The sequence below is a fragment of the Haematobia irritans genome, chromosome 2, assembly GCF_050003625.1.
Source record: "Haematobia irritans isolate KBUSLIRL chromosome 2, ASM5000362v1, whole genome shotgun sequence".
In the NCBI taxonomy this organism is placed as follows: Eukaryota; Metazoa; Arthropoda; class Insecta; order Diptera; family Muscidae; genus Haematobia; species Haematobia irritans.
In genome coordinates, this window is record NC_134398.1 from 73,862,266 (window position 1) to 73,929,091 (window position 66,826).

At 34.9% G+C, this 66,826-nt stretch overlaps 3 protein-coding genes across 8 annotated transcripts; 1 reads left to right on the forward strand and 2 right to left on the reverse strand.

Annotated features, from left to right (window-relative positions):
• Positions 1-13,415: 13,415 nt before the first annotated feature.
• LOC142224651 (uncharacterized) lies at positions 13,416-14,689 on the reverse strand. Its single transcript, XM_075294431.1, has 4 exons — positions 14,665-14,689; positions 14,211-14,548; positions 14,022-14,162; positions 13,416-13,943 (listed from the first exon to the last, which is right to left on the reverse strand). Exons 1-4 carry the CDS (start codon positions 14,687-14,689, stop codon positions 13,872-13,874), a joined length of 576 nt encoding a protein of 191 aa, XP_075150546.1. The 3' UTR covers positions 13,416-13,871.
• Positions 14,690-19,313: 4,624 nt separating this feature from the next.
• LOC142223009 (uncharacterized) lies at positions 19,314-22,305 on the forward strand. The gene is made up of 7 exons (XM_075292943.1): positions 19,314-19,441; positions 20,440-20,628; positions 20,696-21,123; positions 21,181-21,304; positions 21,507-21,694; positions 21,750-21,906; positions 21,961-22,305. The coding sequence occupies exons 2-7, from the start codon at positions 20,538-20,540 to the stop codon at positions 22,020-22,022; spliced, it is 1,050 nt and encodes a 349-aa protein (XP_075149058.1). The 5' UTR covers positions 19,314-19,441; positions 20,440-20,537; the 3' UTR covers positions 22,023-22,305.
• Positions 22,306-30,431: 8,126 nt separating this feature from the next.
• CycE (cyclin E) lies at positions 30,432-58,346 on the reverse strand. 6 transcript variants are annotated; one of them, XM_075295295.1, is made up of 6 exons: positions 57,744-58,346; positions 50,541-50,642; positions 42,979-43,372; positions 35,737-37,112; positions 33,171-33,396; positions 30,432-33,088 (listed from the first exon to the last, which is right to left on the reverse strand). In XM_075295295.1, exons 2-6 carry the CDS (start codon positions 50,555-50,557, stop codon positions 32,873-32,875), a joined length of 2,229 nt encoding a protein of 742 aa, XP_075151410.1. In that variant the 5' UTR covers positions 50,558-50,642; positions 57,744-58,346; the 3' UTR covers positions 30,432-32,872. The 6 variants fall into 6 exon arrangements, with proteins under 6 accessions (XP_075151410.1, XP_075151413.1, XP_075151416.1 ...); XM_075295298.1 differs by having other exon boundaries at positions 58,222-58,344; XM_075295301.1 differs by lacking the exon at positions 57,744-58,346 and adding an exon at positions 55,928-55,946.
• Between the last annotated feature and the right edge of the window lie 8,480 nt (positions 58,347-66,826).

Consider the following 66,826-nt stretch of genomic DNA (forward strand, 5'->3'; position numbering starts at 1 on the left):
AATACCATGCGCGCTAGCATCTGTATCCAAAACAAATTTTTCGCCCGGAATAGGATACGCTAGAACAGGAGCTGAACATAAAAGTTCTTTTAAATGTTGGAATGAATCTTCCTGTTCGTCGCTCCACTGGAACTTCTGACCTTTTTGCGTCAATTTATGGAGACTAGCGGCGATGCTGGCGAAGTTTGGGACGAATCGTCGGTAATATGTACATAACCCAAGGAAACTTCTTAATTCGTGGAGATTTCGGGGTCGTGGCCAATCTCTGACAGCTTGGATTTTGTCTTCATCGGTGGATATGCCCTCTGCAGTCACATGATGACCCAGGTATTTAACTTCCCGCTGGAAAAGGGAGCATTTCTTTGCGTTAAGGCGTAGACCAGCGGCTGACAATTGCTGGATAACGTCTTTCAAGTTCTTAAGGTGCTCGTCAAATGTTTTGCCCATCACTATGATGTCGTCCAAGTATATCAAGCACGATTTCCAGTGCAACCCCTTCAGTACCCGCTCCATCAATCTTTCGAAGGTAGCCGGAGCGTTGCAGAGCCCGAACGGCATTACATTGAATTGCCAGAGACCGCCATTAACGCCAAAAGCCGTCTTTTCCTTGTCTTTCTCGGCGATCTCTACTTGCCAATATCCACTCTGCAAATCAAGCGTAGAAAACCATGTTGTTCCGGCTAGTGTGTCCAACGTGTCATCAATGCGTGGAAGCGGATAACTGTCCTTTTCGGTTACATCATTCAGTTTTCTGTAGTCCACGCAGAATCGGGTACTTCCATCTTTCTTTTTGACCAGCACAACTGGGGAACACCAAGGACTTGATGATGGCTCGATCACTCCACTCTCCGCCATTTCCTTTATGAGCTTTTGAACTTCGCCTCTTTTTGCCAGGGGAACACTTCGTGGTGCCTGTTTTATGGGCCTTTCTTCTGCGGTTTTAATTTCATGTTTCACTACAGATGTTCTTCCTTGATTTCCCTTTTCAGAAGCAAAAGCAGAGGCGTTTTTCCACAACAATTGCTTGGCTTTATTTCTCTCTGACGGCGATAGATGACGTGTCCAAGCCTCGAAATACCCTTCTAGGTGTTTTCTCACTGCTCCATGTGTCTTTGATGAGTTGCCTTCCAAATTGACTATTGCCTCGGCTGGTGTACATTTTCCAATATCAGAAAATTTTACAATTTGCTCATGATTGTCAGACAAGTTCAAGACACGAACTGGTATTAGTCTCTCTTCGTTCGTTGTTACCAGGGCATTTGCTATCAAGATGTTGTTGCTTTTGTTTTCTGCTGGTTCAACAACCCACAATTGGCCGACTTCACAATCTCCATTCATAGAAACCCATATAATTGCTTCGGCATTCGGTGGTATAGACTCTGACTGGCTCGTTGTCAAACGTCTGACAGGTGTATTCTCGTCGTATCCCACGTTTACCGTTATTTCGGCATCGCACCATGCCATTACACGACGCTTCATATCCAGATTGAGGCCAAAAGCAATCATGAAATCCGCTCCAATTATAACTTCGTCTACTATATCGGCCACAATGAAATCATAAGTAACGGATTTGTTAGCAATAGTTAATTTTACGGCGACCTTTCCATATACGGTTGCGGGTTCCCCTGTAGCCGTGCGTAGCTTGACTCCAATCAGTGGTGTAACTTTTCCTTTTACTAAATCAGATCTAATGATAGACTTTGATGCACCAGTATCCAACGTCAAAGTACGCTTGTCGCCATTAATAACACCCGCAATAGTTAAATTGTTATTTTTCTGTTGAACTATTGCTATGGAGATGGTGGGGCCATCGTCTGTGGGAGCCAGCTCTTGCCCCGCTGAACTAGCTCGATTTAGTTTAAAGGTGACTCACTTGACTGTGGGGTCGCCTTCTTATGGCTATTGTTTAATGGAGATGGTGATGTGGACCTTGACCGTTTGCGTCGTGCTTTGCATTCTCGAGCTAGATGTCCCGGCTTATCACAGTTATAGCATTTGATCCGAGATTTATTTGCCTCTTGCTTCATTTCTTGCATTGCCTGCTTCATAGCCTCTTTCATCGACTCAATAACGGACTTTGGTTCGTCACACTCCGTCTCTACTTTACGTACCTTGTGAATTTGAGGCCGCGCTAGCAATCTTGCAGTCTCCTGTGCAAGTGCGAATGTTACTGTTTCAGCGAATGTAGCCTTTTGTGACGCATATGTTGCACATTTTATATCTGGGTCTCGAATTCCATTGACGAAGGTCTCAATCTTGATGCGGTCCACAAGAGGATGACTCTCACCTGGGTATGTCAAAAGCACTAGCCGCTCAACTTCTGTTGCGAAATCTTGTAGGGTTTCGTTCGATTTCTGGATTCTTCCTCTCAATTCCATTCTGAAGATGTCCTGCTTATGCTCTCCGCCATACTTGCGTTGGAGTGCCGCTATTACTTCATTATAGTTATTTCTAGAAGCAGCGGGAATGCTTTGTATCACATCAGCAGCATTGCCCTTTAATGCCAATAGAAGTTCAATTGCTTTATCATTGTCATTCCACAAATTTCTACAAGCAACCATTTCGAATTGGAATTTGAAGACATCAAATGACGTTGAGCCATCGAAAACAGGAGTTTTGATTTTTGAGCCCTCGATGACGCGCACTGGACCACCTTTAATTTCCAGCTCTGACATTTTTTTCTCGATGTGCAGAAACTTCTCATCATGAACCATAATTTTCTCATCCACAGAAAGAACTTTCTTATCCAATTCCACAATTTGATTTTCTATATGGTCCACACGTTTTTCCATGCCTTCAGAAATTTGTTGTAGTTTTTCATTGAGAATTCTAGAATTTTCGTCCATCTTTTTTGAATTTTCGTCGAATTTTTCTTCCAATTTTCTAGAATTCTCATCCATGATTTTTCTAGAATTTTCGTCGAATTTTTCTTCCATTTTTCTAGAATTTGCTTCCATCATTTTGCTCAAAACATTGAGCATTGATGTGTAATCCACAACACTCGAAGCCACAGATGGAGTTTCTACACTGCTTGTATTGACGAGTATTGATTCATCAATGTCTTCCTTATAATCAAACTCATGCGTCGCAATGTCCATATTACGCCGTTCAAACTCTTCCAGTAGACGCTTTTGAAGCTGGGCCTTATTGCCTGTTGTCGGCAGCTCCAGTTTGCTCAATTCCTTTTTTAAGTCTTCCACACGAAGCTCATTAAACTTCATTGTAGATTTTTTCCCGTTATTTCACTTCCGACACCAATTGTTACGTTTTTTATATTTAGGCGTTTTTAATTACCCGACAATTAAAACACAGTTCTTTTAAATAACGACAATCTACAATTTATTTACTATGACTTCACACTTTACAATTCGTTCACACTGAAGTTATTCGTTTGACGCTTTAATTAAGACTGACTCGTTAGCAGCATGCGAGCGCTTTTATATATGACGGTGTGGCAATACGAGAACATTCTGGTAGCACTACAATATTCTGGCAACGCCAGAACATTCTTAGACAATGCTAGAAGGATCTACGACCATTAAGTAATTCGTCTGGTGGCTGCCAAACACATACACACTCACATAGATATATGCTCGCATTACTACAACAACAATGACAATAGACAATGAGATGAAATGAGAAAGCAAAATAACAAAGCAAAGGGGTTGTTATTCTATGAGAGAGTAAGAACTAACATTTCGGTAAGCAAACAAAAGAACATAAAAGAAATTCAGGAAAATACTAGAAAATGAATAGATGATTCCAACAAGTGATAGCGAAATTTTATCGTTACAATTTTAAATTTTAAATTAACGGAAACTAATTTAAATAAACTTATATCTATAATTATCAAATTCGTAACACTATTTATGGGACAAATCTGCACGGAAAGCAAATAGAATTGAATTGAGCAATACCTCATAATATCGTAAAGATAAATAATAAATAATTTTTATAATTTTTTATAATTTTTAATGGATTCTAAACGCTTGTCTGAAACGTTTGACCTCAAATATTTTCAAAAATTCATAACTTTTTCAGATTGAATTTAGCATTTTTTCGACAAAATTTAAATAATTTGTACAATTTTATGAATTCTTAAACAGTTCTTAACCAATTTGAAACAAAAAATTTAACATGTTATAAAAAATTGAATGAAAAGAACTTTCTGTGTAGTTAAAATGAAGAACATCATTGGGAGTACATCTTCTGGAAGTTCTTTTAAAGTTGTGCCTTTGGAAGAACTTCCAAATTTTTTGATGGGTAACTCTGCACTTCTGCCACATAGGATCAGCAATAATTTTTTATGAAATAGCGCAATGCCTCATGCACACGATCCATAAATTCTGTTCCTGGTGTAATACAATTGCTACCGAATCGTTCGTGTTCTCTCACTTCACCTAGGCTCTGTGACAATCGTTTCAAAGTTCAGCTTCCTTGGTTGAACGAAAACGTCTACTACGCTGTTGATTCATTTTTGCACGAGGGGTCACGCCGTCAATGGCCATAAAGAATAATTTCTGTGGTTTAATTAGAAAAAACAACTTGTCAATATAGTTGAATATGTCCTTCAACATATCCTCCTGTTATGTTGAGATAGATGTTTGTATCATCGGAATGGGAGCAATTGTGAATAATGCCATTCATATCCAAATAAAGATTGTCAAAATCGGGAACCTAAATAGAATACACAAGAAGCTCATAATTACTTCGAGTTCAGCTTTCGTGTGTGACGGTTCAAAACTCGAGCGTTTTATTTTTGGCGGGAGATTTCGCATACTTTTTCATCTCTTCATTAGGACTTTCATCTGCTGTTTTTTCCTTTTTTCCTTATTGGAAAGAATTTAATTTTATCTTCTCACGTTCAACTGCGTTCTGACTGATAAGTTTGCGCCGTTAAGTGTTTTTGCTATTGTCGACGATGTCTGCGGAGGATCCAGGGGATCCTCCACTGGCCAATAGGCCGGCTGGAAGGCCAGGAGTCAAGTCAGTCGCCAAGAGAAATTCTAGTCTGGTCAGGACCACCGATAAGATGAAAGAGAGGAGAATTGAAGGTTGTGCAACCGTAAGAAATGATAGTGCAGGCGCTATTTTGAAGGCTAGTGGGGAAGCCACCATCCATAATAAGGCATCTGCGGTGAATTCCAAGGAACCCCAAAACAATTATTGTTATGACGATAGCCACCCCGGCCCATATATGGTCTACGTTGACGTGATTTCATCAGGTGATATCAGACAACCGATAAGTTTGGTGGGTTTGGCCAGAAAGATCAGAAGTCTCGAAATACCAGACATCGACGCAGTGACCAAAATTGGTTATGGCAGAGGCAAAGTCACATTCAAATATGCCACTGCGGCAAACAATTTTGTTAACGATTGCCGGATGCCAGCAAGTGGATACCAGCCAAAGATTTTTTCCCATTTTGTATCTAGAATGGGGGTGGTATACCCGGTAGATACCGATATTTCGGAGGAAGAAATATCCAAGATGTTTAGAAGTGAAGAGACTGATATTTTGAAAATCTTCAGAGTGAAGCGGAAAGAGGGAGATGAATTTTTCCCCACAAAGAGGGTAAAAATACTTTTCAAGGGGCTTGTGTTGCCGGAATATGTTTTGGCATATGACTACGCAAGGATAAAAGTCATGCCACACATCCCATTTTCGCAATGCTTCAGATGTTACAGATTTAACCACTTCGCTAAACACTGCAAGCAAACGGCATCGTTGTGTCGCACCTGTTTTACTGGACACTTGTTTGGAGAAAATTGTCCAACGGGAAATGTCACCTGCACAAATTGTAAGGGGAATCACAATCCGACGGACAGAAATTGCCCAGCTGGGCCAAGGCATATAATATTAGACGTACCATGACTGTGGAGAATCTTTCCCTTAGCGAGACGAAGACCAAATACCCCACAATCTTTTCCAACCGCTTTTATTTACTTGACGATGACATTGATCAAAGCTTTCCGTCACTACCTAAAAGAGCGACGCGTGAACCAATAAATGTGGCTGGTAACAATGTAAGTGATTCCGCAAGATTTATCCACTCGCAACAATCATTTGCAAGAGTCGCCAGGGTTAACCAAAATAGGTTACGAGAGGAGGAAAACGCTCGGAAATTGCGTGAAAGTCATCAAAGAGCTCTCGACGAAGGGGCGACTTTTATCTCCCCGAATGGTACTGCTTTGGATTATATGTCCCGCAACAAGGTATCTGATTTAGAGAAAACGCTTAGTGAGGTCATTAAAAAAGTAAATACGTTTATAATATCATCAAACAATTTGGATTCGGAACAGAAAAATACCCTTAATTTCATTCGTGAGGAGATAAACAAAGGGCTTATAGAAATGGACATGGAGAATATCATGAAGGCGACAGGTCCAAATGAATCTTTGGACGTGTAATCCTTTTGTATTTTCTTTTTATAATGAAAGTGTTACAATTTAATATTCAGAGTTTGCTTCACGAGAATAATAAGGAACTTTAGAACTGTATATGGAAAGGAATAATGTGGATGTGGCGCTTGTGTGTGAGACGTGGTTGAAAGACGGCTCGTCTTCGAATATTTGTAACTTTAATTTCGCGTTTAGGAATCGTCCAGACGGTTTCGGTGGTGTCGGCATTTATGTGAAAAGGGACATTGCTTATTCCATAATTGATTTTGATTTTGATGCAGAAGTGATTGGTATACGAACCCTTAACTTAACTCGCAATTATAATTTAATCGTTGTGTATATTCCGCCCAACACGCCTATTATGGTATATAAAACAATTATCCACGGAGTTTTCGGCAAGGCCGGACAACTAACGGGACCGACAATTGTTGCTGGCGATTTTAATGCCAAATCCACTCAGTGGGGTGGCACAATGACTGACACTCGCGGGAGGGTGGTTCATGATATGGTGTTGCAGTGCGATTTCTCTTGCCTTAATGATGGGGAGCCAACTTTCAAAATAGATGATCGCTACTCATCTGTGCTAGACCTTGCTTTCGCTAAGGACCTGCGCAGCATACCGGAGTGGAAAGTCAGCAGAGTGAAATTAACGAACAGCAATCATCTACCTATAATTATGGTATTAGATCAACTTGGCAACCCTATCACCCAAGGAAGAAAAGTATGTCACAGAGCGGTTCTGCGGGAAATGTCGACCCTAAACGTCGGTGGAGATATCCTAGATTTCAATAATAACATCGCTACAATTTTGGAAAGAAATACCATAAGAATAGAACCGGGTAACCGATACCAACCCAAGCCATGGTGGAATGACCAAATAACACGCCTCTTTAGACTGAGGCAGGCGGCTAGGGCCAAATATTACAAGACAAGATCTATGAGTGATCTGGAGGCGTTTCAGGACGCTGAAGACGCCTTAAAGGATAACGTGAGAGCCCGAAAGAGGGAGAGTTTCTCGAACTTCATTAATGAATTGTCATCAGCGAAAACTTCTAAACATTTCTGGAATCTCACGAGAAACATCAGAAAATATAAACAGCCGAAAAATATGAACCAGTCCTGGGATGATGAACAAAAAGAAAAATTTTTGACGTGTATCTCGGAGGCTTCAAGACCCACAACAGTACAGGTTTTACCATCAAGTGATACAACATGCCCAGCCCCCCAATTAGATTTTGATATATTGTGCAAATTTTTAAATACAAGGAGCAAAATCTCAGCGCCTGGAATAGACAAGGTCTCATATGAATTTATCAAAAATCTATCACCAGGGAATCAAAAAATGTTTTTTAAAATGATTTGTGACATATGGAGATCGAATCAAGTCCCGGAAATTTGGAGAGATATACGGATTGCGCCAATACCGAAAAGAGATAAAGACCCCACCAAAATTGAAAATTATAGGCCTATCTCTTTGTTGAGTGTACCCCTCAAATGTTTGGAGGCTATGTTGAAAGACAATATTCAAAACTATGTGGAGTCTAGGAACTTACTACCTGCCCGCTGTTATGCGTTCAGGCCAGGGCATTCTCCATCAATGTGTATTAACGATTTAATTAATAAGATATATCATTTAAAATCAATGAACTTTCATGTTATGGGTTTCTGTGTGGACGTTCAGAAGGCATACGACTGCGTGAATATCACTAAACTGGCGGATAACCTGAAGTCACTTGGAATACATATGTCTATAGTCTCGTGGGTCATAAATTTTTTGGGCAGAAGGAATCTCTGTTTTGGATCACGTAGAGTAACAGTTAGAGGCGGTTTGGCCCAAGGCAGTAGTTTAAGCCCTCTACTATTCAATTTATATACAAGGCTGTTGCATGATATCAATTCACAGTTCTGTACGCTATATCAATTTGCGGACGATTTTTTTATGATTGTACACCACAGAGATTTTTCCACGGCAAAATCTATACTTGAGTCGAAAATCATCGAATTTATGAACAAATGCGGTGACATGGATTTACATTTTAATCTGACCAAAACCAACCTCATTCATTTCAACAGAAAGATACGAAACCTGGAATTAGTCCTTAATGGTGTAACGATAAACCAAGTTAATAAAATAAAATACCTTGGGGTTTTTGTTGCAGCAAACAACTCATCAAAGGATCACATAGAATATACTCTGAAGCAAGTAGAACGAAAATGTCGTTTTCTCAATATTCTTAGTGGATGTTCTTTTGGTATAGAACCGGGTAAGTCTATTACCTTATATAAGTCGTTTATGAGATCAAAGATTGAATATGGGGCTGCAGCACTGGCGAATTCTGGCAAGGTGTCGCTTGACAGACTTCAAACTTGTATTAATAGTTACTTGAGGAAGTCCCTAGGGCTAATACGATGTACGCCTACGCCGATTATTTATCATATGGCTGCAGAGATGCCGCCGCGATACAGATTTCAATTGGCAGCGGCTAAGGAGTTGATCAAAACCTTCGCGTACAATTTCCCGATCAAATCCACTTTGTTAGAAATGCCAACCTCTATTAATACCAGCCTTAGTGAGACTTTTTCGAAGTACAGAGATGTATTGGAAGCTGTAGCTGAAACTAGACTATTCACGACCAAATCCCCGAATATACATATTGAGACCGATTTTTTTCAAGGTGCAGCGGTTAAGAAGTCTGAGGCAAATGCTGACGTTGTCGAACGACTGTACAATGAAAAATTGGCTCAACTTCAGAATGATAACTTTGATATTCTCTTCACCGATGGTTCAGTTAACCAGAATGACACAGGCGCTGCATTCGTTCATCTTCGTTCGGGCACTGTATTTGCTTATTTTGATGAAAAAGCTGTATCCTCGATGTCGGCGGAATTAATGGCCATAATTAAGGCCATTGAGTTTGCTATTGACAACGGACTACTCAAAATCGCAATTTTGACTGATAGCCAAAGTGGAATAAGAGCTGTAGCGAACGGGTTACGTGGCAATCATCTGATTGACAGGATAAACGATCTGGCTTGTGTTTTTGGTGGTGAAATCTATCTTCAGTACATACCGGGTCATTCGGGCATATTATTGAATGAGACTGTAGATCAAGCAGCGAAAAGAGCTAAGGAAATCGGGACAAGGTGGGAAACTCAATGGACAATTGCTGATGCAACCAAAGAAGTGTCCAATAGACTGTGGGCTGAATGGTCGGAGGAATACGCTCGAAGGAAAACAACAAGCAGCTCCCACTATTTTGATATTTTTCCTGCCTTGACCAGGAAACCTTGGTTTCGAGAAAAAACACTGCACCCCATTAAATGTCGTCAAATCAACCGTATATTGAGTGATAACTGCTTTTGCAATGCGACACTTTCCAAGATGAAGGTGGTTCCGGACTCTATTTGCCCATCTTGTGAAGTTGACGAAACGGCAGATCATATTATTTTCCATTGTTCACGATATATTTCGGAAAGAGCAAGACATAATCTCACCGATACAGAGACAGTGAAGGATTTCATTGATATACATGGACTTGATCAGATGCCCTCTCTGGCATCTTTTTTGAATGATATTGGTTTTAAAATGTGAATCATAGCCGCTGGCCTTTCCTTGTTATGGCGTTATAGTAGTGATACTGGCCAAATAATTCTTTGGACTGATGGTCCAAAGTAACTGTTAAAAGACAAAAAAAAATAAAAAAAAGAAGCTCATAATTATTTCCTCCAACTTATTACATGTCACTCCACACTTAGGCATTATTCCCAGGCCAATTCACTGAGACAAGGATACCGATCGCTTATGTAGCGGAAAAATTTCGCCCCATTTTTTGTTGTTGTTTTGTATTGATGTCTGCCTTAGGCATATATTTAACTTCAAATGACTTTTTGTTGTTTGTAATAAACAATTGTTGGCTGAAAACAACACTACACATACACAAAATGTCAACTTAAGTCATCTGCCATTTTAGTTTAACATTATAATTATCATGGGGGGTACACACGTTTGCTCGTGACTTTACCTTTAATTAATATGCCTTGGCCTCATGCAAACGATCCATAAATTCCGTTCCTGGTGTAATACAATTGCTACCGAATCGTTCGAGTTCTCTCACTTCACCTAGGCTCTGTGCTAATCGTTCCAAAGTTCAGCTTCCTTGGCTGAACGAAAACGTCTACTACGCTGTTGATTCATTTTTGCACGAGGGGCCACGCCGTCAATGGCCATAAAGAATAATTTCTGTGGTTTAATCAAGGCAGCGGCACTTCAACGTAAGTACGGCGGAGAACATAAGCAAGACATCTTCAGAATGGAATTAAGAGGAAGAGTCCAGAAGTCAAATGAGACTCAACAAGACTTTGCAACAGAGGTTGAGCGGTTGGTGCTTTTGGCATACCCAGGAGAGAGTCACCCACTTGTGGACCGCATCAAAATTGAGACCTTTTTTGAGTGGCATTCGAGACCCAGACATAAAATGTGCAACATATGCGTCACAAAAAGCTACATTTGTGGAAACTGTAACATTTGCCCTTGCACAAGAGACAGCGAGAGTACTAGCACGTCCTCAAGTTCACAAAGTACGTAAGGTGGAGACTGAGAATGACGAATCAAATTCCGTGATTGATTCAGTGAAAGAAGCCGTTAAGCAGGCAATGCAAGAAATGAAGCAGGAAACAACAAAATCCAGAATGAAGTGCTATAACTGTGATAAGCCTGGACATCTAGCTCGAGAATGCAAAGCACGACGCAAACGGTCAAGGTCCACATCACCATCTCCATTAAACAATAGCCATAAGAAGGTGACCCCACAGTCAAGTGAGTCACCTTTAAACTAAATCGAGCTAGTTCAGCGGGGCAAGAGCTGGCTCCCACAGACGATGGCCCCACCATCTCCATAGCAATAGTTCAACAGAAAAATAACAATTTAACTATTGCGGGTGTTATTAATGGCGACAAGCGTACTTTGACGTTGGATACTGGTGCATCAAAGTCTATCATTAGATCTGATTTAGTAAAAGGAAAAGTTACACCACTGATTGGAGTCAAGCTACGCACGGCTACAGGGGAACCCGCAACCGTATATGGAAAGGTCACCGTAAAATTAACTATTGCTAACAAATCCGTTACTTATGATTTCATTGTGGCCGATATAGTAGACGAAGTTATAATTGGAGCGGATTTCATGATTGCTTTTGGTCTCAATTTGGATATGAAGCGTCGTGTAATGACATGGTGCGATGCCGAAATAACGGTAAACGTGGGATACGACGAGAATACACCTGTCAGACGTTTGACAACGAGCCAATTCTCTGAGACAAGGATACCGTTCGCTTATGTAGCGGAAAAATGTCGCCCCATTTTTGTTGTTGTTTTGTATTGATGTCTGCCTTAGGCATATATTTAACTTCAAATGACTTTTTGTCCTTTGTAATAAACAATTGTTGGCTGAAAACAACACTACACATACACAAAATGTCAAGTTAAATCATCTGCCATTTTAGTTTGACATAATTATCATGGGGGTACACACGTTTGCTCGTGACTTTACCTTTAATTAATATGCCTTGACTTAGTACAAATTGCTCAAAAATTCTCAATTGATCACCTCTCTTGTAATGCGCTTTACAGACTATCAGTTATTCCGGACGGAATGTCGGTGTTTGTAAAGAATCTTACAATGTGTCGGATCGATACAATTTGTCGGCGATGACTAAATAATCGGTAAATGTGTTATCGATCCCATAAACATACAGCAGTATCGATTATGCCTTCGGACTTAATTTATAATGTGCACAATATATGAGATATGTTCGACACAGTGTACACTTAAAAGGTAGAATTAGTAGCCAGCTGATTGCAATTTTTTTTAGTTTGACAGAATATTTCTGTCATTTGTGTTTTTGTTCTTTTGTTGTTGTAATTTGGTATGTTGAATCATCATATCACAAATAGTGACTTTATTGATGTCCATAGATCCAACCTGCTCGTCGTTAGAGTTTATGTATCGCACCGAATTGGATGAAGTTCCAGGATCTTTGTGTGCTTTTCAAGGCAGATTACTAACTGGATGTGGCCGCATACTACGTATTTACGACTTTGGTAAAAAGAAGCTGCTATGAAAACGTGACAATGAGCATATTCAGTACCAAATTTATCCATAGCAATTGGAGATAAATTTGGCAACATGTGCATACAACGCTTACCACATTCCGTTACCGACGACGTTGATGAAGATCCACCAGGCACAAAGTCATTGTGGGATAGAGGTTTACTATCGGGCGCATTTCAAAAGTGAGAATATACCAACATATAATGTTGGCGAGATTATTATGTCATTGCAAAAGGCCACCCTAATACCGAGAAGTTCGGAGGCTATGATCTATACAACTCTTAGTGGTACAGTTGGAGCTTTTGTGCTATTCACCAGCCGTGAAGATTTTGACTTCTTTCAACATCTTGAAATGCATATGCGAAACGAAAATCCACCTCTTTGTAGGAAAAAATGTCATTGATGGCGATCTTTGTGAAAAATTCTATTCATTGATCCATCGAAGCAGAAAACAATAGCAGCAGATATGTTCCGTACACCCAATCATTAGAACACGTTATGCATTCTAATGAGACAGAAAAGGAAACCGAATCTTAAATGCCCACCACCATATATCAAATATAATAGTTTACTTTGAAAACTCTTCGTCGTGGCGGATATTTTCCAAAGTAGATAAGTTCGACCAGTACTCTTCCCAAAGATAAATTTAAAGATTCTACCTATGAAGACTAGATCAGATTCTGGACTTATAAGAAGCAATTTGGTTTGAGTTTTAGAAAAATCATAAATAAATCATAATTGATTAAGTAAAGCCTTGATTTAAAATTTGAAATTTGTAGATTTTTACCGCCATTATTCAAATGATTACGAGGAGTAAAATATGGACATTTTATTTGCAGTTTCAAGCAATTTTTATGATGAGTGCGCTTGCTATACCCTCCAGAAGTGAAATGGTCTATATCGTTGTAAATGAAATTAAATTTATTGATTAATAAATTAAAGGAAAAAGTACATTTTATTAACGTTATAAAAATAGAATATAAAACAAAACAACGTTCACGTGCCTTCATCGTCATCTTCATGAGTTCAGGCCGATTCCTTGAGCTCATCAACGGGATTTTCGTTGGTAACATTTAGTGTTTGAGTATAATATTGGCGCAACTTCATATCTTCTATGTAAATACGCTTCTTGCGCCTTCTTAGACAGTTTGTATATGTATTTTATTTGGTGATGAGTTAATACAGCCTTCTCCTCTGGGTTCAATTTAATCATATCGTCAATACGCAAAATGGTAATGGCGGCTTCTGTGACAAATTTAAAAAATTTGATTTTCGACACAGCAGGTTCCAAAACATCAGCTTTCTTATTGTCACGCACAACGCCCTCAATCAATCATAAACCAGAACATGGGAGGATAGAATTTATGGCTTGGACAGCCTTTCCAATTTGATTCTCAATATGAGATTGATGAACATAAAAAGTTTTTCCTTTAGCTGCAATTACAATATAAAATAGCTCATTGGTAGCATGACCTTTGGTTGTGCTTTTATGAATATTTATATGAACATTACCTCAGATTCGTGTTGATCATGTGGCAGTTGCATAAGTACTTGTTTTAAATTTTTATGGGCATAAACCACACCATTACTCAATAGTGATTCCAAACTACGGGCGAATTCCTTTTTAGGTGGTGTCTCGAAATCTTGAATAACCTATGTAAAGAAAAAAGTCTTAGAAATTTGAATGGGCAAATATTATACACATCTTAACATTTTCATTGCATTCAAAAATGCTATACATCTTGCATTTGATCCCACAACAGTACGTTTGGCATATTGCTCTCCGAGCCTAGCAACGCTGGGATGAATTTGTGAATTATTCCCAAACAGATTAACACTTGTTTTCGGTCTTTCATTGGGTGAAACCTTATCTGACCCTGATACCGCCTTGACAGCCGATGCAGTCTTTGATTGTGGAGTCTTTGGCGTGTTGGAACCAACTTTATTGCCTGATGCTTTTTGTGCTTGAGAATGATCTTTTGGTGCCCTTTGAGCTTCTTGTATTGCTCTTCGTTCTGCCTTTGATAGTGCTGTTTTTTCTGCAAATAGACAAAATGCTTATAGGTTAGAGAACATTTTTGCACGCACATATTTTATTTATGTATTGAATCATATCGTAAAATAGAAACTTACTACTTAATCCTTAGACCACTACCACAGACATCTAGAAAGGACCCCATTATTCAAAATCACGCTTGGTTTAGATTATCAAATTTTCCATAGAAATAAAATTTTGGCAAAAGTTTCAATAGAAATAAAATGTTGACAAAATTTTCTATAGAATTTGTTATTTGTCCTGTAACCTTTTCAACCGTTGTTGCGCCACCACCCGATTTTGCAGCTTTGGCTGCTTGTTTCGCCAATTTCTCGTTCAGCCTTTATTTGTTCACGCGATTTCATACTGGTTGTCGATTCCTTATTTTGTGTCTCAGGCACAGAGAGTTTACTTTACTTGTTTCTACAAATGTTTCGGATATTCCCGTATTTTTGCTTTTGCTTGTTTGACCAACTTTTTTGATTCAAGTTCAGCTCTTATTTGTTCTTGCGTCTTTCAGTATCCTTTGGAGTATTCTATTCATTTGATGTGGACTTAATTGAGGGTGTAGAATTTTCCATGATGTTGGGACTTTTAATCGTTTCGGCTTTTAAAATAGATTCGGTTTCCAATTTCAACTAAAGGTGTGTACTATGTTCTGTTTTCGAGTTGAAAACCACTTTATTTTCGCGATTACTTTTCCTTAAATAATCAAAATTGTAAATGATAACAAACATATTCCCATAATATCTTGCCGAAATTTAGAGGAACAAGAGACTGTGTATCAATTGAATTAATTTATCTGCTTTATATTGAACTGTATTAATAAAGTAACCGCGAAAATTTCAACTCGAAAAGCGAACATAGTACTTACCTTAAAGCGTAATTTCCGTATTTATTTCAGTTGTTGTTACTTCTCCAGGATTTATAATTCTTGATTTTTTACGCCGTTTATGTTTCTTATTGGATGACTTCACAGTGCAAAGCTTGAAAGAAAACACAATTACTAAATGTGCAATCAAGGTTTTACATTAGCTTCCTTTTATTACCTTCATGGTAGAAAACCTTAGAGAAGCATAATATGGGAATAAAGCAATCAATGTTTCAAGATTTTCTCCAATCGAAGGTTTAAATGCAGGATGTTTTCATTCAAAGAACAATACAAATACAAATTAATTTCACAACTACGGTAATCATCTGGATGTGACAGAAGCAATTACAAACAAACACATTGACAGTTGTTGTTTTTGGGATTTTACCTTTCTAAGTGTACACTGTGTTCGACACGAGCACTGTCGTCCGGAATAACTGATAGTCTGTAAAGCGCATTATGGAATGTCGGTGTTTGCAAAGAATCTTATGCACTTTACAGACTATCCGTTATTCCGGACGACAGTGCTCGTTTCGAACATATCCCATATATTGTGCACATTATAAGTTAAGTCCGAAGGCATAATCGATACTGCTGCATATTTATGGGATCGATAACACATTTACCGATTATTTTGTCATCGCCGACAAGTCGTATCGATCCGACAATCCTTTCGAATATGGCCTGATTTACCACATTTCAGACATATCACCGGCGAAGTACAATTTTGCTTAACATGTCCCTTCACATTGCACTTGAAACAAACCAATTCACTTTCAGTCTTTCTTCTCATATGTGTATTTGGATGTTTATCTAATTCCTCCTTTTCCTTTTTAAACTTAAATGCTTGTGGCTCTTTCAATGGCGTACCAATTGTTCGATAAAAATTCCGTATATAGGCCAGTAAGGAATTTGATTCGGTGTGCGATTTACACAATAAAAATGCCTTCAATTCTCGATCGTGCAACCCTTGCACGATTTCCAGTTTTGACTCTGCAAAGGACATTTTCAAATCTTCACACATGCGTCGTTTCCTGAAATAATAATCGTTCACATCGTCATGTTTGCCTTGTCGGTTATTTAACATTAACGTCCACATATCTGCTAAACTTGCAATGCCAATAAATATTTCACGAAACTGCTTCCCAAAATCTGCCCATGACGTCAATTGCAAGGAATGAAACCAATCTGAAGCACCATTAATTAGATTTGAACGCGTCAGTTCCAATCTAAATGAATCGGACCAGTTATGCAATTCTCCCATTCCTTACCACTAAATTTCTTAATCGTATTTTGCAAATCGGGCACAACGTTATATTTAGGAGTTTCTCTATTTAATATAAGTGCTCTTATTAATGCATTTTGCTCCAATAATTTTGAAATCATGTTGTTGGGTTCTGCATTTTCTCCCGTTTGCTCACTGATATCATTAGTTATTCAGAGGGCCCTCCGGATGACTGAGAAATGGGCGAAAGACAATGGTCTTGGGGTAAATCCTGCAAAGACAGAACTAGTCATGTACTGCAAAGATCGCAAAACTCCCACGGTTAGGTCTATTTCCTTAGGGGTATTGAAATTCCCTTTGGTGAGTGTGCAAAATACCTTGGCGTTATTTTGGACAGGAAGTTTAACTTTAAGCTTAATATTGAAGAAAGGGCGAGAAAAGCAACGGTACCTTTGTACTCGTGCAAAAAGGCAATAGAAAACAAGTGGGGACTAAAACCAAAAACCAACGGCTGTGCGGTTGCGCGAGCTATCGCTGTGGTCGGAAAAAAGTTACGGTCACAGTTCGGTCCACAAAATAATGCCAGATGTGCCTAACGTAGTGGATTACACTTTGGCGAGTCCACTTTTCGATAAAAAGTTTGAGACTCTAATCCCCAACAGTGAGGCGTGGTGCACACAGACCCCGGGGAATAAAGAATGTATAGATTTCATCACTGATGGCTCCAAATTGGATGGACAAGTGGGGTTCGGTGTATATTCTAATGATCTGGAACTTCGAATAGCGAAATAATTACCTAATCACTGTAGTGTTTTTCAGGCTGAAATATTAGCAATAAGAGAGGTGGCGAATTGGCTGAGAAGTAATGTTCCAAAAAATGTGGGCATTAATATATACTCAGACAGTCAACCTGCAATAAAATCCTCGGACTCTGTGTTCCTCAACTCGAAAACGGCCATCGACTGCCGCAAATCTCTCAATGAGATGGCTGCACCCAGAGAAATGGTTGGTTGCAATTCGATCATTACAATGAGGAAATGATGTCAGTAACTTATTTTTTGTTACAAGAACAATGTTTTGATTATTTTCCCCATTATACATCCAACACGACCATAAAAAAGTTCACAGGATCAAAACGATTCAATTGGTTACAATAACCAATGCCGATAAATTTGGTTTTATGCTGCATAAAATCGTTGAGCTAACCACCAGCATAGTGAGACTTACATCATGGGAATCAACAAATGGTTGGTACAACCAAAAGTTGAGTATAATAATAGAATCTTAGTTCAATTATAGGACGGGCGTATGGTAGTTGTTGCAACAAATAAATATTTATATCAACATCGACATGGTAAATGGTGTGACGCTACAAAATTTGCAAAACGGGGAACAGCATTTACTTGATAATAGTCAGCAACACATTGAATAAAGTTTATCCCATAGAAAAGTTGCCTTCAGATAAGTATCGCACCGATTTATAAAAAAGGAATATTACAAAAGTTTCCATAAAAATTTCAGGATTTATATACCAACAAACACAAATACTTTTTACGGCAAGCGAGCTTTTTTTATTGTATTAAGCACACAGGACGAGCCTAAGTCGATCTGTATTTACATTTAGAGGCTTAAGGTGAGTATTAAGTTCGAGTTTAGCCACTAAAATCGCTAAAGTGAAAACTAAATCAGTAAGAAAAATGATTGAAATTATACATATTTGTTGAAAATTTTATTATAACTTGATGGGGAAAAGCCCAAAGCAAATTTTCGCAAAGTTTGTATTCCTTAGGGTAGGTACTATGTTCGGTTTTCGAGTTGAAAACCACTTTATTTTCGCGATTACTTTTCCTTAAATAACCAAAATTATAAATGAAAACAAACTTATTCCTGTAAAGTCTTGCCGAAATCTAGAGGAACAAGGAACTACGCATCAATTGAGTTAATTTGTCTGCTTTATATTGAACTGTTTCAATAAAGTAACCACGAAAATTTCAACGCGAAAAGCGAACATAGTACTTACCTTTAAAATGGATTATTAAAGAAAAGTAATCGTGAAAAATGACTGTTTTAGCGGCTAAACTCGAACTTAATACCCACCTTTAAAGGCCGGTACTATGTTCATTCTTGCGAAAAATTTTTATGGAAACCATTATTTCGCACATAGAAAGCGGCGTTTTTTAGGTAGCTTGGAGCGCTATTTTACAGGGAGCGATATTGGATTAAGTTGGTGGTTGTGGCTTGTTTTTACAAAATAACATTTTATTTTTCCTTGGGCAATTGATCTGCTATTCCTTTGATCCTTTGTATAGTTTCGGAACAAAAATATGGTCCGTGTTTGATTTATAAACCCGCACAAATACACAGAAAAAAATGAAGCTATAAAAAAATCAATTATTGGCATAATTGAATAAAAAAATTAAGTCAAATACGATTTTTATTAAGTTAATTACCAAAATAATTAGTTGAATGAAAAACTGTATAAAATTTCAAAATGTACTTATAATTGAATTCACAATACATCAATTACTATGTTCAATTGAACCAAGTATTAAAGTTATTGATTTAATTATGCTAGGTAATTGATGTAAATACTTTGAGCAATTTCGATAATTTCTACTTGCATTTAGAAACGTAGCACTCGAAATTTTTATTTCATGTATTTGTCATATAAAAAGTCAAATATAAACGATTTGTAAAATATTTTTTTAGTCTTTGTAAAATATTTTTTCAATCAAAAATAAAAACTGAGTACACGAAGAACAAATAGCTAACAAAATAGTTTCCAGCTTCTAGAGAAGAAGGTGAGTAAAAAATTGTACAAATGGCGAATGAAATTAAGTGTTTTGCATGTGAGGATAATTTTGATTGCCTTAAAGACTATTTTGTGCATTTAAAAAGGCATTGTGTGTTATCCCCTGACTTAAAATTTCGTTGCACTTATGAAAACTGTCATCAGCAATTTCAAGTGAAACATACATTTACGCGCCATTTAACAAGACATTACACTAAAACAAACGTACTCCCCAATATGATACCCAGCCAAAATGTCCATTCAGTAAGCGCTAATCGTATGGAATATTACGAAAAAACGAGTGAAGATATTGAAATGCGAGAATTGAGGGATGAAGGTGATAATAGAGAAAATAAAACCGATTATAGTAAGAAAATAGAAGAATTACATTTTTCGGCCACCGAGTTTTTAATTACTTTAAATTCAATGGACAATATATCACATACAGACGCCCTTAATATCCAAATACCAAACATTTTTCAAAAAGCCCTTAACACCAAAATTCCATTTTCTAACTCACTATGCATCTATAATAAAAAAATCGGGACCACTCAGAAACATATGGAGTTTCAAATTTGAAGGAAACCACAGACAGTTCAAAATTTATGCTCATATTATTACATCGAGAAAAAATTTACCACTAAGTTTTTCATATAAGCAACAAATGCATTTTGCAAAGTATTTATTAAGTCATGAAGTGAATGAGGACTTAACTTTAAAAACCGCAAAAATAAACAAAGTTGTCGAAAAGCTTATAAGTGATATCTTACATATACCTTTACAATCATTTTCAATACATCTAAGCGCATCAATATGGGGTTACACATTTAATACTCAACTCTTCGTGTCCACTTTTTCGGAAGATTATACAATCTTTAATATATCTTACATAGTTAAAACGCATAGCAATCAAATTTTTCTCATATGCAAGAAGGTTTCAACAAAATTCAATGCCCACTACGCCGCTTTTGAATATGGTGTTATTTCTAATGAGTACGTTGCTTTAAGCCTTCATGATATAGTGGGACCACCAGTTGATGTCGTTTACACTGAAAAAGGCAGCTCATTTATAAAGTTGAAAGAATTTTACAAAAGCATCTATTAAAATGGATAATATGGATATCGATTTATTGGACACCGATTTGAAAAATTTATTGTCCTCATGGAACCTTGCACACTTATATTCTTTATTGCATGGTAAGTACTTGTTATTTTATAAAACCATACACAATTCTATTATTTATTATCAATATTACTATTTCAGAAAATAAAATTAATTTGGAAATCTTAAAAATTTTACAACAACATCACATACAACGCATTTTTGATGGCCGTCCAATAGGGGAGCATGCTCTCTTTGAGCATAAATTAGAACAATGGAAATCATCATTAAATAAAAATAGAAACCTCTCTTATTATACTCAAAACTATGAAGACGTTGACACAGTTGCGCAGCCGATGCATTTAAATAAACAGCAAGTATTCACTGTACATGATATCCTTAACAATACAAAAAGTGGCAGCATGATTTTTAAATACTACGCTGAGCACAGAATTCTTCACGACGAGCAAAGATACCTTCTTATTAATACAATAGCAAATGTTTTGCAAGAAAAAGGAATTGAATACAATGTTCAACAATGTGCCACACTAGAAGATGAAATTTGCACATTTTTTGCCTCTGAAAAAAAGGTAAATCTTTGTTTGAATTTTGTATTTTATCAGATGTAACCCCACTAATTTGACTAGGAATTCTACCAGCAAGGAAAAAGAGGGAAGATTTATAACAAAATTTCCAATATGAAACGTGCACAAAAAATTGTTTTAAAGTCCAAGGAAAACATTAGGACGGATGATAATGTTGGCCCATTAAGTTAGTATTAAGCACGCAAAATTATAATTCTTATATCCAACGAATATTTCTTTTGCTGCAAAAAGGTGTTGTTTACTTTTACAGAAGCAACTTCTACTATAAAAAATCTTCGTTGGTCTAAAATTTCTTTTCGGACGAAATAATTACTTGTGTGAAAATACTTGCTTTCATGATCCTATATCTTAAATTATATTCCTATTAGGAGAAATTGACGCTGACTGCACATTCGCTTTTCAATATTTACGATCTGGTTCCATAACTGCCGAAGAGCTCGATATTTATTGGAGGCAATGTTCCCCGATGCGATTTAAGCAAATTATGGCTTCAAAATCTACATTAGAAGCTCTTAAGCTTTGGCCGGAGTATACAAAACCAAACGGTGGCCGATTAGTAAGTTTAAATATGATTATTAACAAATTTATATTTATTTTTTATTTATTTTCAGATTGATATTGATTTTAGTTTAAAATTTCCTTTGGCAAAAGATATTAAAATTACATGGACATCTTTGGAAATTAAATTGTTCGCATTTTTAAAAACCAAATTGCCGAACTCGACTTTACTTAAGAAATTCGATGACGAGGATACATCTTCAAATCAAGGTTTGTATTTTTTATAGTCGATACTTATGTAAATAAACAATCTCATGATTTCAGAATCTAAACAATTTGCAATATTCTGGACCTTGCATCAAGTGTTCCCAAAGGGTAACCTCTGATGAAAATGGGTCCAAAATAAGGAAGAAATTTAGTATTTTGGACTCGCAAGAATCTTTTGCATTTATAGGAAGTACAAAGGAGGAAATAGCAGCAAAATTAAACTTAGCAAAGCTCCAAAATCGGTGTATACAACCAAAGTTGCTAATTGTCGGCGAACTAACTAATATCAAGTCCATTGTTCTATATTTCGATGGAATTGAATATCCGTTTTTAACAATTCTTGATGCTGTAGATATTTTATTTAAAATATTTTATGTCTTTAATTTACAATATCCCGAAGAATCAGATACTTTTTATAACTTCATTCAAGACTTTTTTTATGACATGCCTAAAAAGAAAAAATACGCCAAAGTTTCCGTTATAAAAAATGAAATTTTAACATTTGACTTATAATTGTTTAACTTAAATTGTTTCATTAACCAATACAATATCTGAAACCATTTCAATCTTTAACTGCCACTAAACATGTTTATATGAATTATTCGCATTTCATATCTATACAAATTATCATTTATAAGATTTTTTATTTTATTTTTAGTGTTATAGATTTAATCATATTGCTGTTTTCTCCATATTTTACATAAATTTGTATTCTTTTATATTATTAATTTCACTTATATATGTTTGTTAAATAAAATTTAATCTTAATAAAAACCAAAAAAAAAAAACATTTCTCAGTGTATTTATTCATAAAAAAATTATGGAAAATTAATAATCTATATACATAAATCAAATATCATAGTAATTGAATGAAATGGGAACACCAATTACTTTGTCACTTGTACTAAATACAGAAGTAATTGGTTTACAGTACTAAATTGATTACCATCGTATTAAACACAATTACGATTTTAATTGATTTACCGCAAAAATTTAATAAACATTTAACTCAGTTCAATTACGACCGTAATTGAAAAGCAGCATATGATTCAAGTACAAATATATTTAGATTGATTACTATCTCATTTGAATGTCATGCCAAATTCCAATTATGTTTCTACTCAATACAAATACCCCATCATTTGAAAATAATTTTACAACGAAATTACAATTTGGGTAATTGGATTTACAATTTTCGTCATAAGGCCGGTACTCTGTTCGGTTTTCGCGTTGAAACTCCATACAAAACCAAAAAATGCGAAAAATTTGCGAAATTTTTTCCATTTGTGATACTTTGTTTTTTCGTGTTGAAAAACTGACGTTTATAGCACGGCGCCATTTGCAATGTGAATTAAGAAATAATTTATTTTTTAAAAAACTATTTGTGCGGGTTTATAAATCAAACACGGACCATATTTTTGTTCCGAAACTATACAAAGGATCAAAGGAATAGCAGATCAATTGCCCAAGGAAAAATAAAATGTTATTTTGTAAAAACAAGCAACAACCACCAACTTAATCCAATATCGCTCCCTGTTAAATAGCGCTCCAAGCTACCTAAAAAACGCCGCTTTCTATGTGCGAAATAATGGTTTCCATAAAAAATTTTCGCAAGAATGAACATAGTACCGGCCTATAAGCTGAAAATCAAATACAAAAATAATTGAATTCACAATTTTTGTATTTGATTCAATTATTCACTTTTTTCTGTGTAGATTTTAATAAATAAATTATTTCTTAATTCACATTGCAAATGGCGCCGTGCTATAAACGTCAGTTTTTCAACACGAAAAAACAAAGTATCACAAATGGAAAAAATTTCGCAAATTTTTCGCATTTAGACCGGTACTCTGTTCGGTTTTCGCGTTGAAACTCCATACAAAACCAAAAAATGCGAAAAATTTGCGAAATTTTTTCCATTTGTGATACTTTGTTTTTTCGTGTTGAAAAACTGACGTTTATAGCACGGCGCCATTTGCAATGTGAATTAAGAAATAATTTATTTATTAAAAACTATTTGTGCGGGTTTATAAATCAAACACGGACCATATTTTTGTTCCGAAACTATACAAAGGACCAAAGGAATAGCAGATCAATTGCCCAAGGAAAAATAAAATGTTATTTTGTAAAAACAAGCAACAACCACCAACTTAATCCAATATCGCTCCCTGTAAAATAGCGCTCCAAGCTACCTAAAAAAACGCCGCTTTCTATGTGCGAAATAATGGTTTCCATAAAAATTTTTCGCAAGAATGAACATAGTACCGGCCTTTTTTTGTTTTGTATGGAGTTTCAACGCGAAAACCGAACAGAGTACCGGCCTTTAAGGAAGAAATTTCTGACATTTATATATTGAATTAGGTTCTGTAGTTTGAACACATAATTGCAACCTAATAACCATCATTGGTCATTGGTATAGAAACATTACCTATAAAAAATTGTAAATTGTAATGTAAATTGATCTCACATATATGTAGATCAAAAGCCTTTGTTGTTAGCACCTTTTGTATTTATTTTCGTATTGGAATTTGGTTAGGATAATAATAAAGAAAATCGAGGGCGGTTGCACCAACAAACAAAACAATTAATTTGAGATTGCGACAACCAATGCAAAGTTGATCCAACATACTACCATGCAGTTACAATTGCCAAATGTTAGTTGTGCTGACAGATATCATTGATAGTTGATGGAACCACTTGCTTTCGCTTGGCAAATAATTCGGTTGAGTCAACGAATTTGTTTTCTGGGTGTGAGCAGTACAATATTCACCTAATATGGAACATACCGGGGAACTGCGAAGCGGATGAGTTGGCAAGGCAGGGGAACTAGAATTTGTTGGTATGCCCCTAGCTACCTGCAAGCTCATACTGCGTGAGAAGGCTGTTATGATGCCAAATGTTCGATGGGAGAATTGCAAGGGTTGTAACGACACCAAGCAAATATGGCCCCATTTAAACTTAAACCGCTCACTAGATAGGCTAATGTTCTCGAGACGTCAGATATCACTCCTGATATCTGCTATAACGGGTCGCTGCCTGATAGGCGATTTTGCAAAAACTATTGGCGCGAAGTATAATGACTATTGTATGAGCTGTCATGATGTGGAGGAAAAAGAATCAATTAAACACCTCTTGTGTGAGTGTCCTGCATTTTGTGTAAAGCGCAAGCAACTTTTAGGAGCATATAGCTTCAGATTACTGGCGGATGTGGAAAACGTTAACTTAAGCAGTCTGCTAATGTTTTTGGAACAATCTGGTTGGTTCAGCGAAGAAAAATAATCGAGAAGGTTCAGCGGTTAAAACTAGAAGTGTCCATATGTAATAGGTACTTTTAGTTAATGTGGTATCACAATGGACTGAATAGTCTAAGTGAGCCTGAATCTTAATCGGGCTGCCACTTTAACCTAACTTAACCTATCATTAGTTGCCATTTTAACTCGAATTATTTCTCGTATTTCACTCTCAGTGTAGGTTAGGTTAGGTGGCAGCCCGATGTATCAGGCTCACTTAGACTATTCAGTCCATTGTGATACCACATTGGTGAACTTCTCTCTTATCACTGAGTGCTGCCCGATTCCATGTTAAGCTCAATGACTCTCAGTGTAAGATGGTACTACCCTGCCAGCATTTCAAGTTCCATTTCATCCTCATCGCTACCACAAACTCGTAAGTGACACTGTAAAAATCGCCAACTGTGTTAGTATTTTGCCATCACTATTGGCATGAAAGTATTTTGCCATCACAATTGTTACAAGAGCCACTTTATATTTTGTGAAACACCATGCACAACTAGCTTCTTATAATTTATTTAAATAAAAATGATAATGAAGTGCTGAAAACATAGTTATTTCGCTTAAAATTGTGAAAAGTATATTGGTGAACAATTTTTGACTTTCTAAATGGAATAAAGTGATAGTTTTTCAAATATTTTCCAGACACGCTGCCTCCATTGGGAATAAAAGCACTGGCTGATAGACGCTACAACATGTAACTTGCAACTTGTAACTCAACATCAATATTTTATTAATGCATAAAATTATGTTAAATGTGATGTGATAGTCGTATAAATGTTATATTTATGAGAATTTATAAATGTTTAATAAAATGAATAAACATATAAACAATCGTGTTTTACTTGACCACAATGATTCTTTTACAACTATCTTAAAATGCACTTTGTATGATTGTTTGAAGGGGCTCTTATTGGCGTCCTTCTAATGTATCCAGAAGGGCACCTAATAATTACACTCATGCGATACTTTTTGTGGTAACTTGGCGTGGTACAACTTCTCAATAGTGACGGCGCTTTTCCGAGGAGTTTTGGATATCGTATACGACTGTTTTCGACATAGTGGGGATTCTCAGGAGCGCCCCCAAATTCAAAAAATGTTGGCAGGGTATAGTCAAATCCAACTCGTCTTCCGAAAAATAAGTTTCTTCATCAGAATTGCAAACTCCGTTAGTTTCTTGTATTTCGGCACAATTCTTATCTCTGACGGCGTCAATTCTTTTAATTTGCATGCTCATACAAAATTTAGTCGTTGAAAATTCAAATTTTTCTGACTATGATAGTGTGAGTGACAGCAACAACAACACAGCAAGTTGGCAGCAACGCTATAGCGTTGTTGTGTTTGCACACAGCAAAGAATATACTCTTTGACAAGCTAGGCAACCACTCTTGGATCACTCCCGTATGATGACATCCTTAATCACCCTTAGGGATGCCAGACGTACTCTTTTAAAGAGCACATGTGCTCTTTTTTACAAAATGTGCTCTTAAAACAAGATAGGTCAAAAGAGCACGTAAAAGTGCTCTATTTTTAGTTAAGTGCGCTTTTCATGCATCACAGCAAATATTAATCCCACGCGATTCAATAAATGGTAAAAGTAAACTGAAAATACGTAAATGTCGCACGAAGAGATTTTCCTAGCCGTTATTTTCTAATTAAATAGTGTTTTACTTTATATATCAGGGTCGTAGAAGAGCATGCCGATGTTGCTTCTTAACTTTGTACTCAGTTCTAAATGTAAACAAACTTCTTCAATAACGTTTTTCACAAAAACACCAAAAAATGACTTAAAAGTATCGTAAGAAAATTAGCTTGAGATGAATGTAGGTTATTTTATGTTTGTGATATGAACCTTTTTGTTATGTTTAAATGAATTATATTTCAATAAATTGGAATTAAATGTTTTTCTGTTATTTGAAAAAGTGTGCTCTATTTTTTTCGTATGTGCTCTTTTTATAAGCTGAATGTACTCTTTTTGCCTCTTCAAAATCTGGCATCCCTAATCACCCTCTTGGCGATCTGCTCCAGACAACACCACACCAAATCCAGCAATCTGCCTTTCACGTCTCCTCTGATTCTTCATTATGACTTCTCGTTGTTAACACAACTTTATTCCACTTGGTAGAATTATCTCACTCCTGATTTGTTACTTATGGTTTCCCATAAACAATGGCCTCTCTCTGCTGTCAGGATTAAAACGCGGACGCGATTATATTCATATATATTTTATTAAATATAATTAGGAATAGTTGGTGTTATTAAAAATAAAATAGTACGCTGCTTAGCTCAACTCTAGACTCCAATAATCTGATAAGAATGAATAAACACAGTTGTATCAAAAGATATATAAAAGTACAAAAAAAGGAGTAAAAATTTATCGATAGCTAACACCATACAATAGTTGCATCCAGTGCTAAAAGAAAACAGCTCTATTGTTAAATTTATACATCTGTATAGCTGATGTCCTTAACAGCCAATGCTTCTTTTATCTTTTTTATCATACATTTACTGTATGATTAAAATAAACAATAAAAAAAAATTCCGAAAATTTCGGTATCCCGAAAAAATTCCAGGACTGTATATTTTGAATTCCCGGTTTGTAAAAATCGATCCCGAATATGATTATTATCAAAATTTATCGGGTTCTCGAAGGGAGATATTGTTTGATGTTCTTTAGAAGTTCAATTGTACCATTCGACTATTATGGTCTTACTTCAGCATTAATCCTATCACAAGGTAGATCGAGGGTATGGTCTAGGTTTCACATGAAAGACTTATGGGGAATTGTTCCCGTTGGGGTTGTTCTGTAATCTACTTTTCCTCTCACAGAAAGGAAAACTTTTCACGGAATTTGTTTAGTGGAATCTTTCTTAAGTTCAGTACCCTGCCAATATTTTTTGGGGCGCTTCTGCGAATCCCCACTACGTCGAAAACAATCATATACGACATCAAAAACTCGTCGGAAAAGCGCCGTCACTATTGAGAAGTTGTACCACGCCAAGTTACTACGAAAAAGTTTCTCATCAGTGCAATTATTAGGTGCCTATTTAGATCAATTTCGAAGGACGCCAATAAGAACCCCTGCAAACTATCAGAAAAAGTGCATTTTAAGGTAATTGTAGAAGAATCATTGTGGTCAAGTAAAACACGATTGTGTAGATGTTTATTGATTTGATTAAACATTTATAATTTCTTATAAATATATCATTTTTGGTTTATCTCATCACATTTAACATAATTTTTTGCATTAATAAATGAATGATGTTGAGTTTTAAGTAGCAAGTTACATATTGCAGCATCCATCAGCCAGTTTGTTTATTTTCGATGGAGACAGCGTGCCTGGAAAAATATTTGAAAAACGATCACTTTATTCTATTTGGAAAGTCGAAAATTGTTCACCAAATTATCAGAATAGCCTTTTGTTCGACATATTTCAAAAGTTTTTTTTTCATTTCGGGTTCGATTAGGAGCCCAAATTGAAAGAGATTTCTAAGAGTTTGTCCGAGACTGGTTCCTGAGGACCTGTTTATGGGTTGCTCCTGCTAAATTGTCCCAGGACGTGTTCTTTGGGATGAGTCCAAGACGCGTCCTAAAATGTAAGATTACTGCGTCAATGACAAACCCATGTTAAAGTGGACGGTCCCTTCCATACGTTTTGATCAGAACTGGGACTGGTCCATACACACCAGGGACTAGTCCTGTACCAGTTCTGTGGTTGATCCATTTCCCGTAGGGTAGTTCCACACTTTTCTCAGCAAAAAATTGGGAGTTGTTCTAAAGGCACAACTTTAAAAGCACTTCCAAGAATGTCTTCACAAAGAAGTTAACTATTTTAACTACACAGAAAGTTTTTTACTTCATTTTGTTATATTTTAATGCGTAATTTTTTGTTTTCTTTTTTCAAATAGTTTAAAAAAAGAGCAAGAATAAATAAAATGGTACAAATTATTCAAATTTTGCCACAAAAATGCTAAATCCATTATAGAAAAATCGATAATATTTGAAAATATTCGAGGGAAATCGTTTCAAACAAGCGTTAGAATGCATTAAAAAAGTATAAAAATTATTTATTTGGGAAAATATCACAAAATTTTTAATTCACATTCAAAATACTGAATTCGGATCACACCTTAAGAAGTGATGCAAATTCATTGCAACGGCTGTTGAAACGGTGGACATTCGTTCTATGACAAGTTCAATTTTGTACCACTTCCAGACCCAAAAAGAACATTTTCATTTCTTTTTTGGCGACGCATTCATTTCTTTTTTTGCAGCATTAGTAAGATATTATTTTATGAAAGAATAGTTTTAATATCAATTACTATTTTTTATTCAACTAAATCATAAGTTAAACCTCAGCTTTATTTCATAAATATCAGACTTCTACCACAACCCAAGTAATTCGATTGTGCATGAAAGTCTTTAGTTGAACTTTGTGCGTTGTACGAGTATATACTTGTTTAATTCTGGGGGGGGGGGCTAAAATTTTTCTGGGGGGTCTAAGCCCCCTCCCCAGAGGCCTTCCTACGCTTATGATTTTATGCCTTTTTTTAACTTAATACCCACCTTTAAAGTTTTCATTGGAAATATGAGAATGAAATCGAACTTGGGAGGGATTTGTCTCGAAAACCAAAAAATGTTGACGGTACGTATAGGTAAACAATCTAAGTGCAATCCCAAAGTATCAGATACAACACAATCTTCTTCTTGTACCGAAATCGGGGAGAAAGGAGAGTAGATCTGGAATAGGCCTCTAAGGATGTACAATAAATAAAAAAGTTACTTCGGTTTGGTTATAAAATAGGTTTTTTATACATCTTTATTATACATTTTGATGTAGAAAGCGTATTTTTTTAATATATTTTTAATAATATTTTATTATATATTATTTTTTCTAGTACTCACAAAAAAGCTTAAATCAAATAGACTGAAATTAAATACAGGTTAGAATCGAAAAACTTAAAAATGGTAAAATTCAGTTATCACTTCCAGATTGTTTACATTGCAAAATTAAAACAAAAAACTAAATTGTAATTTGGATTTGTTTTATGCTTATACTAAAAATATTTACTTAAATTTATTGGTAAACATCGTGCGAAATGAGCATGCTTTTATTTAAGTCTATTAAATGTTACAATGCTTTTTAATCTATATACAGGTATTAGCATATAACAGTCCTGAAAATAAAATATCGTTCTTTACGATACGGCGTGTTTGCAAATGAAAAATGCCAAGTAGTAGGTTTTCTAAATTGTAAAATTTCCAGTTTATTGGGTTTTGCTTTTTTTAACCTTAAAACAGGTTTTTATTTCCAACTTTATAATTACAGAAAATTTTTATTTTTTTAGATCTTGCTGCATTCTCTTTTTGTCTTCATATCTTGGAAAATGCTATTTTTTAGTAATTTTTCTAAAAGGGCTTACATAAGACTAAGGCTAAAAATTTGCTGTGCAAATTATGGCGAAGTATTATAAGTATATAAGATACAATTTGTTGGTTTTATGAAAAATGAAAATTACGACGCTTTTTGTGTTACAGCCATTTGAGGAGAAATGATATAAATTGTCCAAGTCAGGCTTTTTTGCGACTTTATCTAAAATTTAAGTCTTGTGTCCTTCCCCTAATATAAATAAAAATAAGAACTAATAAGATATGAATGAATAAGAAATTCCAACTTCTGAAAGTCCTCTAATAAGGAGAAGTACTGAGATCATTGGAGAAATTACACTACTTTACACTGAAAATGTACACATTATGAGAGTCGACTTTTATTTTGATCTCTGAATTCGAAAAAAAAAATGTTTAAAAATTTTTTATGGGACAGTTTTTGAGATATTTCGGGTTTTTTAGTTTTTCGCTCGTTTTTCACTAAACAAATTATATCTCGAGTTATAATTGAATATGTGTATAATTGGATATGTGATAAGTTAAGTGGTTCAAAATATATCGATGCGAAAAAGCCAAATCGGACATTTGTAACTCGAGATATAATTTGTTTAGTGAAAAAAGAGCGAAGAACTAAAAATAACGGGATATTTCAAAAACTATTCCATAAAAAATTTTTAAATTTTTCGAAGTCAGCAGATCAAAATACATAAGAAAAGTTGCCTTTCATCAAGTGTACATGATTTTTTTTGTAAACTAGTTTTATCTAAAGGAATGTCGCAGTATGATTTAATTTCACTTATTTCTTGAAAACCAAGCCGCCAGGCAATGTACCGCCTTTTTTAGCAGTCGGTATTTCTCCAAGTCGTTATTTTTTTTTTTTTTTTCATCCTTTTTCATTCAGTAACTGGAAAGTCTTACTGTTAGTATAGTTAATAATGAAAATAAAACAATATTTTTGATAAAAAAAGAAAAATAAAACAAAATTTGTATGAATGACAAAAGTTAGTGGTTTTAGTTTCTACCTATGTTTGCCCTCAACTTATATAATTAATGTTATTGTTTTAGTAGAAAAAAACTATGTAACCATATGTATCATGTTAGTACGGTTAATAATTATAACTAAAAAAATATTTGTAAAATTACAAATAAAAATAATTCATTTGGAAAATGATTAAAAAATAAAACTAGAAAATTTGTTTGGCACAAGACTTGCAAGTTCTAGAAAAAAAACATTTCGAAATATATTTAACAACGCAACTGTTTCCTCCTGCATAAGGTCTTTACAATAGTTCCAACTTAATTAGCCTATATACACAACGTTGGGATTTAGATTAGTTTTATTTTTATTAGGAAGGCAATGAAAAACTTTTACATATCATTAAAAATGTAAAAAGGATTATTTAATATGAATTCCTATGAAAATGCAGAGAAGCATGGGTGATATTACACGCCACTAAATTAAAAAATTATCGTAGAGTCCGAACAAAAATAGAATTAGTTCACATTTATAACTCCAACTATCTGTAGCTAAAAATGTATATTGTTGAAGCAGAAAATAACATATTTAATTATCAGGCCAATAACTTCGGGAAATTACTACCATATTTCAATTAACGTAAAAGTTTAATATACCAAAGTCAAACATTATAATTGCATATATTTTTACTAATTGGAGTAAAGGAATCGATAGATATTTAAACCTAATATGACTTTTGATATACATATACCTTCCACGCAAAGAAATTTGTATTTTTCTATTCAATCGAACGGTTCGTTATAATAACAAACTGCTAGGTATGCTAATGAGAATGATATATGGTTAAAAACAGATTGACTATGGATAGTGTTTTTTATGAGGTTTAAATATTAAACTGCAGTCTTATGATATAATGATTATGGAATAACTTTTTGTAGGAATAGGTTATATAATGTACCAGTTGGCCCTAAAGAAACTTTTTACAGTATTAATAAATATAAACTAAATATAATTAAACTAATCTTAAGTAATAGAAAACAGTTACTATATATGATGATTTAATTTATGTGTGTATCTAAAAATAATTTAATAATAAATTAAATCTAACTAACAGAAGTTATTGTTGTTGGGAGGTTTGTTGTTTGCTACTTATTTTCAAACTTTTTCTTTGACGACGAAAACTTACATTCACAAGATAGTATTTGATATAAGTAAGAAGAGCATTTTAATTTTGCTGCATTTGATATCATTTAAATGCCAAATTCACCCAAGCGTAGTCCTTTTTTGTGCTCTTCGTATTTTTCTTCATCTTTTGCTAAACTCTTTTATTAGATTCTCGATCTTCATTTAGTATAACACCATGTAGATGACGACACTCTACTTCTTCATCAACACAATCCAAAGGTTTACGGCTGGATGCCGGCGGTGTTAATAAGCCATCGGGGCACATAAGGCCAGTGGCAGGAGAGGCTTCTTGTTTGATCTTACTAGCCATGGCTATCATTTGTTCCTGTAAAAGGCAAGCCCGATCCTATGAACAGCACAAAGTAAAAGTAGAAATATCATGTTAGAAAAGTGTTTCTCAATGGAATTATGTACAATGTAATACTCACAAACATTGTCATTGTGGTGGTGTGCGTTTGTATAATATGGGATTCATCTGTTACAATATTTGGACATATATGGCCCAGACCGTATTTGGTACTTATTTGTTCATTTTGTTCTAATAAATGTAAATTGTGTGATTCTTCAGAAATTACTTCAAAAAATGGTTGCATCCATTTTGCGCATGGTTGGATAGCTTTCCATTCGAGACCAGAACAACGTAGGGCAGTTTCTCTGTAAATAAATAAAAAAATATGTTATCAGGAGAGATGTACAGAAAATTACATAATATGCCTTTATTGGCTTCCTTTGTATTGATGACTGAATAAATAAATAAAAAATTAAAAATATATATAGCTTCCTTGAAATGTAGAAATTTAAATTGCATACTCCTGTAATATCAATACATTAGTTGTTTTAACAAGCAATTCTATTAACGTATCTCAGTTAGGTTCTCATTCAATTCCAACATCGTATTTCTATTTTTTACCTCATAACTTCTTTTAGGCAGAATCTTACATTTTAACAAAATATGTTTTGTAATTTGAGGCCATTGGATGGAATCGGCGATGATGACTGGATTAAACATGTCAAATATTTAGAGGCAGCTTCAAAATACAGAGCATTTCGGATAAATGAATATAATTTAATTCAACTTTAATATTTTCTGGTGGTGAACGAGGATGCGGTTTAGGGGTGAACCCTGGTAAGACGGAGTTGGTACTGTTCACCAGGAGGAGAAAGGTTATCGGGTACAAGTCTCCTGAATTCCAGGGCATAAAGTTGACGCTCTCGAAATCAGCGAGGTACCTAGGAGTTATTTTGGACTCCAGGCTGAACTGGATGGAGAATACTGCCGATCGCATTAAGAGGGCCTATGCGGCACTATACTCGTGTCAAAAATTGGTGGGGCAGAGATGGGGAATGAGGCCTTCTCTTTTTGGCTGGCTTTATACCGCGGTTGTACGACCTGTGGCCACATATGGCTGTCATGTTTGGTGGACAATCGTGAGACACCAAAATCATATATCGAGAATAAATAGGGTAAATAGGACTGCACTCATCTATATGACAGGTGCCATGAGGACTACAGCCACTGCCGCTCTGGAGGTACTGATGGGATTTATCCTACTCGATTTACACTTAAGGAAGACGGCTGAACTGACACTTCTGAGACTTAAGAGCTTGAACACGCTGGAGAGGACATCCTGCAGGCATACTGCGGATCAAAGAGGGAGGAAGGAACGGGCTGCGGAATCTATTGTAGTGAACTAGGAATAAGGTAGTCTTACACGCTGGATAGTGATAGCAGTATTTTTCAGGCTGAGATTTCTACGATCACAAAGGCTGCTGAGTCGCTGTTGATGAGGCCGTTATTCAGAAGCGATATCAGCTTCTTCATCGACAGTCAGGCAACTATAAAGGCATTGTGCAGTGCTGACATAAGGTTTAGGGTAGTCAGCCGCTGTCGTCGAGAACTCAAGGTTTTCACTGAACAGCATAATATAACTCTGTGCTTGGTACCTGGGCACTATGGGATAATAGGAAATGAGAAAGCGGATGTGCTGGCTAAGGAGGGTGCTCGTGGAACGAACAACATCCTAGCGGACGTTTTTCCTCCACTATCTTCTTATCATTACAGGATAGGGGTTAAATATGATGAGCAATGGCGAAGACGCTGTGTCTCTTCGGATGGTTGCGAGCAAACCAAGTTGATATGGGAGGAAAAGAAACGTAGGAACTGTGAAATTTTGTTGTCGATGAACAGAGAGGAATTACGGCCATTGATTGGTATCATAACAGGACATAACACACTTGGGAAACACATGGTAAGAATATGACTTAAAGACGATGATATCTGTAGATGATGCCTGGACCCGGAAGTTACGGAGGACTCGTACACTTCCTGTGTCAGAGCCCAGCTTTATCCTTTAGAAGAAACAAGATACTGGGCTCCTTTTTCTTTCAGGCTCTCACTGATCTGCGGGAGTGCAGCTTAAGGAACATACTTGCATTCATAAGGACCTCTTGTTAGTTATTCTGAGATTTCTTTCAAAGAGAACGAGCAGGTGAAAGTTTCTAGGACAAAGCAGACCGCATCGGGAGGAGAAAGATTGAAAAATCACATCGAGGGATCACAATGGACCTATACTGGTCTAAGTGGGCATCAATTCAAGAAAATTGATGTCACCCTCTACAACCTTCACCCTCTACAACCTAACCTAACCTAATATTTTCTGGAATTATGGCAGGCGGTCACTCTCGACTCATTGTCATTACACATACATTTTTTTAGATTTTATGAAATATCTTGTAAATAAAGAAATTGAATGAAAAAAATGAATTGGATTGAAAAGAAGACATTTATGTAGTAGTTTGCGGCTTTCGCAACGAAAATAACATTAATTTCCTAAATATATCAGGTTATGTTGAGGAGGATAGGTTTGCTTGAAAAGAAAAGTTAGATCGTCTCATGTCGACAAACATATACCAGTAAAAATCGATTAGTAAATTTCAAAAATCAATTATGTGTTAAAAGCGCAAATTCATTTATTTATTTTTGCATTCGCTTACCTGTTAAAAGTGTGTGAAATAGCGGCTGCTGCAATCACTGAATATGGAAAATTTCCAACACCCACATCTAATGAACATAGATCTAGCAATTGGGCCGTCTGTACAAATTCCATACCAGAAAATTGGGGGTAGATAAATGCATCGTCAACTTCCGATGGGCGGACTAATCTATTTGCAATATCACTTGAATAACAGGAAGAAGGGGGAATTGTTGCAGGTCCAGTTGTTATATGATGTTTATTACTCCTTCTCTGGGAGGTTTGAAACGAGGCAGGTGTACGGTTATTAACATTTAATTGCATATATACGCCCAACCATCCTATTGCGGTAACTGGGCTAATATTCCATTCTAAGGCTTGCAATAATAAAATTTCATGCTGTAGGATATCGGACTCTTGGCAAGCACCATCGGTTACATATGCGAATTCACCAATTTTCGGTGGATATATTTCCTCTACTTTCGCTGCAACGAAGAGACAAGTGATGCCTATCAACTGAAGATGAGTTTTTTGGACATTTTTTTGAGCACTCAAATAACGATCCAGATAATCCACAGCTAAATAGTAGGTTTCTCTATGTAGTTTATATACCTCGCATACCTCAATCAACCAGTCGAGGAGAATGGCCCGCATTCGTGGTTGTAAACCGGGATGATGATCCAACATCGATGGATTTCGTAAACATGAGGCTTGTTCATCCTTTTTGCACATTAACTGCCAAACATCTTGAGCGTTAGCCCAGGATAGCGCTGGCAATGGACACTGCCTTGGTGGTTCTGGATCTGCTGCGGGTGTCATACAATCATAGTGGCTAGAAAGATAATCTTCGAATGATTTTACTTTAGGTTGCTTTTGTGATGATTTGGGCTCTATCGTGACAGATGACGACAGCGACTTTGAGGTAGATAACCGCTGACCTGGCGTACGCTCACCATGATGAACATCATCATCCACGCATGGCACTGCAAATCCAGGATTGTAAATTTGTGTTGGTTTTTTAGATGCTGTAGAACAATTTGAACTAATGTCGTCCACATCATCGTCATCTGTGATTTGGTCTTCATCGTCCTCATCTTCGTCATCAATATCTTGTACATCACAATGATCTCCTCCATGACCTTGCAAATCATCTTCATGTGGCTCTTCTAAATCGGGCCTTAAACTGCTGGGACTATCTGGTATATCATCATGGGTAACTTCGTAATCGGTGGCCGTTGATAAACATTCTGAGGAACTACGAGTATCTATTTCATTTACTAATGTTTCGTCAACAGGTGACGGATATACTGAAGAAACAACTGAACCAGCATCACTTTGATATAATGAAGACAATCGCTGTTGTCGCTTGGCTGAAGGTTCAAACCCTAATTCGGGATCCTGAAAATACATAACAAACAATTATGTATAAACCATATTTTAAAAACACGACTATATTGTTTTTTGAGACTTCATTAAATTTTATTTAAATAGTGTGTCATTAAATTAGTAAACCAATGTTTGTAATAAGCTACAGGAAAAAAATTAAATTTTTTCATGATTTTCTTTACTGAGAAAGGGTAAGTATTAAAGTCATCATATTTTATGTAAAATTTCAATGTAGTTTTTTATATTATTATACACTTATTTTATGGTTGAACTAAACACCATAAATTGTTTTCCATGATTTTCTCCCATTTTCATTCTCAATTTCATACATACGTATTATAGAAAATAATTATATTTCGATTTATGGAGAGATATAGGCAATGAATTATTTTATTTTTTTAACCATAGCAAGTTTGTGGAGTTTAAAAACAATCACAAACACTAGTTTATAAAAGATTTTGTTGCACTAACACATACATAGAGAAGGTAAATAGTAAAATAATATGTTTTCCTTTACCATTTCAATAACTTTTCTTTTGCGCTCGCACTTCATAATAACATATAGTTTTAAAATTATTCCAGCACAAACAACTTATGAAACACGTTAATAAAATATTTTATAGATTATAACAATTGGAATTGGAAACAAATTGTTGTCTAATCAAAACTCTTCATAAAGTACAGCAATTATTAGTTGTAGCTTCAAGTAGGACTTTAGATTTTTTATATATTGCACTCTTCAAACAACAATTTTTTATCTTTGGTATTATTTTTAACTAGTTCTTTGTTTGCCTTTACATCACTCAGTTAAGGAATGTTTTGAGATCCTCTATGGCTTAATGTACGACTCTTTCTAATGCGCGTGCGTGTTGACGCATTGACTTTTCCTGTGAAACTGAATGCAAACGTGTGAGCAACCCCGCCGCATCCTCAAAAAGTAACGATTATATAAGGGTAGTTTAAACTCAGATCTGGGCTACACACATAGGTGGTTAAAAGGATATGAATGTCTTGTGCATTATTTCGTACAAATAAAAGAAACAATAATCCACCCTTAAGAATACGGCCATTGTGAAATTCAGACGAAGGATACGAAAAAACTATCGTAAGGAAAATACCAATAATCCATAAGATAGATGTATTTTCTATTATCGTTACAGGCAAAATGCAAAAAAATCCTGCATATGCATCTCTTCTCACACACAAACAGAAAAGGGTCTTCAAAAGTATAGAATAATAAAAGAGAAAAGATCAGTTATCCTTTAAACAACTTAAAAGATGTCCGTCCTTTTAAACACCCAGGTAAACGGAAGAAAGGACATAGAAACTAAGACAATCGAAATCACGGTCACTCTTGCTACCTAAGAGCTTGATAGAATGTGGACTGAAATTTATCTTAAATATGTACATAGTTTGTGATGCAGCAAAGAAAACATGAAGTGGTGGTTAATACAAGCAAGGTCAATGGAATACATAGATATCTTTAATAATTCTTCAGTTATAATTTGCTTTTTATAAGAACCCTATACATGGATTATATTCCTTAGAACATAGATAAGTACAGATACTTTAATTGATCGTCAGCGAATACATGCATATTTTATGGGCTTTCAATCCCAGTTATTATATAAAAACGGAGAGTTCGCGATAACTGTAAACATTAAATATTACTGTGAATAATATCGTAAGGCAAATATTCATTTGAATTCTATTCTATTATATGATATTCTATACCAATTTGACATATTATGATTTATAAAAGGGGTGACATCAAGGTGTCACTATATATAAAAGAAAAAATTTAATGAAAGTTCAAAACTAACATTAAAAAATGTTAAATTACGCATTTTTCGCTTGTAATATAAGACATTAGGGAACATTTTGGGTATTTGAATTTTTTAATAGCCCATACACATTAAGCTCAAAATCTACTAAAAGTAGATTTGAAATGTTTTTTATAAGGCAAATGACATTTAAAATCTGCGCAAAGTGGGTCTTGGAAGTATAATGTGAATGACGGATAGGGCTCAAAATCTACTAAAAGTAGATTTGAAATCCTTTTTTTATAAGGCATATGACATTTGAAATCTGGGTAAAATGAATTTTGGAAGTGTAATGTGAATGAGATATAAAGTATTACCGCTTCTACATGAGATTCAAAGTGTTATCTCCAACTATTTGGACAGCTATCCTCAAATGGACGAGAAATTATATTGTTTTGACGAATGGTTTGATCAAAAACTACAAAATCGATTTTTGAATGTTTCTCAATTTGAATAAGCCGAATTCGAGTTATTCAATCACCGACTCCCCCCTTTCAGTTAAAAAAAGCAACCCAAACATTGTTATTGTCAATCAATTAGTCAATTTTACCAAAGGAAAAATAGGCAACTTGATAAATTGGTGCAGTTAAACATAGATTGTTGTGTGATCAATATTAAGAATTCTAATCAACAATTTGGATAAACCATTATTGTATAAACATTTTCCTCGTCTGAAGCCAATGATCACTAATTCCCCTAGTAAAGATAAAGTTCACATTATCTAAAAATTATCGAAACTCCACTTACTTGATTTTTTGATCTTCATACTCGGCTTAACGAATTTCCATGATTTTTTACTTCGGCTGAGATCGAACCCGATCTCCGAAACCGACATATCGATTCTCGATATTGGTGAAAAAAAATTAAAAATATAAACATTTTATTAAAGTCAATCTGATTTTTGTGTGTTTCCAGCTCTCGTAGTATATTTGACGATATCTGGACAGATAATGTTGTGTTTCGTGATATATTTGATGAATCACTCTCTTTATTTTAATTTAGTTTCTAAAGCTAACTTTCCATAAATTCATTAATTATAAATATGTTGAATGAGTCCCACATATCTATATATTTCCTACGAACATCTCTGAATATGTTCTTATATGACAGAAGCCCAAAATAATAAATTCCCCGTAAGTTTTAACGTAAATTTAAATAATAGCCTTTCAAATTGAAAATAATTTTAATTTTTAGGAATGTAATAATATAAGGCATTCGATTTTCTTGTTTTTTTCTCTTCGTGTACATTTTAGGACATAGTGAACTCCTTAAATATCATAGTATACCGTTTAACTGAAAGGATAATTCTAACAATTTTGGCGGCTGTAACTAACTAATGAAGTGCTAGATCTATATTTAACGCCTTATTAACAACAGAGCATCCGTTGTATTTCTGGACCATATGGTAAACGCTTAGAATTGTGGATATCCCAAAAAATCATATTCTTTAAGTGACCTTAAATACATAAGTGAGCCATTTTATAGTGCTTTGAACTGGACGGACAATTGCACGGCATTTTAAACATAAGTTTTTATAGATTAGAAAAACTATATGAAATGTTGATATTCTTATACTCAACACAGTTATAAAACGTAAGGAATGTATAGGGAAATTTCCAATATTTTTTGTTCCGTTGTTAGTCCTCACAGAGCAGTTGTTGACATATGCGTATGAGAAGCGCCAGTCAAAAGAAAATTGAATCAAAAGATGCATTGCTAAGAAATGTTGGCACTGTAGTTTCTGGGTAATTTCTAACATCACTATGAAGTTTCTTTAAGTGACAACGTTTTGTATCCGAGTTTGTGTATGCGTTGTTGCATAAGCGTCAGGACACCTTTCAATTTTGATTGTTCCTAACAAAACATAACACACACAAGAACGCATTTGTGGTGGTTTCTTTTGTGGCTGAATTTTTTCAAATTCTCCTTATCACAATAAATACTGCCACTGCTGAGGTATGCATTAGAAAACTATTGTCTAAAACTTCTTAGGGAACTCCAGGTGTAAATGACAATGTGAGACTATGTGCTGCTTTATCATGTATCAAACGGCTTTTTATATTTATTGCAACTGCTGCTTATTGTCCTACATACAGTACTATTATTATTTCTTTTTTGGTGACAGATTGTCATGGAATTCGCTCGAACCAAAAACCTTTACTTTCATTGGCAGACAAAACGAATTACGAACTAATCATTTATTTAAAACTCATATTTTTATATTAATGTTATTTATAAAATAACAATTATTAAATCTTTTCTTAAAAAAGGAAATATTCTATGTTTTAATTTTTAACACAGTTATAGTTAACCAAAAGAAGATATTTCTATTTTCCTTTCTGTTAATTGGCAGTTTAAGCCTAACGGAGCTATACGAAAATAGCCGAAAATGGTACCAGCGTTCGTTAGTTATAAATTGAAAACAGCTAAGTGGCAGTTGCATAATTTATCATTTGGAACTAAAATTGTTCAAATTGAGAAAGCTCAAACTTGTTAATGAAAGGTTGAAACGCGTAGATTATAACATTATTACCACAGGTGGTGAACTTTTCTGTTGTTGTAACAGCTTCTCTCCTATCAATTATTTAGCTCAAGTATCAAGTACTAACTTCTAACAACAGAGTCTGTAGGACTTGTAACATTGACACCAATATTACTAAGATTAACCTACCGCTGAGAAACTTTTTTCTAACAAATACTCACGTTTGGCCCTTGAGGAACCTATTATTTTTTATTTAATATTTTTTTAAAGAAATATTAAAATAGCATCTGAATTATAGCTATTCAAAAAGCCAATATATTTTGGAAATAGCTTTTAATGCTTTAAGATATACTTTAATATATTCAAAATAAATATTATTATATTAAACCTTATTTTTATTGTTTTATAAGGGGTTTCATTAATATATTATATAAGCGTATCTATGTGCCGAATTCCTAAACAAAAATGCCAAATGGACTGCAAAGAAAATATCAACACATAAGAAAAAATAACTCCACATAAAAAGTAGACATATGTTGGTGTATGGAGTTTGTATTTCTCATTGTGTGATGCAATTTGGTTAAGAAAAATAGAGGCATTCAAAAAGCAGAATAAACAATATGGGCATAGCTTGCCCGAACACCTTCATCAAAGACAAACAGTCAACTATTAGTATTGGAGAGAGGGTTGATTTCTTTTCCCCTACTTCTCGTTTTAACATTTTTCCGTAACACACGTTATGTTATAAAAGCTGATCTTCGGAAATAGTAAGAAATTGAATATAAAAAAGTCGTTATAAAAAGATCTTAGCAAGGATATTATAGGGGATGGTTTTGACAAAAAATGAAAACAATTAGGTAGTTTTGTATATAGGGCACTAAATTACGTTAAATTTTCTTTGTTGTAACAAAGAAAAGAAGGCGACGAAGAAGGACACAACACACATCATCAACATCTATGTAAATTTAACGAACGTGCCACACTAAATCGACATAAAGAAGTTAGTCATCGGAATATACAAATAGTTATGGACTGTAGATAGGTGGTCATTAAAAAAAAAAGACACATTTTGCTATGATAGTTGTGAGTAGGCAAAAGACGATTCTTTTAATGAAATGGTGTTATCTTGCGTGTTAAGATCTTGGTTTATGGTAGCCCAGGAAATAGTAAAAACAAATGTCCCACATTAGGAACGACACGAAGGACTTGACAAAAAAGTTTTCGTATATTATCTAATTATATATTCATTGTAACGACATTTTTTGAAATTCTCTTAGAAGAAATTGCATAACGCAGATGTCGTTTTTATAAAAAGGATGATACAAGAAGAAGAAAAGCATGATACAATAGTAAGGAAAATACATGGATGAATACAATGTCGTAAAGGCTCAAATGGCATATGTATAATTATAAATTTATGCAAATGTTAAATTTAAAATATCCCCTGGTTTGTTGCATAAATAGTTGCAAGTAGAGTTCATTCGGTTATGTTACAGGATAAAAAAAGAAGAGGCTTAGACTGTACAACATTGTATTTGGTTCTTTAAAAAATCTGAAGATTTCATTCACTTACCCGATCATCTAGACTTGTGGATGAACGACGTTTGCGTTTTGCGTTATTACTATTATTATTATGACTAGATGAAGAAAGTTTCGAAACAGTTACTAAAGATCTTGGCGAACAAGACGAAGATGCTGATATATGTGAAGCAGAGCTATTACTTTTGCTATTACTGCTATTTGTGATGGAGAGGAACACATCCTCCATAGCTACATTAACAATTGTCTTTGCAGACGATGATGGACATGAGGCGCCACCAATCGAGGATGTATTTGTGGGGAAAGGCGATAGTGATGACGAAGATGTACAATATTCCAAATTGTAGGAGGCACCGTTATTACTTGATGAGTCATGAGATTTGTGACTGCTATTGCTATGTTGGCTGCTGGTACTGCTGCTACTGCGGCTGAAATATAAGAAAAAAAGAAACTAAAATGAGAAAAAATACCCACAAATGATCCTGCAAACTAAAGATCGTATTGCTAATGTGAAGGATTTATATGCAAAGAAAATTGATACACTCGTACAAATAGGGGCAGTCTTGGTCTCCGAACGCGTGAATGCACGAAATTACAATGAAAATTACTATGAACATACAGATTGGCCTCGTACATAAGCCTTTGTCTTCAATTATTTCCATATCATGGGAAATGCTTCAATACGAATAAAACCCACACATAATATTTCATTAAAATTGCAAATATTTCATTGAAAATGCTTCAATACGAATAAAACCCACACATAATATTTCATTAAAATTGCTACTAAAGGCCTACACCTTTTTTTATTTATACACTCATAGAAGTCAGCTAAAAACAACAAGCGAGTAACAAATTGTATTTTTTGGTTCTAAAATTATACCCAAAATCTATTTAAGAACCAAACATAGTCTTTTGTTTATTCCTGCACTCTAATAGTCTTAAAAGCTCCTAAATGCAATCAGCAAACATTTTGTATGCTGTGTACCTTACTATGACTTCAGATTTTTTGGCGAATAGAAGAAATATTCTTTATATATTGTGTGGACTTTCAGTACCGAACTTTTTGTTTTTTTTTTAGCCAAACAAAAATCGATCTTAAAAAATAGCAGAAAATGTTAGCTGTTTAAGCTTTTTGTTTTAAGCATACTTTTGTGCTGTGTCTACCAACAAATTTTTTTGGGTATACATTATCTACAAATATAATTGGGTAAAATACAAAACAATTTATTGACAGTTTACCGAAAGAATTTATATGGTAAAATGGGCTTGAAGATTTCTTTTCTCTTTTTTGTATATGGGTCGAGTGTAGGTAGAAATATTGCGTTTATTGTGCGAAATAAATATACACATTAAACCTTAAAATTTTTAAAGAACCCTCGAGGAAAGAATGTTGATATTCACCATTACATAAAATATCAGTACTCTTGACATTAACATTTCAAATTGGGCATTAATGGTAAATATGGACAAAGGTCATGTATAGAACAAGGAAAATAATTTAGTTCCCAGTCAAAAAGATTAATGGTAAATTCCATTATATTAAAATTATTTTTTTCAGAAAGTTTTTGAAAGTTCCTGGGATGTTTTTCATTGGATGAAAATCATGTGGTGGTCTAAATGAAGCTTATGTTTGTATTTTTAGAACCGTTTACATCAATCTTACTTTAGACGATGCAGATATTAAAATTGAATTATAGTTTTCGTGAATGTCTTCTTTTTGCTATAATTGTGTATGGTCTCCAATAATGCAAATATTTTTTCTCCGGTTAACTTTAACTGGAAAATGTTCACCGGTTAAATCCATAACTGGCATATGGAATATATAGGTAAGATGATTAAAAATTAAAAAAATTCCTTCGCGTTTTTAATTGACTTAGTCTTCCGAGTTTGATTAAAAACTTAAATGTACAATTAATTTATTAATGGAAAAAATTTTCAACTTTTTTAATTGGAAATATTTTGGTGATATTTCTGTGATACAAGTCAGTTTAAACGTTTTACAAGGTTGACCCAAAAATTTCTCTAGGACTAATGGAGGGTTTATCTTTAGGTTAGGTTAGGTATAGTGACAGCCCGATATGTCAGGCTCACTTAGACCGAGCCTGACATACCGATTCTATGTTACCCTCAATGACAAGGGACCTCCTTTTAAAAGCTGAGTCCGGACGGCGCTCCACATTGCAGTGACACCACTTAGAGAAGCTTTGAAACAGCCAGAAATGTCACCAGCATTACTAAGTTGTGATAATCCACCGCTGAAAAACTTTTTTGTGGGCGTGTAGGTTTTGGTGGAAAAACTTCGAGATTAAGAAGATTATTGACAATAAAAAAGACAACAAAGTTTGGCATAAATATACCGACAACCAAACAACTCTAGATTATTAAGATCAATATATTTTTAACAGGTTGGCTGATAAGTCCCCGGTCTAACAAAGAAAAACACAATTTTTGTTGCCAAAATTCGTTTTTGTTATTCAACATAGTTCCCTTCAAGAGCGATACAACGATTATAACGTAGTACTCCTTCGGTAGTACTCCTTCGGTTTTGGCTCAAAATAGGCCTCAGTTTCGGCGATCACCTCTTCATTGCAGCCAATTTTTCCCCTGCGAGCATCCTTTTGAGGTCTGAGAACAAGAAAAAGTCACTGGGGCCAGATCTGGAGAATACGGTGGGTGGGGAAGCAATTCGAAGCCCAATTAATGCAGTTTTGCCATCGTTCTCAATGACTTGTGGCCCGGTGCGTTGTCTTGGTGGAACAACACTTTTTTCTTCTTCATATGGGGCCGTTTTGCCGCGATTTCGACCTTCAAACGCTCCAATAACGCCATATAATAGTCAATGTTGATGGTTTTTCCCTTCTCAAGATAATCGATAAAAGTTATTCCATGCGCATCCCAAAAAACAGAGGCCATTACTTTGCCAGCGGACTTTTGAGTCTTTCTACGCTTCGGAGACGGTTCACCGGTCGCTGTCCACTCAACCGACTGTCGATTGGACTCAGGAATGCAGTGATGGAGCCATGTTTCATCCATTGTCACATATCGACGGAAAAACTCGGGTGTATTACGAGTTAACCGCTGCAAACACCGCTCAGAATCATCAACACGTTGTTGTTTTTGGTCAAATGTGAGCTCGCGCGGCACCCATTTTGCACAGAGCTTCCGTATATCCAAATATTGATCAATGATATGACCAACATGTTCCCTTGATATCTTTAAGGCCTCTGTTATCTCGATCAACTTCATTTTACGGTCATTCAAAATCATTTTGTGGATTTTTTTGATGTTTTCGTCGGTAACCACCTCTTTCGGGCGTCCACTGCGTTCATCGTCCTCCGTGCTCATTTCACCACGCTTGAATTTTGCATACGAATCAATTATTGTTGATTTCCCTGGGGCAGAGTCCGGAAACTCATTATCAAGCCAAGTTTTTGCTTCCACCGTATTTTTTCCCTTCAGAAAAAGGAATTTCAAAACACGAAATTCCTTTTTTTTCCATTTTTTCACAATAACAAAAGTTGATTCACAAAAGACGCTCTATCTCACAAATAGACGTCAAATTTTGACACGAATCATTTGAAGGTTGGTACTATATAAAAATAATATGCATTTAATACTAGCGACGCCATCTATGTGTCAGACCGGGGACTTATCAGCCAACCTGTTATTACAACGATTGCCCCAATATAATAAAATAATAAAGCATTGATTAAACAATGGAAATTTGCTATTTTTAGAGTTGCATTTGACAACTCAAAATTACTGTTCGGAGCTATTCATTGCACTTCGATTAAAATGTACCAATTTCGGCTGAATATATGCATTCTGTTTATCATCGTTATGTTTGGACAGAAATGGGATATATGTATGTATGTACATACAACGTTATTAAATAACATGTTCATTAAACCTTTGTATTGGTGAGAGGGGGTGTTCAACCACATATTACCTTCAATTAGTTTGATAACCATAATTATGATAATGCAATATGAGAACGGTATATTAACATGACTTCGCAAAACAAGCCCAAAATATCTAAACCAGCAGTTGCTAAATAGTTTGAACACATGGGGAAGGATTATGAAGGACACATACGACAAAATGGTAAAATAGCTGTCATATGTGACATATTGTCCTTCCGATGAAATAATCAAAAGTGCATTTCAAAATGTGAGGACGAATGACTTCACTTTAATAAAAAAAAATATTGAAAGGAATAGTGGAGGGCGTGAGGCGACTGCACATTGTAAAAACATAATTGTCAATGCAAACATGCCAGCTTTATCCAATATTTTTTGTGGAATGGCTATAAGTGTGTAAAGGCATGTTTGGTTACACATAAAGTAATTACCATTACATTGCATATACAAGAATGCATCATTTTTTATTTTGCGTTAGAGTAATTATATTTGGGTCTAAACCAAAAAAGTGTGTGTGAAGGTATCCTATAGAAATACCATTATTCACACAAATATCGTAATTTTTGTTTCCAAAGCTATGAATGTAAAGCTATTTTGCGAAATTACACTACACATATGTTGGGTGTTTCATGGGAAATGACCCTGCATTCTGCTAATATTAGGGGATAGTTATACACATTTAGTTAGAAGGACATTTTTACCAATTTTTTGATGGGCGTCCACAACAAAAAAAGGAAACAGTATAGATGATCTTTTGGTTAGGAATACTATGATAGTATAAGATATAATTACTATAAGAATGAAGTCATGCATAACATGAATAATTACTATAACAAACCACTATTAGTGGTCGCAATCATAGTTTCTTTCAAATGTGCGATACTAGGACTGTCGCATAGGATCTTAAGGTAAATGTTCAAATCCTTGAAAAAGGTTTCCAAAATAAAAGTTAAAGAATTTCGGAGATTTACTGCTAACATTGTTAATATCAATGCATCGATGTCCTACCAAATGAATAGGTGTACATACCAACAACCAATAATCAACAAATATAAAGTCTTGTTTTTTAATTTGGGGACAATGTCAATGGAGATGAGATTCGTTCCATCATTGCTATAGTCGAGACCAAACTATTATGAAATTGGTATGGACAGGTTCTGAAACTTGTCTGTTCTCATACCAAATCTAAAATATTTGTTACTGCATAAACATGGGGGCTCAGTTTGATAAATAAATAAATAAATAATAAAATAATAAATGAATGACTCTTAGACGTCTTTATAGTCATAATGTTATTTTGCCTGAAGATGTAAGATTCAGGCTTGCGCATACGTTGCTTATGCCAAACATATTGTATGACCTTGAGGTTTATACGGGCACAAATTTGGCCAATATACGGAAACTTAATACTTGTTTTCATAACATTTTGAGATTTTTTACGTTTTAGATGTATATATTTCTTCTTCTGCATTGTTAAGTATGATTTTCCGTTGTATCTTGTGAATTCTATCACGTTTTTGTAGGAATAGTCAAGTTATTCTTGAGCACATCTCCCATTTGGTACTTGAAGGGTCATACTAGGTGCGTGTGGCAAGGTTATGGAATTCGCTTCCACATAACCTGAAAATTTTTTCAATTAATCCTTCGTTATTTAAGCGCAAATTACTTTTATATTTCTCGGACATGGACTGATCTGTTTAGGACCTTCATACTGACAATCGGTTTTCTTGCTGTACCAATTTTATGTATATTATACTTAATTTTTATTAAAAGATTGTGTGCTAGTATAGGTTAATAATTAGTTTAAGTCAATTTCAGAAATGTCAACATCAAATGCCTCATGAGACAGCGAAACTTGCATCCTTTTTTCGACCTAACCTGTATTAATATAGTAAAAAACAAGTAAGGAAAGTCTAAAGTCGGGCGGGGCCGACTATATTATACCCTGCACCACTTTGTAGATCTAAATTTTCGATACAACATCACATCCGTAAAATGTGTTGGGGGCTATATATAAAGGTTTGTCCCAAATACATACATTTAAATATCACTCGATTTGGACAGCATTTGATAGACTTTTACAAAATCTATAGACTCAAAATTTAAGTTGGCTAATGCACTAGGGTGGAACACAATTTTAGTAAAAACCAGTAAGGAAAGTCTAAAGTCGTGCGGGGCCGACTATATTATACCCTGCACCACTTTGTAGATCTAAATTTTCGATACCATATCACATCCGTCAAATGTGTTGGGGGCTATATATAAAGGTTTGTCCCAAATACATACATTTAAATATCACTCGATCTGGAAGAATTGGATAGACTTCTACAAAATCTATAGACTCAAAATTTAAGTCGGCTAATGCACTAGGGTGGAACACAATGTTAGTAAAAAAATATGGGAAACGTTTAAATCTGAAGCAGTGGCGATTTTACAAGGAAAATGTTGGGAATTTGACCATTTTTGTCGAAATCAGAAAAACATATATATGGGAGCTATATCTAAATCTGAACCGATTTCAACCAAATTTGGCACGCATAGCTACAATGCTAATTCTACTCCCTGTGCAAAATTTCAACTAAATCGGAGTTAAAAATTGGCCTCTGTGGTCATATGAGTGTAAATCGGGCGAAAGCTTTATATGGGAGATATATCCAAATCTGAACCGATTTCAAGCAAATTTGGCACGCATAGTTACAACGCTAATTCTACTCCCTATGCAAAATTTCAACTAAATCGGAGCAAAAAATTGGCCTCTATGGGCAAATGAGTGTAAATCGGGCGAAAGCTATATATGGGAGCTATATCTAAATCTGAACCGATTTTGCTGATATTTTGCAAGTTTTTCGATACTCATAAAATATTCGGATGTACGGAATTTGAGGAAGATCGGTTGATATACACGCCAATTATGACCAGATCGGTGAAAAATATATATGGCAGCTATATCTAAATCTGAACCGATTTTTTCCAAAATCAATAGGGATCGTCTTTGAGCCGAAACAAGACCCTATACCAAATTTTAGGACAATCGGACTAAAACTGCGAGCTGTACTTTGCACACAAAAATACATCAACAGACAGACGGACAGACAGACGGACAGACAGACAGACGGACATCGCTAAATCGACTCAGAATTTAATTCTAAGCCGATCCGTATACTAAAAGGTTGGTCTATGATTACTCCTTCTTGGCGTTACATACAAATGCACAAACTTATTATACCCTGTACCACAGTAGTGGTGAAGCAAATTTCAAGCAAATTTGGCACGCATAGTTACAACGCTAATTCTACTCCCTATGCAAAATTTCAACTAAATCGGAGCAAAAAATTGGCCTCTGTGGGCAAATGAGTGTAAATCGGGCGAAAGCTATATATGGGAGCTATGTCTAAATCTGAACCGATTTTGCTGATATTTTAATTTTGGCAAATGATTATGATTTTTTTCTTTTTTTGTGGCAATAAACTACGATTTTCAATAAATGTTAGGATATAAAATTACCGTTTGACTTAACGAATTTTTCTAAATAGCGATCTAAAATTGAGCTTTGACTGTATATATACATTATGGGGTCTGAGACCAATATTGCGTTACAAACGGTGGAGGGTATAATAAATAATACTTATATGTAATATAATTGAATGGTAATATTGCTGCAGCTACTACTTACCTTTTATAATAATCCATAATTAAACGGCCTTAAAAAGCCGTTGTTTTATTGAAGGTTTTTTAAAATAGCTTCTATCTTCGATCAAAAGGTATATTTTTATAGCTGCAAATAAAATAGAATAGAAAAAGTATATAAATTTAAAATTTAGATTTTTTGTGCACATTTTTTACTTAATATAAGATTAAATTATTGGAAAATTCCGGCTTTAGTAGTGATATTATTTTTCTGTATTGTTAAATTGAGTATGGGGCCTCTCACTTTCGTTTGTTTGACAAGATGAACCAAATTTCCAGAACATAATAGGGATGGTCAAAACGACGAAAAGAAGAATAATGGTATATATTTCTAAAAAAAATTATCGGATCTATGTACTCTTGACCCATATATTTATTTGATACCTTTTGTATAAAATATGGTAAGGGTGTATGGCTGATTAAAATCAAAGCCAGAAAATTTCATATTTTTTTAGAATCATACTCGTATTGCCAATTTTCAATCATATGTATCCGACATCAAAACAGTCGAAAAAAATTCTACAACAAATTATTGTTTTGTTTTCTAGGATGTATCCACCTGTTATTCGTTAATTATGGTCATATACGCTGTAGGACACGTTAAGTCTTATAGAAACATGAACAATATGTTATGAATGTTGCCTATGCGGACAGGTGAATAGAATGGAGAATGAAGAGCAGCTGACATCATCTGCGTCTGTTACTAACAAAACTACCACCTGCAATAAGTAGAATTATTGATCAAATGGAATTCTCGTTTTCACTGCAGAATCAATTTTATATACCTTATTGACATTTTTACTGTTTGAATATGTATTCTGTGCTATAGGATATTTTCATATACCTCTTTTTGGATGTTAATGTGTTCACTACTTTATCAATGAAAATTACATAAATAAGTCTCTTGGAATTCCATTATTTGATAGTCTGTCTGTGACTGGGTATTTGCGTGGGGTTGAGGCGTCCACCAGTGGTGGTCCAGATGGGATTCCTGGGATAATTCTGAGGTTTTGCTCCGAATGTCTCTCTGCTCCATTGTCGATGTTATTTAATAGTTCATTGAGGTTCGCTTATTTCCCTCTAAGATGAAGGAGCTCTTTTGTCGTACCACTTCATAAGTCGGGGAGCCCCTTTGATGTCGGTAATTATAGGGCGATAGCAAAATTGAGTGCTATTCCCAAGGTTTTTGAAAAGATGGTGACTGATGTTTTGTCACATGGCATTTCTTCGATACTGGATCCCTGCCAGCATGGTTTTCGTAAGGGCCTATCAACTACTACGAACTTGGTGGAATTAACTTCTCATGTTATTAATCCGTTTGTTGTTGGGAATCAGACTCATGTTCGTATCTTGATTGCGGTACGCAGACAGGCCCCAAATGACTACCTCAGGGTAGTCATTTGGGGCCTGTCTTATTTTTGTTGTTTATAAACGATTTACCTCAGTCCGTATTTAACTCTAGGATTTTGATGTATGCTGATGACGTTAAGATATTCTCCTCGTTTGATAATTCTGGTCAGGTGCATTTATTACAAGGTGATTTGGATAGCTTTGATGATTGGTGTAGGGTAAATCTGATGGATTTGAACTTGAGGAAACGCAAGTTTATGCGATTCTTTAGGTCTAGACCTATTGATGTTCGGTATAGTATACGGGGCTCGTTATTGGAAGAGGTTGATTCTTTTGTTGATCTTGGCATTGTTATGGATCGTAGGCTTAATTTTAATGGTCATATTGATTCGATGGTGAGTAAGGCGTATGGGGTTCTAGGATTCATAAAGCGTTGGGCTAAGGAGTTTTCGGACCCTTATGTTACGAAGAGGCTTTTTACTGCCCTTGATAGACCCATTCTAGAGTATGGTTCTATCGTGTGGGATCCTCATTATGAAGTCTACATTGATAGGATAGAATCGGTTCAGAAGCAGTTCTTGTTGTTCGCTTTGAGACATCTTCATTGGAACAGTGATTTTGTTCTTCCTTCATACACTTCTAGATTGAGGCTGATTAATTTGCTTACTCTTAGGAACCGACGGACGATGTTGAGCTCCATGATGATGTATAGGTTAGTTAGTGGGGATATTCCATGCTCGGAATTGATATCTAGGATTGGGATAAATGTTCCTTTCAGGGCATGCAGGAATTACCAGTTTCTTTACATTGATTTTCAACGTTCGAATTATGCTTCTGTGAAGCCTATTCGTAGGATGTGCATTATTTTTAATTCAATCTATCATCTAGTTGACACTAACCTTAGTATTGATATGATGAAGTCTAGAATTTTAGCATATTTGGATAACTAATACATTAGTTTTATTGAATAACATAATATTTGATCTTGTGTTTTAATATATCCGGCTGATGAGTCCTTCTCTGTAGCTGGTCAAATCCCTCTGCCTCCACCCGCCATGGTCCGGATCATGGTGTGTACGCTGTCCCTACGTCATGGGGACGAGGCCCTCAAGGTAGGAAGGGGCGGGAAAGTGGGCGATGGGACCGTTCGTAAAAAAATGACATGTTTTAGCTTATTTCAATAGCCCACGATACTAAGCCTTACAAACTTTATGCAATTACAAAATTTACTTATGCAATACCCTTAAGTCTTTTATAAATATAGTACATATATATACATAACATATATACATAACAATTCATAATTACGTCTCTTCTCCATTCTGTTTGCCTCAATGACATGAGATGTTCTTTTTATAGACGGGTCCGAACGGCGTGTCACACAATGTTGAAAACACCCTAACAAACAAACACCCTACGGAATTGGTGAATCATTATACTGGTATGTCAATTATTAAAATTCCATGCATATTATTAAATTCTATACACTCCTGATAAAATATTGTTGGAACTTCACATTTACTGAAATACAATTATAAAAATTATCTAGGTACATATTTGCAATATATTAAAACACTTTTTCCTGGCGACGGGAAATTAATTAGATATAATTGTTAATCAGTCCGAATGTTCTATAAAAAATAACATCTGCAACATGTTCCTTGTCCAAGACTGGACTGGACTGTCGAAGGGCTGGTCCAATCTAAATATTTCAGGAATTGTACTTTGGAATGAGTTAGTCATGTCCAAAAGAGTAAATTTACTCCGACAATGACAAAGCCATACACTAGCGACTAGTTTGTACCGGTCCTGGAGATAAACCACCATTGATAAAATCTTGTGCTCGCCCGAAATTGGTATTGAACCCACGACCCTTTTTATGGAAGGGGGACATGCTAACCATTTAACTTGATGGGTGACATGTGAACCAAGTTGTGTTCCTACTTTCACTGTCATAAAGAAAATATACAATTTATGGGAAATCAGACCAACATTTCGAAGCGTCTTTGGTTGAGGACAATATATTCCGATGCTAAAGAATTCAAAACGAGAAATCGTTTAAAGTGATGGTAATCTACACTTCGGCTGGTCTTAAGCAATAGGAATAGCTGAATTCCACCATCAAAATATTGTATTTTCTTGTATGGAACTAGCATCTAAGATTCTCGATCGCAATTTTAAACTAAAGCACTGCATTCATTGCATTAAATTGGTTTAAGAGGAATATCCATATTTTTGATATGGAAAGTAGGTGCAAAGGCTACGAGCAAAAGCGGATAAATGCATTATGAATAATGTCAGTATATAACGAAAAGTCGAGTAATACCAGATCTCATATTTCTATTTTTGTTGTTTGTCCCTAAAGACACCATTCGAAGTATAAACACTTGAAATACATACATATGTATGTATACACATGCAGGATGAGACCTGCATTTAAGACGTGTATTTAATTCTGAGGCATATCCTTTCGTAATCGAATACCTACAGAGAATATTAATATAAGAAAATAAAGAAAAATATTGTTGTTTTTTACTAATTAACATTCCGATTTTTTTTTCCATATTCCGAAATATCGATTTATTGAATTTTTATCATTGTCAACTTTGTATTTTTTAAAATTTGGAAAAGGCAATTTTTGACTTTTTAAACAAAATGAAAAGGTCGACTTTTGCGATTACTGAACAGTCATTGCTTTCGACTTTTTGGTTAACTTACAAATGAACTCCATCATAGAAAATACAGCTATTTTCCGTATTTTTCTTACACTTTTAAATGCCCGGTATATTGGTAGGTAGTTCCCCAATCAAAATTCTGTGGTAAATAAGTAAAGTATACACATTTATGAGCAGATATACATAGGTCTAGTTTATTGTAATTCCTTGATGGTATTTAATAACAAAAAGATAAGATTGTTTGCAATCAAAGGTTAAAACTTACAACTTCCTATACCTATTTTCATATTATACTGTTAACCAAGTTAGACATAACGTTAAATTCCACTAAATAATTGATATAAATAAACACCAATTAATATTATTTAAAACAAATCAATTGCAATTCGAAGTAGTGGTTGCTGATCTTTAGTATCAATTTTTGAATTTCATATGGTCTGTTCGTCAATATACATCTATTATAAATGTAACACATCCAATATCTGTATAGCGACAAACACGTATTCCTATTATAATTTTTTTGCACGGAAAATCAATACAATAAATTATATTAGAAATAATCAAAATAACATACCACACAAGTGGGAAATCAATATAAAAGTGGCGCAAATTTTCGACAAATCTCCCCCAAAAAGCGCCAAAATAACGAAGTAAAAGTAGAAAGAAAATAAGCGAACTGTCAATAGAGCAGTGAAAGAAAGGTAAGCGCGCACAAACTGACAGCATTATAGCAGCGTCCGGCTGGTTTAGCCAACAAGTCATAATTGAATTTGAGATAACACAATTTGTTTCATAAATCACTTACTATATAAAATGCAATATCCTTTCAGCAATGATAGAGGACGCACTACTTAAATAGGCTATGTTAATAATATGTTGAGTAACACTCTGGAATTGGCTTTAAAATTCATCTTTTATCCCAGTTGTGCACAATACAATTGCGCCAAAAACCAGATGATCAAGCTCTTGTGCAGTAGCAGCAAAAACGATGCCTTCATCATCAACATGAATGTACCCAACACTGCTCTACCCGACAAAGTTGTTCATACCATTCCATCTAAAACAGCAAGACAAAAGACGATACAGTTTTTGAAATCCCTTTCATGAATACGCGATATTCCCAACCAGGACGGGAGCGGGTTTTCATACGTATTGTTCTTGTTTTCGACCCGCGCAAAATACTTAGTAGCTGCTGCAGCAGAGCTGCCGCTATTTGCTTCGACATTGTCACATACCTTTAGACGAAAGGAAATAATTGGAGGAAGAAGAAATGTATCAGACGACGGCAATAAAGATTATTCACCTCTAAATAGAGGACGTTTTATATCCTCTTTGTTCTATTTCTTACATTCGAATATTGGTAGAACCTCAATTATTTTTGTTCTTTTCAATTACTTCACCACACATGCTTGCTACTTGCTAGTTAAGAGGCAAAACTCACTCTCTTTCTCTACTCGTTTTACTTGCCCTTCACTCTACGCTATGGAATGAAGCTGTAGTGCAATAAACCAAATATCAGCTGTATTTTCATTGAGAGCCACATATCAAATACGTTACTTCAATGCCAGTGTTATCAACAGTAAAACTTTGCTGGCGTAATAAACTGCAGTGTAGTAAAGAATCAGTTTACGCCGGTGCCCTATTCGGGATTACTATATTTTAATTATACATTTGAAACACATAATTTTACGTAAGTGACGCATGACACATATCCAGCATAGCTTTGGACAAATTTTAATAAATATTTTAATTATTTGAAAAATGTGAGCACCAAATTTATCTGACTTTCTTTACGAAAGACGATCATAATACCGGCCTTTACTAAACAATTTCGTTTCGGGCTTCGCGATTACAATTAGTGATGATTGTTTTGTTTGTTATTGTTCGTTATAAGAAACAGGATATAAAACGATTTCTAAATTATACTGTTTATTTCCGCTTCAAAGACAAGATTATTTCCAGGTTAATTTTTAAAAAAATTAGTTTCAATACCTAAAAACTTATGCAATGAATACGTTGGAACTTTTAGTCTTATTACATTTTAAATAAATGTAATTGTTTTCATTTACAATTTTGCACTTTGCGTCGACAACCAATTCCTGTTTTAAATCTATGAATTTATATATATAAATGTCGAAAATTAATCGTGATCATATATATTTTTTCACATCTAAGTTAATCTTGGTGGAAACCCCGAACATAGTATCCAAATTTAATATGGAAACCCAACATATTACCGGCTTTATTTATGTATTAGTTTGTTTAAAATTATAATAAATTATAAAGATAAGATACTAACAAAGTGTTTCGGCCTAAATTTGTGGTGAACTCAACAAAAAGACCGATAGTTAGTTTTCGCTTGAAAATATTTTTAATGTTATTTTTCTTTACCAATCAATTTTAATGAAAGAAATCTTGCATATATTGGATCACTCATATTCCTTTTTATGATTTTTAAAACACTAAAATAAAATGTTTGAGATGGCATCACTGCCAACCAAACAAACACCAACAAATTTGTTTACAAAATAAACAGAAAATTGACATTTTTAGACCCAACTTACAAAGGCGATTTTACAGTGAAAATGAATTAATTCAGCGGTTTAAAACCACATTTTGAAAAGCTAGTATCCTGTAGAATCAGATTTTGAAATTAAACATAAAATCAGAAATAAGTAAATCCATAAAAAATCGATTTATATTTCGTGGTTTTGGCGCGCGCGGGCTTTTTGCGCTAGAAATAAAGAGTAAATGAGAACTTGACACTGACAGTTGAGTAGCGCGCGCACTTGATAATATGGGCGCGAGAGAGTAAAAAAACTGGATGGTCGACTCGAAGCATCGAAGCTTGCTGCATTCGGTGGGAGAATTATCCAATGTTATATGTATAAAATTGGGGGAAAAAATTGTTTCGCTGAAAAAAAGCGGCAAAAATCCAGAAATTGAAGTCGGCAGCGACGGCAGCTCCATAGACGATATAAAAATCGTGAAATGAAGCCGAAAAAAGCGATTGATGAAGAAAATAGAAATCTTTTATAAACGCAATATAAATTTCTGGATTGAATACGCAAAACGCAGCTTTGGAGATTTTTTATACATTAATCCAGGAATACTGCTTCAATTTGTTCGTGGCACAAAATGTACCAGGTCAAGAAACTACTTACCTTGGGAATTCCTAGGCAAGGCTCTTCTGTGGCTTGTCAAGATATTTTTGACAATGCTGGAAGTGAAGAATCGCGCTACTAGTACTCCTTAGATCTTTCTACTGGTGTGAAGCTGTCTTCCGTTTCAACTCGCAGTATTTTCTTTCACCATAAGATAACAGAGATAGGTGCAATTTGGTAGCTACCTTCTCCCGAAACTGTTTTTAATATGCCAAATTAATATATCCTTTGCTATTATAAACGATACAATACAAAATTCACCGAAAATTTTGTAGAATATACTTTTTTTTTAATAAACTAGCAAGGCGTGACCACGTTGCTAAAATTGCACTTGAACACCAGTCTATTCGATGGAATTTAACATTGGTTTTGTAGAGTAGTAATAAGATTTTCAGAGTTTCACTTCATGTTACGGATAACTTTGCAATAAATTCTATTTAGAACTTGAAAACGTAGTAATGTTGACAAAATTGTCCACCTTTTTTCCAACTTTTAGACCGAAATGATGACGGCAACACAAATGATGGTGGTAGTTCAATATCGTGACAGCAGCAAGAGAACAGAGCAGCAAATGCTTGCTGTGAATTCGATGGCTACATGAAAGTAATGTCAACAGCTAAAATCGCTCTCTTTTCAGCCCTCTGCTACCACAAACCGAAAACAACAACAACGCGCGCGAAAAGGTTTGACAGCTGTCATATTTATCAGCTGATTGGTGAATTTCTCCGTTTTTCTTGTCGATCGTGGTGAAAAATGCTATCGTAAAGCAACCAAGAAGCGAAATGACTTTATGTGGATATTAGGGCAGTCATTCGGGATAAATCCCACCCCGAAATTGCGAGATTTTCGGGACGGGATTAATCCCAAAAGGTCCGTCGACAATATGACAAGATCGCGCCTATAGGTTGGTATTAAGTTCGAGTTTGGCTAAAATCGTCATTTTTTCACGATTACTTTTCTCTAATAATTCTTTACAAAATATAAACTTTGTGTAAAGGTTTTTGGGCTATTCCCCATCAAGTTATAATAAAATTTGCAACATATATGCATATTTTTATGCCCTTTTTAATGATTTAGTTTTCACTTGTGAAATAATGAATGGAAAAGATCTAAGGAATTGATTGAATTGAATTGAAAAAGTAACCGTGAAAACAAGCCGGTTTTCAGCTTGAATACTGAACATAGTACCCAGCTTTAGGTGGGTATTAAGTTCGAGTTTAGCCGCTAAAATCGTCATTTTTTCAAAGTTACTTTTCTTTAATAATCCATTTTAAGGAATACAAACTTTGTGAAAATTTGCTTTGGGCTATTCCCCATCAAGTTATAATAAAATTTGCAACAAATATGTATAATTTTATGCCTTTTTTACACTTTATGCTTAGTACTAAGTTCGTTTCTGCGAAAAACGAATATCTTCATCTATCACCGTAAATAGGGTTTCAAACCCAGGGATGTTAACTTATTTATGCCAAATAATATGCCTGCCTATTTTTTCGTGCGAAAAATCCAGGGTTGTATAAATATGTGTTTGAAAATGCTCAAAACAAAGATTTCGCATTTATTCCGCGCTAACGTTTTTTGTATGGAGTATAACAGTTTTTCGCGCGAAAACGTGATCTTAGTACTAGGCTTAAAGGTGGGTATTAAGTTCGAGTTAAAGCCTAGTACCCAGGGATTTTAACTTATTTATGCGAAATAATATGTCTGCCTATTTTTTCGTGCTAAAAATCCAGGGTTGTATACATATGTGTTTGAAAATGTTCAAAACAAAGATATCGCATTTGTTCCGCGCAAACGTTTTTTGTATGGAGTATAAAAGTTTTTCGTGCGAAAATGTGATCTTAGTACAAGGCTTAAGGCTTTTTTATATGGAGTATAACAGTTTTTCGTACGAAAACGTGGTCTTAGTACTAGGCTTAAACTCGAACCTAATACTCACCTTTAGCAACTAAAGCCTAATATTATGATCACGTTTTCGCACGAAAATGTGTTATACTTCATATAAAAAAGGTTGGCGCGGAATAAATGCGAAATTTTTGTTTTGAGCATTTTCAAACACATTTTTATACAACCCTGGACTTTCGCACGAAAAAAATAGGCAGGTATATTTTTTCGCATAAATAACGGAAATTTAGATGAAGATATTCGTTTTTCGCAAAAACGAACTTAGTACTAAGCATAAACTCGAACTCAATACTCACCTTATCTGATAGAAATTTAAGAAGTTACTTTTACCGATGAAGTATAAAAGGATTAACGTAAGTGTACGAAAATATACCTAGTATGTTCAAAACCCTCAAAACCTTTGCTGAGTAAAGGTGAGTATTAAGTTGGAGTTTAGGGTGGGTACTAAGTTCGAGTTTAGTCTCCCAAAATCGCCATTTTTCAACGATTACTTTTCATTAATAATCCATTCTAAAGAATATAAACTCTATAAAAACTTGCTTTGGGCTATTCCCCATCAAGTTATATTTAAATTTGCATCAAAGACATATAATTTTATACTTTTTTAACTGATTTATTTTTGATTTTAGCGGCTAAACTTGAACGTTAAAGGTGGGTATTAAGTTCGAGCTTAGGGTAGGTACTATGTTCGGTTTTCTAGTTGAAAACCACTTTATTTTCGCGATTACTTTTCCTTAAATAACTAAAATTATAAATGAAAACAAACTTATTCCTGTAAAGTCTTGCCGAAATCTAGAGGAACAAGAAACTACGCATCAATTGAATTAATTTGTCTGCTTTATATTGAACTTTATAATTTTGATTATTTCAGGAAAATTTATCGCGAAAATAAAGTGATTTTCAACTCGAAACCCGAACATAGTACCTACCTTAAAGATGTAAAATTGTATGCCTTTTTACTGATTTAATTTTCATTTTAAGGTGAGTATTAAGTTCGAGTTTAGCCGCTAAAATCGCTAAAGGCCGGTACTCTGTTTGTTGGTGCGAAAAAAGTTCCACTCAATCATTGTTTCGCGTTGAAAAATGATAGTGTTGACAATATATTTTGAAGGGAAAAAACAGTCATTTTGGAACTTTTTCGCGTTTATTTCATCGAAATGTATTGACAACATCGCAAAATGTCACGAAATGATTACATATACATAGGCAACTGGTGGCTCGATTTACACACATGCACGCATACATAATAATTAAATTGAAAAAGAAGAAGCAGAAGTTATTTTACAAATAACTTTGGATTTAAAAAATCTAATTTTACAATGCTTTACAATTTTATTTTTTGGACACAGCAATTAATTCTTGTGATTCCATTCATTGCTACCCCGGTACTATACATGTTGGTTAAAGTTCTAATGCTTGGTTGGTTGAAGTCAATTGCTGTACTCCTTTTGTTAACATTTTGTTTTGTGTGTATTATCCCGATGCCCAGTACAAATGAAACGATTGTAAAATATAATTCACCAAATAAAGTTTTATTTGTTAGCATTTGTGATTAAATTTCATGTTTTATACATTATTTATGTTCTACAAGCGGCTAGATCTTGGTTGCTAGTTTATTACGGAAATACAACTCCATGTTATACTTTGTTTTCTCAATCGATGAGATTACATTTTTAAATAATAATCCGATCCACTTTTGCATTATAAATTCACCAAAATCAGTTTAATAAATAAATTATTTCTTAATTCACATTGCAAATGGCGCCATGTTATGAAAATACTGACTGATCGATATACGTCAGTTTTTCAACTCGAAAAAAAAACAAAGTATCACAAATGGAAAAAATTTCGCTATTTTTTCGCATTTTTTGGTTTTGTATGGAGTTTCAACGCGAAAACCGAACAGAGTACCAGCCTTAAAGTGAAAAATAAATCAGTAAGAAAAATGCATGAAATTATACATATTTGTTGCAAATTTTATTATAACTTGATGGGGAAAAGCCCAAAGCAAATTTTCACAAAGTTTGTATTACTTAAAATGGCTTATTAAAGAAAAGTAATCGTGAAAAAATGACGTTTTTAGCGGCTAAACTCGAACTTAATACCCACCTTTAAGGTAAGTATTAAGTTCGAGTTTAGCCGCTAAAATCACTAAAGTGAAAACTAAATCAGTAAGAAAAATGCATGAAATTATACGTATTTGTTGCAAATTTTATTATAACTTGATGGGGAAAAGCCCAAAGCAAATGTTCACAAAGTTTGTTTTCCTTAAAATGGATTATTAAAGAAAAGTAATTGTGAAAAAATGACGTTTTTAGCAGCTAAACTCGAACTTAATACCCACCTTTAGCGGCTAAACACGAACTTAATACCCACCTTTAAGCTGAGTACTATGTTCAGTTTTTAAGCTGAAAACCAGTTTGTTTTCATGGTTACTTTTTTTAATTAATTAATTTCCCTGCCAACATTTTTTGAATTTGGGGGCGCTTCAGAGAATCCCCACTACGTCGAAAATAGTCGTATACGATATCCAAAAGTCCTCGGAAAAGCGCCGTCACTATTGAGAAGTTGTACCACTCCAAGTTACTACAAAAAAGTATCGCATGAGTGCAATTATTAGGAGCCCTTCTGGATACATTTAGAAGGACGCCAATAAGAGCCCCTTCAAACAATCAGACAAAGTGCATTTTAAGATAGTTGTAAAAGAATCATTGTGGTCAAGTAAAACATGATTGTTTAGATGTTTATTAATTTTATGAAACATTTATAAATTCTCATGAATATAACATTTATACGGCTATCACATCACATTTAACACATTTTTATGCATTAATAAGAGATTGATGTTGAGTTACAACCCTGTCAGCATTTCAAAGTTCCATTTCATCCTCATCGCTACCACAGACTCGTAAGTGACACTGCAACAATCGCCAACTCTGATAGTATTTGGCCATCTCTATTCGCATGAAAGTAATTTGCCATTACTATTGTTACAAGAGCCATTTTATATTTTGTGAAACACCAAGCACAACTAGCTTCTTATAATTTATTTAAATAAAAACGATAATGAAGTGCTGAAAACATAGCTATTTCGCTTAGAATTGTGAAAGGTATATTGGTGAACAGTTTTTGACTTTCCAAATGGAATAAAGTGATAGTTTTTCAAATATTTTTCCAGACACGCTGCCTCCATTTGGAATAAAAGCACTGGCTGATAGACGCTACAACATGTAACTCAACATCAATCTTTTAATAATGCATTTAAATTTGTTAAATGTGATGTGATAGTCGTATAAATGTTATATTTATGAGAATTTATAAATGTTTAATAAAATTAATAAACATCTAAACAATCGTATTTTACTTGGCCACTATGATTCTTTTACAACTATCTTAAAATTCACCTTTTCTGATTGTTTGAAGGGGCTCTTATTGGCGTCGTTCTACATTTATTAAAAAAGGCACCTAATAATTGCGCTCATGCGATACTTTTTTGTAGTAACTTGGCGTGGTACAACTTCTCAATAGTGACGGCGCTTTTCCGACGAGTTTTGGTTATCGTATACGACTGTTTTCGACGTAGTGGGGAATCTCAGAAGCGCCCCCAAATTCAAAAAATGTTGGCAGGGAAGTTGTAAGTTAAATGTTGTAGCGTCTATCAGCCAGTACTTTTATTCCCAATGGAGGCAGCGTGTCTGGAAAAATATTTGAAAAACTATCACTTTATTCCATTTGGAAAGTCAAAAATTGTTCACCAATTTACTTTTCACAATTTTAAGCGTAATAACTATGTTTTCAGCACTTTATTTTCGTTTTCATTGAAATAAATTATAATAAGCCATTTGCGCTTGGTGTTTCACAAAATATGAAATGGCTCTGGTAACAATAGCGATGGCAAAATACTTTCATGCGAATAGTGATGGCAAAATACTATCACAGTATCACAGATGAGGATGAAATGGAACATTGAAATGCTGGCAGGGTTTAGAAATATAACATTATTTGCAATCAATTCCTTGGATCTTTTCCATCCATTATTTGGCAAGACTTGATCAAAATATAATCGTCTTCATAAATATAATTGTACTTTTAATTTTGTGTTTTGGTGAAAAAACCGAACACCTTTAAGGTGGGTATTAAGTTCGAGTTTAGCCGCTAAAAACGTCATTTTTTCACGATTACTTTTCTTTAATAATCCATTTTAAGGAATACAAACTTTGTGAAAATTTGCTTTAAGCTGAGTACTATGTTCAGTTTTCAAGCTGAAAACCAGCTTGTTTTCAGGGTTACTTTTTTTAATTAACTAATTTAGAAATATAAAATTATTTGCAATCAATTCCTTGGATCTTTTCCATCCATAATTTGCAGAGACTTGATAAAAATGTTATCGTCTTCATATATATTTTTGCACTTTTAATTGAGTGTTTTGGTGAAAAACTCGAACTTAGTACTCATCGAGTACTAAAAGAAAATATGCACAAAATTGTTAATATTTTTCTAAAATTAGTATTTTTTTCTTAAATTGTATTCATAATTTTCTAAATTGAGGAAATTTTACTTAAATTATGTCTATCTTAAACATTTTACAGTGCTAAAGTCCTTTTAACAATTTTATGTTTAAATTACACTTTTCAATGCAAATTTCAAACAAATTTTTCCTTTGTTGGGGTATACGTTGGTAACCCAAACGAGGAGCATCCCCCAGTGAAATGTCCATGGGCGTAGGTCATATATGCATGAACTTTTGACTCCGATTTTGAACACATTACGGATAATTTTCCTCCAAATTTTTAAATGAGGCTCCGATTAAGAAAAAATCTCTAATTAATTTTCATAACCGTAGCTAGGTTAGGTTATGTGGCAGCCCGATGTGTCAGGCTCACTTAGACTATTCAGTCCATTGTGGTACCACATTAGTGAACTTCCTCTTATCACTGAGTGCTGCCCGATTCCATGTTAAGCTCAATGACAAGGGACCTCCTTTTTATAGCGGAGTCCGAACGACGTTCCACATTCCAGTGAAACCACTTAGAGTAGCTTTGAAACCCTCAGAAATGTCACCAGCATTACTGAGGTGGGATATTCCACCGCTGAAAAACTTTTTGGTGTTCGATCGTAGCAGGAATCGAACCCACGACCTTGTGTATGCAAGGCGGGCATGCTAACCATTGCACCACGGTGGCTCCGTAGCTAATTTCGATGTGGATTTTCACCTACTTACATTCGGCGGCAACATACCAAAGTGTGTTTACGTATGTAGCGGCACCCTGTGGAGCATCCCCCAGCGAAAACTCCACGGACGTAGCTCATCTGTGAGAGAAGAAAAGTCAAAGTAATTTTTGATAGAATTTCAACAATGACTATCGCCTATATACACTCGACGTACTAACAATAGTAGCCTCATCCTTGGAACATACTCCAGTGACAACCCATGGACCTAGCTCATCTGTGAGAGTAGAAAAGTCAAAGGGAGGCAAAGCAATATTTCTTAGAATTTCAATACGGATTTTGCCTAATTCATGGTAACGAGTCAAAGTGGGAGTACGTAGTAACCGCACCCTTCTAGCATCCCCCAGTAAAAATCCATGGGCCTAACTCATGAAAAAATAACATTTATATGTAAAATAACATTTCTTAGAATGTTGACACTGATTATCGCCTGTTTACAATCGACGGTAGGAAATCAAAGTGGGTATACGGACGGTGCACATATGTGAGAGAAAAAAAGTCAATGAGGTCAAAGTAAATTTTGTTAGAATTTCAACACTGATTTTCCCACATTTACATTCAACAGCAACGAACCAATGTGGGTACATAACGTAGGTAGCCGCATTCTTGTAGTTTCTGTGTTTAATTTTCTTTGCGAGTGCCATTCTCTCCCATAATGTTGTAACTCTTCGTGAAACCCTTATATAAACGCAGGGCAAATCAGATTTAACAATACATTTACACTGGTCTTAAAAATCAGATTAAGAGATGTGTCCGCAGTTGTTGTGATGATCATGCCGTGCCCGGTAGTACTTGGGTTACAAAATAATTGGGACATATCCGGACACAAGGCGGTCTGGTATTTGCTTGATTATAGAATCTTTGCATTAGATTCATGCATTCGGCGGATAGTAGTTCCCGCCATAGACCGAATGACAAAGGCAATGGCAATTAGTGAAATGTTGAGTTACTTGTTCAATGCTGCTTGGACGTACATTTATTTTTGAGGTGTATAGGCCCAATCTCCGATATCTTCAGGGGCTTGATTAAATGCGGTGGTCAAGTTTTCATTAATCGTTACACTTTGTTTGGAATGATTTGGAGGCATGCCGTGCTATATTATCACCAAAATTTTCAAATCAATTAAAATATCGTTATGCTACGATTACTAAATTCAAAGCAAAATTATTAGTTATAAATGAAACGGTACAGTTCAGTAGAAATAAATATCACAACAATCGACAAGCACAAGAAGACATCACCTCTCTGATTTAAATGAAGATTTGCCCTATGGAATAATCTAGCATATAAACTTATTTCGTATTCACAATTTGCAAGAAATATCTGAACTTATTGCAAGTCTAAGAACTTTCAAAAAATATATTGATATCATTTTCAACAGAAGTAGAAAACTGACTGAAAACAACCGAATTGATGTGTATATTCTCGATGAAAATGGGAAAGATATCGTGCAATTTTTTATTTTATTCACCTTAAAAACACGTATTGTTTCTAAATATTAGGGATATATAATATTATTGAGGATATGAAAATTTTGAGACGATGGTCCGAGAGAAAACTCCTAACTTCGTCAACCTATTAACTATACTATACAAAATGTACTAAATAGTATTCATTACACGAAATCCGTTTCTGTATACAACTTCCGTAACTAAAACATTATGAAAATGCTTTGTTTACATGCGCTCGATTTTGAAACTAGCGCTTGAAAACATTTTTCTTAATTGGGACTCACCTAAATTGTAGGAAATCAGTTTGTGAACGAGAACAATAAAATTTTCATAGTTTTCATATTTTCTAATCATATATGAATGGCCAATTCAGGAACAACAACGTATGTTTACAATGTGAGAAAATAAAAACAACTGTGGCCGCATAAAGTTTGTGGCATTGTCACAATGTGTAAGAAGAAAAACAGAAAAGAAATGCTGTAATAATTACCTAGAAAT

Excerpts from the sequence above, each read along its gene's own strand:
- LOC142224651 (XM_075294431.1), bottom strand. The coding sequence starts at position 14,689 with ATGGGGTCCTTTCTAGATGTCTGTG. Across the intron at positions 14,163-14,210 it reads CAATGAAAATGTTAAGATGT|GTTATTCAAGATTTCGAGAC; the intron begins GTATAATATTTG and ends TTCTTTACATAG. Across the intron at positions 13,944-14,021 it reads ATGATCAACACGAATCTGAG|CTAAAGGAAAAACTTTTTAT; the intron begins GTAATGTTCATA and ends TTGTAATTGCAG.
- LOC142223009 (XM_075292943.1), top strand. The coding sequence starts at position 20,538 with ATGGATAATATGGATATCGATTTATTGGACACCGATTTGAAAAATTTA. Across the intron at positions 21,695-21,749 it reads AACCAAACGGTGGCCGATTA|ATTGATATTGATTTTAGTTT; the intron begins GTAAGTTTAAAT and ends ATTTATTTTCAG. Across the intron at positions 21,907-21,960 it reads GGATACATCTTCAAATCAAG|AATCTAAACAATTTGCAATA; the intron begins GTTTGTATTTTT and ends TCATGATTTCAG.
- CycE (XM_075295295.1), bottom strand. Across the intron at positions 33,397-35,736 it reads ATTTCACACACTTTTAACAG|AGAAACTGCCCTACGTTGTT; the intron begins GTAAGCGAATGC and ends ATTTATTTACAG. Across the intron at positions 33,089-33,170 it reads CCACCACAATGACAATGTTT|GATCGGGCTTGCCTTTTACA; the intron begins GTGAGTATTACA and ends TGCTGTTCATAG.